The sequence below is a fragment of the Cinclus cinclus genome, chromosome 2, assembly GCF_963662255.1.
Source record: "Cinclus cinclus chromosome 2, bCinCin1.1, whole genome shotgun sequence".
Taxonomy (NCBI): domain Eukaryota; kingdom Metazoa; phylum Chordata; class Aves; order Passeriformes; family Cinclidae; genus Cinclus; species Cinclus cinclus.
In genome coordinates this window covers 23883656-23953316 of record NC_085047.1, presented here as the reverse complement: position 1 = coordinate 23953316, position 69661 = coordinate 23883656, and positions in this window count along the sequence as shown.

Genomic DNA, 69661 nt, shown 5'->3' with positions numbered 1-69661 from the left:
CTGTCTCGCAGACAATAATGTCCCGGCATAGAAATTTGTCCTGCAATGTTCCCTCCTCTTTTCCCACACTGTGTTGCTCTGATGAATGCCTTGAGCATGGAACGACTTAAGGCAGCAAGTATTCCTCGCCGGCCACCTCTCGCTGTGCAAGAGGTACGCCGTGGACCCTGTGAACGCTGCCAAGCAAAAAGCAGAGCCGTGACCATAAAAGCGAGGAGAGAGCATGCACGAAGCACACTAGTTCTGTCTAGTGCTTTCCGTGCAGAGAGGCGGCAAAGCTGAATGCCGTGTCCGAGCTTGACAACTCGCTGGAGCACAGAAAGCCAAGAATGAAGAGGCGGAACACAGCCTTGGTTTCAGCAGCTTCCGGGACTGCAAAAGTTCACCAATAGCTCTGTCAAAGCAGAACTCGGCTGCGAATGCTCTCGCAGCTTGGGAAAGTTAGGCGCAGCTGTTGACCAGCTCTGCCCGTGGCCACAGGCTGCTTCTTCCACCTTTCACTGGGGCAGAGCTTTTGCGGAACAGAGACGGCATTCTTCCAGTGCGTGTTCTCCAAGGAGCTGTGAAACAGAGCCTAGCACGCTGTCTCGCTGATACTGGCTTTCGGCAAGCAAGCGTGCCGCACCGCCTACATTCTGCACTCTGGCAGCCTAGTTGCCAGCTTTCGACAGGTGCTGTCCTAGCAAGGAAGCTCAGGCAGTCAAAGCCGGCGCAGGGCGGCACCTTTCTGCTTTGCCCGCCTAAGCGGCGTCACACTCCCAAGGATACTGTGTCCTTTCCCTCTGCACTGCGTCTGCCGACGTGCTCTCTGCATCTCGGAGCATAACGGCAAAGGACAACGTTTTGCACGGCAGGGTAGAAATGGCATTGCTAGCAGGAAAGCTAGATGCCTTGGAACTGCCCGCTTACCCCTTGCCACTCACTTCAGGCTCGTACGCTGAGCAGAACAGCCTGTTGTTCCTGAAGCTTCGCTGGCTGTCGTTCGTGCCCAGACGCGATTTCCTTCCCAAGGAGGCGAAGCGCCCTCTACTTCTCGCACCGAGCGCGCTGCTCCTGGCTTTCGCTTCTGCCGCAACGAGCTCGCTACGCGCACTTTTCTTCTCAACCCTGGGTGCCCTTGCCTTCTGCCTTTCTTGTCTCGTGAATGGAGACGGAAAGCTTCTCGGCTAGAACTCGCCTAGAACAACTGCGGCTGCACATTGAGCTGGCCCGGAACGCCCTGCTGAAACTTGCCTTCTGGCACCACATTCACGGGGCAGCCGTCTTTCTTCGGCCACCTGCCAAGCGGCCCCATATCGCCGCGCTCGTTGCACTCCGCTTGTCAGATTGGCTTCCCGTGGCGCTGATTTCAGCCTGGCCAAATACTAGCGCTCCGGAGAGCTGTCTCGCAGACAATAATGTCCCGGCATAGAAATTTGTCCTGCAATGTTCCCTCCTCTTTTCCCACACTGTGTTGCTCTGATGAATGCCTTGAGCATGGAACGACTTAAGCCAGCAAGTATTCCTCGCCGGCCACCTCTCGCTGTGCAAGAGGTACGCCGTGGACCCTGTGAACGCTGCCAAGCAAAAAGCAGAGCCGTGACCATAAAAGCGAGGAGAGAGCATGCACGAAGCACACTAGTTCTGTCTAGTGCTTTCCGTGCAGAGAGGCGGCAAAGCTGAATGCCGTGTCCGAGCTTGACAACTCGCTGGAGCACAGAAAGCCAAGAATGAAGAGGCGGAACACAGCCTTGGTTTCAGCAGCTTCCGGGACTGCAAAAGTTCACCAATAGCTCTGTCAAAGCAGAACTCGGCTGCGAATGCTCTCGCAGCTTGGGAAAGTTAGGCGCAGCTGTTGACCAGCTCTGCCCGTGGCCACAGGCTGCTTCTTCCACCTTTCACTGGGGCAGAGCTTTTGCGGAACAGAGACGGCATTCTTCCAGTGCGTGTTCTCCAAGGAGCTGTGAAACAGAGCCTAGCACGCTGTCTCGCTGATACTGGCTTTCGGCAAGCAAGCGTGCCGCACCGCCTACATTCTGCACTCTGGCAGCCTAGTTGCCAGCTTTCGACAGGTGCTGTCCTAGCAAGGAAGCTCAGGCAGTCAAAGCCGGTGGCAGGGCGGCACCTTTCTGCTTTGCCCGCCTAAGCGGCGTCACACTCCCAAGGATACTGTGTCCTTTCCCTCTGCACTGCGTCTGCCGACGTGCTCTCTGCATCTCGGAGCATAACGGCAAAGGACAACGTTTTGCACGGCAGGGTAGAAATGGCATTGCTAGCAGGAAAGCTAGATGCCTTGGAACTGCCCGCTTACCCCTTGCCACTCACTTCAGGCTCGTACGCTGAGCAGAACAGCCTGTTGTTCCTGAAGCTTCGCTGGCTGTCGTTCGTGCCCAGACGCGATTTCCTTCCCAAGGAGGCGAAGCGCCCTCTACTTCTCGCACCGAGCGCGCTGCTCCTGGCTTTCGCCTCTGCCGCAACGAGCTCGCTACGCGCACTTTTCTTCTCAACCCTGGGTGCCCTTGCCTTCTGCCTTTCTTGTCTCGTGAATGGAGACGGAAAGCTTCTCGGCTAGAACTCGCCTAGAACAACTGCGGCTGCACATTGAGCTGGCCCGGAACGCCCTGCTGAAACTTGCCTTCTGGCACCACATTCACGGGGCAGCCGTCTTTCTTCGGCCACCTGCCAAGCGGCCCCATATCGCCGCGCTCGTTGCACTCCGCTTGTCAGATTGGCTTCCCGTGGCGCTGATTTCAGCCTGGCCAAATACTAGCGCTCCGGAGAGCTGTCTCGCAGACAATAATGTCCCGGCATAGAAATTTGTCCTGCAATGTTCCCTCCTCTTTTCCCACACTGTGTTGCTCTGATGAATGCCTTGAGCATGGAACGACTTAAGGCAGCAAGTATTCCTCGCCGGCCACCTCTCGCTGTGCAAGAGGTACGCCGTGGACCCTGTGAACGCTGCCAAGCAAAAAGCAGAGCCGTGACCATAAAAGCGAGGAGAGAGCATGCACGAAGCACACTAGTTCTGTCTAGTGCTTTCCGTGCAGAGAGGCGGCAAAGCTGAATGCCGTGTCCGAGCTTGACAACTCGCTGGAGCACAGAAAGCCAAGAATGAAGAGGCGGAACACAGCCTTGGTTTCAGCAGCTTCCGGGACTGCAAAAGTTCACCAATAGCTCTGTCAAAGCAGAACTCGGCTGCGAATGCTCTCGCAGCTTGGGAAAGTTAGGCGCAGCTGTTGACCAGCTCTGCCCGTGGCCACAGGCTGCTTCTTCCACCTTTCACTGGGGCAGAGCTTTTGCGGAACAGAGACGGCATTCTTCCAGTGCGTGTTCTCCAAGGAGCTGTGAAACAGAGCCTAGCACGCTGTCTCGCTGATACTGGCTTTCGGCAAGCAAGCGTGCCGCACCGCCTACATTCTGCACTCTGGCAGCCTAGTTGCCAGCTTTCGACAGGTGCTGTCCTAGCAAGGAAGCTCAGGCAGTCAAAGCCGGTGCAGGGCGGCACCTTTCTGCTTTGCCCGCCTAAGCGGCGTCACACTCCCAAGGATACTGTGTCCTTTCCCTCTGCACTGCGTCTGCCGACGTGCTCTCTGCATCTCGGAGCATAACGGCAAAGGACAACGTTTTGCACGGCAGGGTAGAAATGGCATTGCTAGCAGGAAAGCTAGATGCCTTGGAACTGCCCGCTTACCCCTTGCCACTCACTTCAGGCTCGTACGCTGAGCAGAACAGCCTGTTGTTCCTGAAGCTTCGCTGGCTGTCGTTCGTGCCCAGACGCGATTTCCTTCCCAAGGAGGCGAAGCGCCCTCTACTTCTCGCACCGAGCGCGCTGCTCCTGGCTTTCGCCTCTGCCGCAACGAGCTCGCTACGCGCACTTTTCTTCTCAACCCTGGGTGCCCTTGCCTTCTGCCTTTCTTGTCTCGTGAATGGAGACGGAAAGCTTCTCGGCTAGAACTCGCCTAGAACAACTGCGGCTGCACATTGAGCTGGCCCGGAACGCCCTGCTGAAACTTGCCTTCTGGCACCACATTCACGGGGCAGCCGTCTTTCTTCGGCCACCTGCCAAGCGGCCCCATATCGCCGCGCTCGTTGCACTCCGCTTGTCAGATTGGCTTCCCGTGGCGCTGATTTCAGCCTGGCCAAATACTAGCGCTCCGGAGAGCTGTCTCGCAGACAATAATGTCCCGGCATAGAAATTTGTCCTGCAATGTTCCCTCCTCTTTTCCCACACTGTGTTGCTCTGATGAATGCCTTGAGCATGGAACGACTTAAGGCAGCAAGTATTCCTCGCCGGCCACCTCTCGCTGTGCAAGAGGTACGCCGTGGACCCTGTGAACGCTGCCAAGCAAAAAGCAGAGCCGTGACCATAAAAGCGAGGAGAGAGCATGCACGAAGCACACTAGTTCTGTCTAGTGCTTTCCGTGCAGAGAGGCGGCAAAGCTGAATGCCGTGTCCGAGCTTGACAACTCGCTGGAGCACAGAAAGCCAAGAATGAAGAGGCGGAACACAGCCTTGGTTTCAGCAGCTTCCGGGACTGCAAAAGTTCACCAATAGCTCTGTCAAAGCAGAACTCGGCTGCGAATGCTCTCGCAGCTTGGGAAAGTTAGGCGCAGCTGTTGACCAGCTCTGCCCGTGGCCACAGGCTGCTTCTTCCACCTTTCACTGGGGCAGAGCTTTTGCGGAACAGAGACGGCATTCTTCCAGTGCGTGTTCTCCAAGGAGCTGTGAAACAGAGCCTAGCACGCTGTCTCGCTGATACTGGCTTTCGGCAAGCAAGCGTGCCGCACCGCCTACATTCTGCACTCTGGCAGCCTAGTTGCCAGCTTTCGACAGGTGCTGTCCTAGCAAGGAAGCTCAGGCAGTCAAAGCCGGTGCAGGGCGGCACCTTTCTGCTTTGCCCGCCTAAGCGGCGTCACACTCCCAAGGATACTGTGTCCTTTCCCTCTGCACTGCGTCTGCCGACGTGCTCTCTGCATCTCGGAGCATAACGGCAAAGGACAACGTTTTGCACGGCAGGGTAGAAATGGCATTGCTAGCAGGAAAGCTAGATGCCTTGGAACTGCCCGCTTACCCCTTGCCACTCACTTCAGGCTCGTACGCTGAGCAGAACAGCCTGTTGTTCCTGAAGCTTCGCTGGCTGTCGTTCGTGCCCAGACGCGATTTCCTTCCCAAGGAGGCGAAGCGCCCTCTACTTCTCGCACCGAGCGCGCTGCTCCTGGCTTTCGCCTCTGCCGCAACGAGCTCGCTACGCGCACTTTTCTTCTCAACCCTGGGTGCCCTTGCCTTCTGCCTTTCTTGTCTCGTGAATGGAGACGGAAAGCTTCTCGGCTAGAACTCGCCTAGAACAACTGCGGCTGCACATTGAGCTGGCCCGGAACGCCCTGCTGAAACTTGCCTTCTGGCACCACATTCACGGGGCAGCCGTCTTTCTTCGGCCACCTGCCAAGCGGCCCCATATCGCCGCGCTCGTTGCACTCCGCTTGTCAGATTGGCTTCCCGTGGCGCTGATTTCAGCCTGGCCAAATACTAGCGCTCCGGAGAGCTGTCTCGCAGACAATAATGTCCCGGCATAGAAATTTGTCCTGCAATGTTCCCTCCTCTTTTCCCACACTGTGTTGCTCTGATGAATGCCTTGAGCATGGAACGACTTAAGGCAGCAAGTATTCCTCGCCGGCCACCTCTCGCTGTGCAAGAGGTACGCCGTGGACCCTGTGAACGCTGCCAAGCAAAAAGCAGAGCCGTGACCATAAAAGCGAGGAGAGAGCATGCACGAAGCACACTAGTTCTGTCTAGTGCTTTCCGTGCAGAGAGGCGGCAAAGCTGAATGCCGTGTCCGAGCTTGACAACTCGCTGGAGCACAGAAAGCCAAGAATGAAGAGGCGGAACACAGCCTTGGTTTCAGCAGCTTCCGGGACTGCAAAAGTTCACCAATAGCTCTGTCAAAGCAGAACTCGGCTGCGAATGCTCTCGCAGCTTGGGAAAGTTAGGCGCAGCTGTTGACCAGCTCTGCCCGTGGCCACAGGCTGCTTCTTCCACCTTTCACTGGGGCAGAGCTTTTGCGGAACAGAGACGGCATTCTTCCAGTGCGTGTTCTCCAAGGAGCTGTGAAACAGAGCCTAGCACGCTGTCTCGCTGATACTGGCTTTCGGCAAGCAAGCGTGCCGCACCGCCTACATTCTGCACTCTGGCAGCCTAGTTGCCAGCTTTCGACAGGTGCTGTCCTAGCAAGGAAGCTCAGGCAGTCAAAGCCGGTGGCAGGGCGGCACCTTTCTGCTTTGCCCGCCTAAGCGGCGTCACACTCCCAAGGATACTGTGTCCTTTCCCTCTGCACTGCGTCTGCCGACGTGCTCTCTGCATCTCGGAGCATAACGGCAAAGGACAACGTTTTGCACGGCAGGGTAGAAATGGCATTGCTAGCAGGAAAGCTAGATGCCTTGGAACTGCCCGCTTACCCCTTGCCACTCACTTCAGGCTCGTACGCTGAGCAGAACAGCCTGTTGTTCCTGAAGCTTCGCTGGCTGTCGTTCGTGCCCAGACGCGATTTCCTTCCCAAGGAGGCGAAGCGCCCTCTACTTCTCGCACCGAGCGCGCTGCTCCTGGCTTTCGCTTCTGCCGCAACGAGCTCGCTACGCGCACTTTTCTTCTCAACCCTGGGTGCCCTTGCCTTCTGCCTTTCTTGTCTCGTGAATGGAGACGGAAAGCTTCTCGGCTAGAACTCGCCTAGAACAACTGCGGCTGCACATTGAGCTGGCCCGGAACGCCCTGCTGAAACTTGCCTTCTGGCACCACATTCACGGGGCAGCCGTCTTTCTTCGGCCACCTGCCAAGCGGCCCCATATCGCCGCGCTCGTTGCACTCCGCTTGTCAGATTGGCTTCCCGTGGCGCTGATTTCAGCCTGGCCAAATACTAGCGCTCCGGAGAGCTGTCTCGCAGACAATAATGTCCCGGCATAGAAATTTGTCCTGCAATGTTCCCTCCTCTTTTCCCACACTGTGTTGCTCTGATGAATGCCTTGAGCATGGAACGACTTAAGGCAGCAAGTATTCCTCGCCGGCCACCTCTCGCTGTGCAAGAGGTACGCCGTGGACCCTGTGAACGCTGCCAAGCAAAAAGCAGAGCCGTGACCATAAAAGCGAGGAGAGAGCATGCACGAAGCACACTAGTTCTGTCTAGTGCTTTCCGTGCAGAGAGGCGGCAAAGCTGAATGCCGTGTCCGAGCTTGACAACTCGCTGGAGCACAGAAAGCCAAGAATGAAGAGGCGGAACACAGCCTTGGTTTCAGCAGCTTCCGGGACTGCAAAAGTTCACCAATAGCTCTGTCAAAGCAGAACTCGGCTGCGAATGCTCTCGCAGCTTGGGAAAGTTAGGCGCAGCTGTTGACCAGCTCTGCCCGTGGCCACAGGCTGCTTCTTCCACCTTTCACTGGGGCAGAGCTTTTGCGGAACAGAGACGGCATTCTTCCAGTGCGTGTTCTCCAAGGAGCTGTGAAACAGAGCCTAGCACGCTGTCTCGCTGATACTGGCTTTCGGCAAGCAAGCGTGCCGCACCGCCTACATTCTGCACTCTGGCAGCCTAGTTGCCAGCTTTCGACAGGTGCTGTCGTAGCAAGGAAGCTCAGGCAGTCAAAGCCGGCGCAGGGCGGCACCTTTCTGCTTTGCCCGCCTAAGCGGCGTCACACTCCCAAGGATACTGTGTCCTTTCCCTCTGCACTGCGTCTGCCGACGTGCTCTCTGCATCTCGGAGCATAACGGCAAAGGACAACGTTTTGCACGGCAGGGTAGAAATGGCATTGCTAGCAGGAAAGCTAGATGCCTTGGAACTGCCCGCTTACCCCTTGCCACTCACTTCAGGCTCGTACGCTGAGCAGAACAGCCTGTTGTTCCTGAAGCTTCGCTGGCTGTCGTTCGTGCCCAGACGCGATTTCCTTCCCAAGGAGGCGAAGCGCCCTCTACTTCTCGCACCGAGCGCGCTGCTCCTGGCTTTCGCTTCTGCCGCAACGAGCTCGCTACGCGCACTTTTCTTCTCAACCCTGGGTGCCCTTGCCTTCTGCCTTTCTTGTCTCGTGAATGGAGACGGAAAGCTTCTCGGCTAGAACTCGCCTAGAACAACTGCGGCTGCACATTGAGCTGGCCCGGAACGCCCTGCTGAAACTTGCCTTCTGGCACCACATTCACGGGGCAGCCGTCTTTCTTCGGCCACCTGCCAAGCGGCCCCATATCGCCGCGCTCGTTGCACTCCGCTTGTCAGATTGGCTTCCCGTGGCGCTGATTTCAGCCTGGCCAAATACTAGCGCTCCGGAGAGCTGTCTCGCAGACAATAATGTCCCGGCATAGAAATTTGTCCTGCAATGTTCCCTCCTCTTTTCCCACACTGTGTTGCTCTGATGAATGCCTTGAGCATGGAACGACTTAAGGCAGCAAGTATTCCTCGCCGGCCACCTCTCGCTGTGCAAGAGGTACGCCGTGGACCCTGTGAACGCTGCCAAGCAAAAAGCAGAGCCGTGACCATAAAAGCGAGGAGAGAGCATGCACGAAGCACACTAGTTCTGTCTAGTGCTTTCCGTGCAGAGAGGCGGCAAAGCTGAATGCCGTGTCCGAGCTTGACAACTCGCTGGAGCACAGAAAGCCAAGAATGAAGAGGCGGAACACAGCCTTGGTTTCAGCAGCTTCCGGGACTGCAAAAGTTCACCAATAGCTCTGTCAAAGCAGAACTCGGCTGCGAATGCTCTCGCAGCTTGGGAAAGTTAGGCGCAGCTGTTGACCAGCTCTGCCCGTGGCCACAGGCTGCTTCTTCCACCTTTCACTGGGGCAGAGCTTTTGCGGAACAGAGACGGCATTCTTCCAGTGCGTGTTCTCCAAGGAGCTGTGAAACAGAGCCTAGCACGCTGTCTCGCTGATACTGGCTTTCGGCAAGCAAGCGTGCCGCACCGCCTACATTCTGCACTCTGGCAGCCTAGTTGCCAGCTTTCGACAGGTGCTGTCCTAGCAAGGAAGCTCAGGCAGTCAAAGCCGGTGGCAGGGCGGCACCTTTCTGCTTTGCCCGCCTAAGCGGCGTCACACTCCCAAGGATACTGTGTCCTTTCCCTCTGCACTGCGTCTGCCGACGTGCTCTCTGCATCTCGGAGCATAACGGCAAAGGACAACGTTTTGCACGGCAGGGTAGAAATGGCATTGCTAGCAGGAAAGCTAGATGCCTTGGAACTGCCCGCTTACCCCTTGCCACTCACTTCAGGCTCGTACGCTGAGCAGAACAGCCTGTTGTTCCTGAAGCTTCGCTGGCTGTCGTTCGTGCCCAGACGCGATTTCCTTCCCAAGGAGGCGAAGCGCCCTCTACTTCTCGCACCGAGCGCGCTGCTCCTGGCTTTCGCCTCTGCCGCAACGAGCTCGCTACGCGCACTTTTCTTCTCAACCCTGGGTGCCCTTGCCTTCTGCCTTTCTTGTCTCGTGAATGGAGACGGAAAGCTTCTCGGCTAGAACTCGCCTAGAACAACTGCGGCTGCACATTGAGCTGGCCCGGAACGCCCTGCTGAAACTTGCCTTCTGGCACCACATTCACGGGGCAGCCGTCTTTCTTCGGCCACCTGCCAAGCGGCCCCATATCGCCGCGCTCGTTGCACTCCGCTTGTCAGATTGGCTTCCCGTGGCGCTGATTTCAGCCTGGCCAAATACTAGCGCTCCGGAGAGCTGTCTCGCAGACAATAATGTCCCGGCATAGAAATTTGTCCTGCAATGTTCCCTCCTCTTTTCCCACACTGTGTTGCTCTGATGAATGCCTTGAGCATGGAACGACTTAAGGCAGCAAGTATTCCTCGCCGGCCACCTCTCGCTGTGCAAGAGGTACGCCGTGGACCCTGTGAACGCTGCCAAGCAAAAAGCAGAGCCGTGACCATAAAAGCGAGGAGAGAGCATGCACGAAGCACACTAGTTCTGTCTAGTGCTTTCCGTGCAGAGAGGCGGCAAAGCTGAATGCCGTGTCCGAGCTTGACAACTCGCTGGAGCACAGAAAGCCAAGAATGAAGAGGCGGAACACAGCCTTGGTTTCAGCAGCTTCCGGGACTGCAAAAGTTCACCAATAGCTCTGTCAAAGCAGAACTCGGCTGCGAATGCTCTCGCAGCTTGGGAAAGTTAGGCGCAGCTGTTGACCAGCTCTGCCCGTGGCCACAGGCTGCTTCTTCCACCTTTCACTGGGGCAGAGCTTTTGCGGAACAGAGACGGCATTCTTCCAGTGCGTGTTCTCCAAGGAGCTGTGAAACAGAGCCTAGCACGCTGTCTCGCTGATACTGGCTTTCGGCAAGCAAGCGTGCCGCACCGCCTACATTCTGCACTCTGGCAGCCTAGTTGCCAGCTTTCGACAGGTGCTGTCCTAGCAAGGAAGCTCAGGCAGTCAAAGCCGGTGCAGGGCGGCACCTTTCTGCTTTGCCCGCCTAAGCGGCGTCACACTCCCAAGGATACTGTGTCCTTTCCCTCTGCACTGCGTCTGCCGACGTGCTCTCTGCATCTCGGAGCATAACGGCAAAGGACAACGTTTTGCACGGCAGGGTAGAAATGGCATTGCTAGCAGGAAAGCTAGATGCCTTGGAACTGCCCGCTTACCCCTTGCCACTCACTTCAGGCTCGTACGCTGAGCAGAACAGCCTGTTGTTCCTGAAGCTTCGCTGGCTGTCGTTCGTGCCCAGACGCGATTTCCTTCCCAAGGAGGCGAAGCGCCCTCTACTTCTCGCACCGAGCGCGCTGCTCCTGGCTTTCGCCTCTGCCGCAACGAGCTCGCTACGCGCACTTTTCTTCTCAACCCTGGGTGCCCTTGCCTTCTGCCTTTCTTGTCTCGTGAATGGAGACGGAAAGCTTCTCGGCTAGAACTCGCCTAGAACAACTGCGGCTGCACATTGAGCTGGCCCGGAACGCCCTGCTGAAACTTGCCTTCTGGCACCACATTCACGGGGCAGCCGTCTTTCTTCGGCCACCTGCCAAGCGGCCCCATATCGCCGCGCTCGTTGCACTCCGCTTGTCAGATTGGCTTCCCGTGGCGCTGATTTCAGCCTGGCCAAATACTAGCGCTCCGGAGAGCTGTCTCGCAGACAATAATGTCCCGGCATAGAAATTTGTCCTGCAATGTTCCCTCCTCTTTTCCCACACTGTGTTGCTCTGATGAATGCCTTGAGCATGGAACGACTTAAGGCAGCAAGTATTCCTCGCCGGCCACCTCTCGCTGTGCAAGAGGTACGCCGTGGACCCTGTGAACGCTGCCAAGCAAAAAGCAGAGCCGTGACCATAAAAGCGAGGAGAGAGCATGCACGAAGCACACTAGTTCTGTCTAGTGCTTTCCGTGCAGAGAGGCGGCAAAGCTGAATGCCGTGTCCGAGCTTGACAACTCGCTGGAGCACAGAAAGCCAAGAATGAAGAGGCGGAACACAGCCTTGGTTTCAGCAGCTTCCGGGACTGCAAAAGTTCACCAATAGCTCTGTCAAAGCAGAACTCGGCTGCGAATGCTCTCGCAGCTTGGGAAAGTTAGGCGCAGCTGTTGACCAGCTCTGCCCGTGGCCACAGGCTGCTTCTTCCACCTTTCACTGGGGCAGAGCTTTTGCGGAACAGAGACGGCATTCTTCCAGTGCGTGTTCTCCAAGGAGCTGTGAAACAGAGCCTAGCACGCTGTCTCGCTGATACTGGCTTTCGGCAAGCAAGCGTGCCGCACCGCCTACATTCTGCACTCTGGCAGCCTAGTTGCCAGCTTTCGACAGGTGCTGTCCTAGCAAGGAAGCTCAGGCAGTCAAAGCCGGTGGCAGGGCGGCACCTTTCTGCTTTGCCCGCCTAAGCGGTGTCACACTCCCAAGGATACTGTGTCCTTTCCCTCTGCACTGCGTCTGCCGACGTGCTCTCTGCATCTCGGAGCATAACGGCAAAGGACAACGTTTTGCACGGCAGGGTAGAAATGGCATTGCTAGCAGGAAAGCTAGATGCCTTGGAACTGCCCGCTTACCCCTTGCCACTCACTTCAGGCTCGTACGCTGAGCAGAACAGCCTGTTGTTCCTGAAGCTTCGCTGGCTGTCGTTCGTGCCCAGACGCGATTTCCTTCCCAAGGAGGCGAAGCGCCCTCTACTTCTCGCACCGAGCGCGCTGCTCCTGGCTTTCGCCTCTGCCGCAACGAGCTCGCTACGCGCACTTTTCTTCTCAACCCTGGGTGCCCTTGCCTTCTGCCTTTCTTGTCTCGTGAATGGAGACGGAAAGCTTCTCGGCTAGAACTCGCCTAGAACAACTGCGGCTGCACATTGAGCTGGCCCGGAACGCCCTGCTGAAACTTGCCTTCTGGCACCACATTCACGGGGCAGCCGTCTTTCTTCGGCCACCTGCCAAGCGGCCCCATATCGCCGCGCTCGTTGCACTCCGCTTGTCAGATTGGCTTCCCGTGGCGCTGATTTCAGCCTGGCCAAATACTAGCGCTCCGGAGAGCTGTCTCGCAGACAATAATGTCCCGGCATAGAAATTTGTCCTGCAATGTTCCCTCCTCTTTTCCCACACTGTGTTGCTCTGATGAATGCCTTGAGCATGGAACGACTTAAGGCAGCAAGTATTCCTCGCCGGCCACCTCTCGCTGTGCAAGAGGTACGCCGTGGACCCTGTGAACGCTGCCAAGCAAAAAGCAGAGCCGTGACCATAAAAGCGAGGAGAGAGCATGCACGAAGCACACTAGTTCTGTCTAGTGCTTTCCGTGCAGAGAGGCGGCAAAGCTGAATGCCGTGTCCGAGCTTGACAACTCGCTGGAGCACAGAAAGCCAAGAATGAAGAGGCGGAACACAGCCTTGGTTTCAGCAGCTTCCGGGACTGCAAAAGTTCACCAATAGCTCTGTCAAAGCAGAACTCGGCTGCGAATGCTCTCGCAGCTTGGGAAAGTTAGGCGCAGCTGTTGACCAGCTCTGCCCGTGGCCACAGGCTGCTTCTTCCACCTTTCACTGGGGCAGAGCTTTTGCGGAACAGAGACGGCATTCTTCCAGTGCGTGTTCTCCAAGGAGCTGTGAAACAGAGCCTAGCACGCTGTCTCGCTGATACTGGCTTTCGGCAAGCAAGCGTGCCGCACCGCCTACATTCTGCACTCTGGCAGCCTAGTTGCCAGCTTTCGACAGGTGCTGTCCTAGCAAGGAAGCTCAGGCAGTCAAAGCCGGTGCAGGGCGGCACCTTTCTGCTTTGCCCGCCTAAGCGGCGTCACACTCCCAAGGATACTGTGTCCTTTCCCTCTGCACTGCGTCTGCCGACGTGCTCTCTGCATCTCGGAGCATAACGGCAAAGGACAACGTTTTGCACGGCAGGGTAGAAATGGCATTGCTAGCAGGAAAGCTAGATGCCTTGGAACTGCCCGCTTACCCCTTGCCACTCACTTCAGGCTCGTACGCTGAGCAGAACAGCCTGTTGTTCCTGAAGCTTCGCTGGCTGTCGTTCGTGCCCAGACGCGATTTCCTTCCCAAGGAGGCGAAGCGCCCTCTACTTCTCGCACCGAGCGCGCTGCTCCTGGCTTTCGCCTCTGCCGCAACGAGCTCGCTACGCGCACTTTTCTTCTCAACCCTGGGTGCCCTTGCCTTCTGCCTTTCTTGTCTCGTGAATGGAGACGGAAAGCTTCTCGGCTAGAACTCGCCTAGAACAACTGCGGCTGCACATTGAGCTGGCCCGGAACGCCCTGCTGAAACTTGCCTTCTGGCACCACATTCACGGGGCAGCCGTCTTTCTTCGGCCACCTGCCAAGCGGCCCCATATCGCCGCGCTCGTTGCACTCCGCTTGTCAGATTGGCTTCCCGTGGCGCTGATTTCAGCCTGGCCAAATACTAGCGCTCCGGAGAGCTGTCTCGCAGACAATAATGTCCCGGCATAGAAATTTGTCCTGCAATGTTCCCTCCTCTTTTCCCACACTGTGTTGCTCTGATGAATGCCTTGAGCATGGAACGACTTAAGGCAGCAAGTATTCCTCGCCGGCCACCTCTCGCTGTGCAAGAGGTACGCCGTGGACCCTGTGAACGCTGCCAAGCAAAAAGCAGAGCCGTGACCATAAAAGCGAGGAGAGAGCATGCACGAAGCACACTAGTTCTGTCTAGTGCTTTCCGTGCAGAGAGGCGGCAAAGCTGAATGCCGTGTCCGAGCTTGACAACTCGCTGGAGCACAGAAAGCCAAGAATGAAGAGGCGGAACACAGCCTTGGTTTCAGCAGCTTCCGGGACTGCAAAAGTTCACCAATAGCTCTGTCAAAGCAGAACTCGGCTGCGAATGCTCTCGCAGCTTGGGAAAGTTAGGCGCAGCTGTTGACCAGCTCTGCCCGTGGCCACAGGCTGCTTCTTCCACCTTTCACTGGGGCAGAGCTTTTGCGGAACAGAGACGGCATTCTTCCAGTGCGTGTTCTCCAAGGAGCTGTGAAACAGAGCCTAGCACGCTGTCTCGCTGATACTGGCTTTCGGCAAGCAAGCGTGCCGCACCGCCTACATTCTGCACTCTGGCAGCCTAGTTGCCAGCTTTCGACAGGTGCTGTCCTAGCAAGGAAGCTCAGGCAGTCAAAGCCGGTGGCAGGGCGGCACCTTTCTGCTTTGCCCGCCTAAGCGGCGTCACACTCCCAAGGATACTGTGTCCTTTCCCTCTGCACTGCGTCTGCCGACGTGCTCTCTGCATCTCGGAGCATAACGGCAAAGGACAACGTTTTGCACGGCAGGGTAGAAATGGCATTGCTAGCAGGAAAGCTAGATGCCTTGGAACTGCCCGCTTACCCCTTGCCACTCACTTCAGGCTCGTACGCTGAGCAGAACAGCCTGTTGTTCCTGAAGCTTCGCTGGCTGTCGTTCGTGCCCAGACGCGATTTCCTTCCCAAGGAGGCGAAGCGCCCTCTACTTCTCGCACCGAGCGCGCTGCTCCTGGCTTTCGCTTCTGCCGCAACGAGCTCGCTACGCGCACTTTTCTTCTCAACCCTGGGTGCCCTTGCCTTCTGCCTTTCTTGTCTCGTGAATGGAGACGGAAAGCTTCTCGGCTAGAACTCGCCTAGAACAACTGCGGCTGCACATTGAGCTGGCCCGGAACGCCCTGCTGAAACTTGCCTTCTGGCACCACATTCACGGGGCAGCCGTCTTTCTTCGGCCACCTGCCAAGCGGCCCCATATCGCCGCGCTCGTTGCACTCCGCTTGTCAGATTGGCTTCCCGTGGCGCTGATTTCAGCCTGGCCAAATACTAGCGCTCCGGAGAGCTGTCTCGCAGACAATAATGTCCCGGCATAGAAATTTGTCCTGCAATGTTCCCTCCTCTTTTCCCACACTGTGTTGCTCTGATGAATGCCTTGAGCATGGAACGACTTAAGGCAGCAAGTATTCCTCGCCGGCCACCTCTCGCTGTGCAAGAGGTACGCCGTGGACCCTGTGAACGCTGCCAAGCAAAAAGCAGAGCCGTGACCATAAAAGCGAGGAGAGAGCATGCACGAAGCACACTAGTTCTGTCTAGTGCTTTCCGTGCAGAGAGGCGGCAAAGCTGAATGCCGTGTCCGAGCTTGACAACTCGCTGGAGCACAGAAAGCCAAGAATGAAGAGGCGGAACACAGCCTTGGTTTCAGCAGCTTCCGGGACTGCAAAAGTTCACCAATAGCTCTGTCAAAGCAGAACTCGGCTGCGAATGCTCTCGCAGCTTGGGAAAGTTAGGCGCAGCTGTTGACCAGCTCTGCCCGTGGCCACAGGCTGCTTCTTCCACCTTTCACTGGGGCAGAGCTTTTGCGGAACAGAGACGGCATTCTTCCAGTGCGTGTTCTCCAAGGAGCTGTGAAACAGAGCCTAGCACGCTGTCTCGCTGATACTGGCTTTCGGCAAGCAAGCGTGCCGCACCGCCTACATTCTGCACTCTGGCAGCCTAGTTGCCAGCTTTCGACAGGTGCTGTCGTAGCAAGGAAGCTCAGGCAGTCAAAGCCGGCGCAGGGCGGCACCTTTCTGCTTTGCCCGCCTAAGCGGCGTCACACTCCCAAGGATACTGTGTCCTTTCCCTCTGCACTGCGTCTGCCGACGTGCTCTCTGCATCTCGGAGCATAACGGCAAAGGACAACGTTTTGCACGGCAGGGTAGAAATGGCATTGCTAGCAGGAAAGCTAGATGCCTTGGAACTGCCCGCTTACCCCTTGCCACTCACTTCAGGCTCGTACGCTGAGCAGAACAGCCTGTTGTTCCTGAAGCTTCGCTGGCTGTCGTTCGTGCCCAGACGCGATTTCCTTCCCAAGGAGGCGAAGCGCCCTCTACTTCTCGCACCGAGCGCGCTGCTCCTGGCTTTCGCTTCTGCCGCAACGAGCTCGCTACGCGCACTTTTCTTCTCAACCCTGGGTGCCCTTGCCTTCTGCCTTTCTTGTCTCGTGAATGGAGACGGAAAGCTTCTCGGCTAGAACTCGCCTAGAACAACTGCGGCTGCACATTGAGCTGGCCCGGAACGCCCTGCTGAAACTTGCCTTCTGGCACCACATTCACGGGGCAGCCGTCTTTCTTCGGCCACCTGCCAAGCGGCCCCATATCGCCGCGCTCGTTGCACTCCGCTTGTCAGATTGGCTTCCCGTGGCGCTGATTTCAGCCTGGCCAAATACTAGCGCTCCGGAGAGCTGTCTCGCAGACAATAATGTCCCGGCATAGAAATTTGTCCTGCAATGTTCCCTCCTCTTTTCCCACACTGTGTTGCTCTGATGAATGCCTTGAGCATGGAACGACTTAAGGCAGCAAGTATTCCTCGCCGGCCACCTCTCGCTGTGCAAGAGGTACGCCGTGGACCCTGTGAACGCTGCCAAGCAAAAAGCAGAGCCGTGACCATAAAAGCGAGGAGAGAGCATGCACGAAGCACACTAGTTCTGTCTAGTGCTTTCCGTGCAGAGAGGCGGCAAAGCTGAATGCCGTGTCCGAGCTTGACAACTCGCTGGAGCACAGAAAGCCAAGAATGAAGAGGCGGAACACAGCCTTGGTTTCAGCAGCTTCCGGGACTGCAAAAGTTCACCAATAGCTCTGTCAAAGCAGAACTCGGCTGCGAATGCTCTCGCAGCTTGGGAAAGTTAGGCGCAGCTGTTGACCAGCTCTGCCCGTGGCCACAGGCTGCTTCTTCCACCTTTCACTGGGGCAGAGCTTTTGCGGAACAGAGACGGCATTCTTCCAGTGCGTGTTCTCCAAGGAGCTGTGAAACAGAGCCTAGCACGCTGTCTCGCTGATACTGGCTTTCGGCAAGCAAGCGTGCCGCACCGCCTACATTCTGCACTCTGGCAGCCTAGTTGCCAGCTTTCGACAGGTGCTGTCCTAGCAAGGAAGCTCAGGCAGTCAAAGCCGGTGCAGGGCGGCACCTTTCTGCTTTGCCCGCCTAAGCGGCGTCACACTCCCAAGGATACTGTGTCCTTTCCCTCTGCACTGCGTCTGCCGACGTGCTCTCTGCATCTCGGAGCATAACGGCAAAGGACAACGTTTTGCACGGCAGGGTAGAAATGGCATTGCTAGCAGGAAAGCTAGATGCCTTGGAACTGCCCGCTTACCCCTTGCCACTCACTTCAGGCTCGTACGCTGAGCAGAACAGCCTGTTGTTCCTGAAGCTTCGCTGGCTGTCGTTCGTGCCCAGACGCGATTTCCTTCCCAAGGAGGCGAAGCGCCCTCTACTTCTCGCACCGAGCGCGCTGCTCCTGGCTTTCGCCTCTGCCGCAACGAGCTCGCTACGCGCACTTTTCTTCTCAACCCTGGGTGCCCTTGCCTTCTGCCTTTCTTGTCTCGTGAATGGAGACGGAAAGCTTCTCGGCTAGAACTCGCCTAGAACAACTGCGGCTGCACATTGAGCTGGCCCGGAACGCCCTGCTGAAACTTGCCTTCTGGCACCACATTCACGGGGCAGCCGTCTTTCTTCGGCCACCTGCCAAGCGGCCCCATATCGCCGCGCTCGTTGCACTCCGCTTGTCAGATTGGCTTCCCGTGGCGCTGATTTCAGCCTGGCCAAATACTAGCGCTCCGGAGAGCTGTCTCGCAGACAATAATGTCCCGGCATAGAAATTTGTCCTGCAATGTTCCCTCCTCTTTTCCCACACTGTGTTGCTCTGATGAATGCCTTGAGCATGGAACGACTTAAGGCAGCAAGTATTCCTCGCCGGCCACCTCTCGCTGTGCAAGAGGTACGCCGTGGACCCTGTGAACGCTGCCAAGCAAAAAGCAGAGCCGTGACCATAAAAGCGAGGAGAGAGCATGCACGAAGCACACTAGTTCTGTCTAGTGCTTTCCGTGCAGAGAGGCGGCAAAGCTGAATGCCGTGTCCGAGCTTGACAACTCGCTGGAGCACAGAAAGCCAAGAATGAAGAGGCGGAACACAGCCTTGGTTTCAGCAGCTTCCGGGACTGCAAAAGTTCACCAATAGCTCTGTCAAAGCAGAACTCGGCTGCGAATGCTCTCGCAGCTTGGGAAAGTTAGGCGCAGCTGTTGACCAGCTCTGCCCGTGGCCACAGGCTGCTTCTTCCACCTTTCACTGGGGCAGAGCTTTTGCGGAACAGAGACGGCATTCTTCCAGTGCGTGTTCTCCAAGGAGCTGTGAAACAGAGCCTAGCACGCTGTCTCGCTGATACTGGCTTTCGGCAAGCAAGCGTGCCGCACCGCCTACATTCTGCACTCTGGCAGCCTAGTTGCCAGCTTTCGACAGGTGCTGTCGTAGCAAGGAAGCTCAGGCAGTCAAAGCCGGCGCAGGGCGGCACCTTTCTGCTTTGCCCGCCTAAGCGGCGTCACACTCCCAAGGATACTGTGTCCTTTCCCTCTGCACTGCGTCTGCCGACGTGCTCTCTGCATCTCGGAGCATAACGGCAAAGGACAACGTTTTGCACGGCAGGGTAGAAATGGCATTGCTAGCAGGAAAGCTAGATGCCTTGGAACTGCCCGCTTACCCCTTGCCACTCACTTCAGGCTCGTACGCTGAGCAGAACAGCCTGTTGTTCCTGAAGCTTCGCTGGCTGTCGTTCGTGCCCAGACGCGATTTCCTTCCCAAGGAGGCGAAGCGCCCTCTACTTCTCGCACCGAGCGCGCTGCTCCTGGCTTTCGCTTCTGCCGCAACGAGCTCGCTACGCGCACTTTTCTTCTCAACCCTGGGTGCCCTTGCCTTCTGCCTTTCTTGTCTCGTGAATGGAGACGGAAAGCTTCTCGGCTAGAACTCGCCTAGAACAACTGCGGCTGCACATTGAGCTGGCCCGGAACGCCCTGCTGAAACTTGCCTTCTGGCACCACATTCACGGGGCAGCCGTCTTTCTTCGGCCACCTGCCAAGCGGCCCCATATCGCCGCGCTCGTTGCACTCCGCTTGTCAGATTGGCTTCCCGTGGCGCTGATTTCAGCCTGGCCAAATACTAGCGCTCCGGAGAGCTGTCTCGCAGACAATAATGTCCCGGCATAGAAATTTGTCCTGCAATGTTCCCTCCTCTTTTCCCACACTGTGTTGCTCTGATGAATGCCTTGAGCATGGAACGACTTAAGGCAGCAAGTATTCCTCGCCGGCCACCTCTCGCTGTGCAAGAGGTACGCCGTGGACCCTGTGAACGCTGCCAAGCAAAAAGCAGAGCCGTGACCATAAAAGCGAGGAGAGAGCATGCACGAAGCACACTAGTTCTGTCTAGTGCTTTCCGTGCAGAGAGGCGGCAAAGCTGAATGCCGTGTCCGAGCTTGACAACTCGCTGGAGCACAGAAAGCCAAGAATGAAGAGGCGGAACACAGCCTTGGTTTCAGCAGCTTCCGGGACTGCAAAAGTTCACCAATAGCTCTGTCAAAGCAGAACTCGGCTGCGAATGCTCTCGCAGCTTGGGAAAGTTAGGCGCAGCTGTTGACCAGCTCTGCCCGTGGCCACAGGCTGCTTCTTCCACCTTTCACTGGGGCAGAGCTTTTGCGGAACAGAGACGGCATTCTTCCAGTGCGTGTTCTCCAAGGAGCTGTGAAACAGAGCCTAGCACGCTGTCTCGCTGATACTGGCTTTCGGCAAGCAAGCGTGCCGCACCGCCTACATTCTGCACTCTGGCAGCCTAGTTGCCAGCTTTCGACAGGTGCTGTCCTAGCAAGGAAGCTCAGGCAGTCAAAGCCGGTGGCAGGGCGGCACCTTTCTGCTTTGCCCGCCTAAGCGGCGTCACACTCCCAAGGATACTGTGTCCTTTCCCTCTGCACTGCGTCTGCCGACGTGCTCTCTGCATCTCGGAGCATAACGGCAAAGGACAACGTTTTGCACGGCAGGGTAGAAATGGCATTGCTAGCAGGAAAGCTAGATGCCTTGGAACTGCCCGCTTACCCCTTGCCACTCACTTCAGGCTCGTACGCTGAGCAGAACAGCCTGTTGTTCCTGAAGCTTCGCTGGCTGTCGTTCGTGCCCAGACGCGATTTCCTTCCCAAGGAGGCGAAGCGCCCTCTACTTCTCGCACCGAGCGCGCTGCTCCTGGCTTTCGCTTCTGCCGCAACGAGCTCGCTACGCGCACTTTTCTTCTCAACCCTGGGTGCCCTTGCCTTCTGCCTTTCTTGTCTCGTGAATGGAGACGGAAAGCTTCTCGGCTAGAACTCGCCTAGAACAACTGCGGCTGCACATTGAGCTGGCCCGGAACGCCCTGCTGAAACTTGCCTTCTGGCACCACATTCACGGGGCAGCCGTCTTTCTTCGGCCACCTGCCAAGCGGCCCCATATCGCCGCGCTCGTTGCACTCCGCTTGTCAGATTGGCTTCCCGTGGCGCTGATTTCAGCCTGGCCAAATACTAGCGCTCCGGAGAGCTGTCTCGCAGACAATAATGTCCCGGCATAGAAATTTGTCCTGCAATGTTCCCTCCTCTTTTCCCACACTGTGTTGCTCTGATGAATGCCTTGAGCATGGAACGACTTAAGGCAGCAAGTATTCCTCGCCGGCCACCTCTCGCTGTGCAAGAGGTACGCCGTGGACCCTGTGAACGCTGCCAAGCAAAAAGCAGAGCCGTGACCATAAAAGCGAGGAGAGAGCATGCACGAAGCACACTAGTTCTGTCTAGTGCTTTCCGTGCAGAGAGGCGGCAAAGCTGAATGCCGTGTCCGAGCTTGACAACTCGCTGGAGCACAGAAAGCCAAGAATGAAGAGGCGGAACACAGCCTTGGTTTCAGCAGCTTCCGGGACTGCAAAAGTTCACCAATAGCTCTGTCAAAGCAGAACTCGGCTGCGAATGCTCTCGCAGCTTGGGAAAGTTAGGCGCAGCTGTTGACCAGCTCTGCCCGTGGCCACAGGCTGCTTCTTCCACCTTTCACTGGGGCAGAGCTTTTGCGGAACAGAGACGGCATTCTTCCAGTGCGTGTTCTCCAAGGAGCTGTGAAACAGAGCCTAGCACGCTGTCTCGCTGATACTGGCTTTCGGCAAGCAAGCGTGCCGCACCGCCTACATTCTGCACTCTGGCAGCCTAGTTGCCAGCTTTCGACAGGTGCTGTCCTAGCAAGGAAGCTCAGGCAGTCAAAGCCGGTGCAGGGCAGCACCTTTCTGCTTTGCCCGCCTAAGCGGCGTCACACTCCCAAGGATACTGTGTCCTTTCCCTCTGCACTGCGTCTGCCGACGTGCTCTCTGCATCTCGGAGCATAACGGCAAAGGACAACGTTTTGCACGGCAGGGTAGAAATGGCATTGCTAGCAGGAAAGCTAGATGCCTTGGAACTGCCCGCTTACCCCTTGCCACTCACTTCAGGCTCGTACGCTGAGCAGAACAGCCTGTTGTTCCTGAAGCTTCGCTGGCTGTCGTTCGTGCCCAGACGCGATTTCCTTCCCAAGGAGGCGAAGCGCCCTCTACTTCTCGCACCGAGCGCGCTGCTCCTGGATTTCGCCTCTGCCGCAACGAGCTCGCTACGCGCACTTTTCTTCTCAACCCTGGGTGCCCTTGCCTTCTGCCTTTCTTGTCTCGTGAATGGAGACGGAAAGCTTCTCGGCTAGAACTCGCCTAGAACAACTGCGGCTGCACATTGAGCTGGCCCGGAACGCCCTGCTGAAACTTGCCTTCTGGCACCACATTCACGGGGCAGCCGTCTTTCTTCGGCCACCTGCCAAGCGGCCCCATATCGCCGCGCTCGTTGCACTCCGCTTGTCAGATTGGCTTCCCGTGGCGCTGATTTCAGCCTGGCCAAATACTAGCGCTCCGGAGAGCTGTCTCGCAGACAATAATGTCCCGGCATAGAAATTTGTCCTGCAATGTTCCCTCCTCTTTTCCCACACTGTGTTGCTCTGATGAATGCCTTGAGCATGGAACGACTTAAGGCAGCAAGTATTCCTCGCCGGCCACCTCTCGCTGTGCAAGAGGTACGCCGTGGACCCTGTGAACGCTGCCAAGCAAAAAGCAGAGCCGTGACCATAAAAGCGAGGAGAGAGCATGCACGAAGCACACTAGTTCTGTCTAGTGCTTTCCGTGCAGAGAGGCGGCAAAGCTGAATGCCGTGTCCGAGCTTGACAACTCGCTGGAGCACAGAAAGCCAAGAATGAAGAGGCGGAACACAGCCTTGGTTTCAGCAGCTTCCGGGACTGCAAAAGTTCACCAATAGCTCTGTCAAAGCAGAACTCGGCTGCGAATGCTCTCGCAGCTTGGGAAAGTTAGGCGCAGCTGTTGACCAGCTCTGCCCGTGGCCACAGGCTGCTTCTTCCACCTTTCACTGGGGCAGAGCTTTTGCGGAACAGAGACGGCATTCTTCCAGTGCGTGTTCTCCAAGGAGCTGTGAAACAGAGCCTAGCACGCTGTCTCGCTGATACTGGCTTTCGGCAAGCAAGCGTGCCGCACCGCCTACATTCTGCACTCTGGCAGCCTAGTTGCCAGCTTTCGACAGGTGCTGTCCTAGCAAGGAAGCTCAGGCAGTCAAAGCCGGTGCAGGGCGGCACCTTTCTGCTTTGCCCGCCTAAGCGGCGTCACACTCCCAAGGATACTGTGTCCTTTCCCTCTGCACTGCGTCTGCCGACGTGCTCTCTGCATCTCGGAGCATAACGGCAAAGGACAACGTTTTGCACGGCAGGGTAGAAATGGCATTGCTAGCAGGAAAGCTAGATGCCTTGGAACTGCCCGCTTACCCCTTGCCACTCACTTCAGGCTCGTACGCTGAGCAGAACAGCCTGTTGTTCCTGAAGCTTCGCTGGCTGTCGTTCGTGCCCAGACGCCATTTCCTTCCCAAGGAGGCGAAGCGCCCTCTACTTCTCGCACCGAGCGCGCTGCTCCTGGCTTTCGCCTCTGCCGCAACGAGCTCGCTACGCGCACTTTTCTTCTCAACCCTGGGTGCCCTTGCCTTCTGCCTTTCTTGTCTCGTGAATGGAGACGGAAAGCTTCTCGGCTAGAACTCGCCTAGAACAACTGCGGCTGCACATTGAGCTGGCCCGGAACGCCCTGCTGAAACTTGCCTTCTGGCACCACATTCACGGGGCAGCCGTCTTTCTTCGGCCACCTGCCAAGCGGCCCCATATCGCCGCGCTCGTTGCACTCCGCTTGTCAGATTGGCTTCCCGTGGCGCTGATTTCAGCCTGGCCAAATACTAGCGCTCCGGAGAGCTGTCTCGCAGACAATAATGTCCCGGCATAGAAATTTGTCCTGCAATGTTCCCTCCTCTTTTCCCACACTGTGTTGCTCTGATGAATGCCTTGAGCATGGAACGACTTAAGGCAGCAAGTATTCCTCGCCGGCCACCTCTTGCTGTGCAAGAGGTACGCCGTGGACCCTGTGAACGCTGCCAAGCAAAAAGCAGAGCCGTGACCATAAAAGCGAGGAGAGAGCATGCACGAAGCACACTAGTTCTGTCTAGTGCTTTCCGTGCAGAGAGGCGGCAAAGCTGAATGCCGTGTCCGAGCTTGACAACTCGCTGGAGCACAGAAAGCCAAGAATGAAGAGGCGGAACACAGCCTTGGTTTCAGCAGCTTCCGGGACTGCAAAAGTTCACCAATAGCTCTGTCAAAGCAGAACTCGGCTGCGAATGCTCTCGCAGCTTGGGAAAGTTAGGCGCAGCTGTTGACCAGCTCTGCCCGTGGCCACAGGCTGCTTCTTCCACCTTTCACTGGGGCAGAGCTTTTGCGGAACAGAGACGGCATTCTTCCAGTGCGTGTTCTCCAAGGAGCTGTGAAACAGAGCCTAGCACGCTGTCTCGCTGATACTGGCTTTCGGCAAGCAAGCGTGCCGCACCGCCTACATTCTGCACTCTGGCAGCCTAGTTGCCAGCTTTCGACAGGTGCTGTCCTAGCAAGGAAGCTCAGGCAGTCAAAGCCGGTGCAGGGCGGCACCTTTCTGCTTTGCCCGCCTAAGCGGCGTCACACTCCCAAGGATACTGTGTCCTTTCCCTCTGCACTGCGTCTGCCGACGTGCTCTCTGCATCTCGGAGCATAACGGCAAAGGACAACGTTTTGCACGGCAGGGTAGAAATGGCATTGCTAGCAGGAAAGCTAGATGCCTTGGAACTGCCCGCTTACCCCTTGCCACTCACTTCAGGCTCGTACGCTGAGCAGAACAGCCTGTTGTTCCTGAAGCTTCGCTGGCTGTCGTTCGTGCCCAGACGCGATTTCCTTCCCAAGGAGGCGAAGCGCCCTCTACTTCTCGCACCGAGCGCGCTGCTCCTGGCTTTCGCCTCTGCCGCAACGAGCTCGCTACGCGCACTTTTCTTCTCAACCCTGGGTGCCCTTGCCTTCTGCCTTTCTTGTCTCGTGAATGGAGACGGAAAGCTTCTCGGCTAGAACTCGCCTAGAACAACTGCGGCTGCACATTGAGCTGGCCCGGAACGCCCTGCTGAAACTTGCCTTCTGGCACCACATTCACGGGGCAGCCGTCTTTCTTCGGCCACCTGCCAAGCGGCCCCATATCGCCGCGCTCGTTGCACTCCGCTTGTCAGATTGGCTTCCCATGGCGCTGATTTCAGCCTGGCCAAATACTAGCGCTCCGGAGAGCTGTCTCGCAGACAATAATGTCCCGGCATAGAAATTTGTCCTGCAATGTTCCCTCCTCTTTTCCCACACTGTGTTGCTCTGATGAATGCCTTGAGCATGGAACGACTTAAGCCAGCAAGTATTCCTCGCCGGCCACCTCTCGCTGTGCAAGAGGTACGCCGTGGACCCTGTGAACGCTGCCAAGCAAAAAGCAGAGCCGTGACCATAAAAGCGAGGAGAGAGCATGCACGAAGCACACTAGTTCTGTCTAGTGCTTTCCGTGCAGAGAGGCGGCAAAGCTGAATGCCGTGTCCGAGCTTGACAACTCGCTGGAGCACAGAAAGCCAAGAATGAAGAGGCGGAACACAGCCTTGGTTTCAGCAGCTTCCGGGACTGCAAAAGTTCACCAATAGCTCTGTCAAAGCAGAACTCGGCTGCGAATGCTCTCGCAGCTTGGGAAAGTTAGGCGCAGCTGTTGACCAGCTCTGCCCGTGGCCACAGGCTGCTTCTTCCACCTTTCACTGGGGCAGAGCTTTTGCGGAACAGAGACGGCATTCTTCCAGTGCGTGTTCTCCAAGGAGCTGTGAAACAGAGCCTAGCACGCTGTCTCGCTGATACTGGCTTTCGGCAAGCAAGCGTGCCGCACCGCCTACATTCTGCACTCTGGCAGCCTAGTTGCCAGCTTTCGACAGGTGCTGTCCTAGCAAGGAAGCTCAGGCAGTCAAAGCCGGTGCAGGGCGGCACCTTTCTGCTTTGCCCGCCTAAGCGGCGTCACACTCCCAAGGATACTGTGTCCTTTCCCTCTGCACTGCGTCTGCCGACGTGCTCTCTGCATCTCGGAGCATAACGGCAAAGGACAACGTTTTGCACGGCAGGGTAGAAATGGCATTGCTAGCAGGAAAGCTAGATGCCTTGGAACTGCCCGCTTACCCCTTGCCACTCACTTCAGGCTCGTACGCTGAGCAGAACAGCCTGTTGTTCCTGAAGCTTCGCTGGCTGTCGTTCGTGCCCAGACGCGATTTCCTTCCCAAGGAGGCGAAGCGCCCTCTACTTCTCGCACCGAGCGCGCTGCTCCTGGCTTTCGCTTCTGCCGCAACGAGCTCGCTACGCGCACTTTTCTTCTCAACCCTGGGTGCCCTTGCCTTCTGCCTTTCTTGTCTCGTGAATGGAGACGGAAAGCTTCTCGGCTAGAACTCGCCTAGAACAACTGCGGCTGCACATTGAGCTGGCCCGGAACGCCCTGCTGAAACTTGCCTTCTGGCACCACATTCACGGGGCAGCCGTCTTTCTTCGGCCACCTGCCAAGCGGCCCCATATCGCCGCGCTCGTTGCACTCCGCTTGTCAGATTGGCTTCCCGTGGCGCTGATTTCAGCCTGGCCAAATACTAGCGCTCCGGAGAGCTGTCTCGCAGACAATAATGTCCCGGCATAGAAATTTGTCCTGCAATGTTCCCTCCTCTTTTCCCACACTGTGTTGCTCTGATGAATGCCTTGAGCATGGAACGACTTAAGGCAGCAAGTATTCCTCGCCGGCCACCTCTCGCTGTGCAAGAGGTACGCCGTGGACCCTGTGAACGCTGCCAAGCAAAAAGCAGAGCCGTGACCATAAAAGCGAGGGGAGAGCATGCACGAAGCACACTAGTTCTGTCTAGTGCTTTCCGTGCAGAGAGGCGGCAAAGCTGAATGCCGTGTCCGAGCTTGACAACTCGCTGGAGCACAGAAAGCCAAGAATGAAGAGGCGGAACACAGCCTTGGTTTCAGCAGCTTCCGGGACTGCAAAAGTTCACCAATAGCTCTGTCAAAGCAGAACTCGGCTGCGAATGCTCTCGCAGCTTGGGAAAGTTAGGCGCAGCTGTTGACCAGCTCTGCCCGTGGCCACAGGCTGCTTCTTCCACCTTTCACTGGGGCAGAGCTTTTGCGGAACAGAGACGGCATTCTTCCAGTGCGTGTTCTCCAAGGAGCTGTGAAACAGAGCCTAGCACGCTGTCTCGCTGATACTGGCTTTCGGCAAGCAAGCGTGCCGCACCGCCTACATTCTGCACTCTGGCAGCCTAGTTGCCAGCTTTCGACAGGTGCTGTCGTAGCAAGGAAGCTCAGGCAGTCAAAGCCGGCGCAGGGCGGCACCTTTCTGCTTTGCCCGCCTAAGCGGCGTCACACTCCCAAGGATACTGTGTCCTTTCCCTCTGCACTGCGTCTGCCGACGTGCTCTCTGCATCTCGGAGCATAACGGCAAAGGACAACGTTTTGCACGGCAGGGTAGAAATGGCATTGCTAGCAGGAAAGCTAGATGCCTTGGAACTGCCCGCTTACCCCTTGCCACTCACTTCAGGCTCGTACGCTGAGCAGAACAGCCTGTTGTTCCTGAAGCTTCGCTGGCTGTCGTTCGTGCCCAGACGCGATTTCGTTCCCAAGGAGGCGAAGCGCCCTCTACTTCTCGCACCGAGCGCGCTGCTCCTGGCTTTCGCTTCTGCCGCAACGAGCTCGCTACGCGCACTTTTCTTCTCAACCCTGGGTGCCCTTGCCTTCTGCCTTTCTTGTCTCGTGAATGGAGACGGAAAGCTTCTCGGCTAGAACTCGCCTAGAACAACTGCGGCTGCACATTGAGCTGGCCCGGAACGCCCTGCTGAAACTTGCCTTCTGGCACCACATTCACGGGGCAGCCGTCTTTCTTCGGCCACCTGCCAAGCGGCCCCATATCGCCGCGCTCGTTGCACTCCGCTTGTCAGATTGGCTTCCCGTGGCGCTGATTTCAGCCTGGCCAAATACTAGCGCTCCGGAGAGCTGTCTCGCAGACAATAATGTCCCGGCATAGAAATTTGTCCTGCAATGTTCCCTCCTCTTTTCCCACACTGTGTTGCTCTGATGAATGCCTTGAGCATGGAACGACTTAAGGCAGCAAGTATTCCTCGCCGGCCACCTCTCGCTGTGCAAGAGGTACGCCGTGGACCCTGTGAACGCTGCCAAGCAAAAAGCAGAGCCGTGACCATAAAAGCGAGGAGAGAGCATGCACGAAGCACACTAGTTCTGTCTAGTGCTTTCCGTGCAGAGAGGCGGCAAAGCTGAATGCCGTGTCCGAGCTTGACAACTCGCTGGAGCACAGAAAGCCAAGAATGAAGAGGCGGAACACAGCCTTGGTTTCAGCAGCTTCCGGGACTGCAAAAGTTCACCAATAGCTCTGTCAAAGCAGAACTCGGCTGCGAATGCTCTCGCAGCTTGGGAAAGTTAGGCGCAGCTGTTGACCAGCTCTGCCCGTGGCCACAGGCTGCTTCTTCCACCTTTCACTGGGGCAGAGCTTTTGCGGAACAGAGACGGCATTCTTCCAGTGCGTGTTCTCCAAGGAGCTGTGAAACAGAGCCTAGCACGCTGTCTCGCTGATACTGGCTTTCGGCAAGCAAGCGTGCCGCACCGCCTACATTCTGCACTCTGGCAGCCTAGTTGCCAGCTTTCGACAGGTGCTGTCCTAGCAAGGAAGCTCAGGCAGTCAAAGCCGGTGCAGGGCAGCACCTTTCTGCTTTGCCCGCCTAAGCGGCGTCACACTCCCAAGGATACTGTGTCCTTTCCCTCTGCACTGCGTCTGCCGACGTGCTCTCTGCATCTCGGAGCATAACGGCAAAGGACAACGTTTTGCACGGCAGGGTAGAAATGGCATTGCTAGCAGGAAAGCTAGATGCCTTGGAACTGCCGGCTTACCCCTTGCCACTCACTTCAGGCTCGTACGCTGAGCAGAACAGCCTGTTGTTCCTGAAGCTTCGCTGGCTGTCGTTCGTGCCCAGACGCGATTTCCTTCCCAAGGAGGCGAAGCGCCCTCTACTTCTCGCACCGAGCGCGCTGCTCCTGGATTTCGCCTCTGCCGCAACGAGCTCGCTACGCGCACTTTTCTTCTCAACCCTGGGTGCCCTTGCCTTCTGCCTTTCTTGTCTCGTGAATGGAGACGGAAAGCTTCTCGGCTAGAACTCGCCTAGAACAACTGCGGCTGCACATTGAGCTGGCCCGGAACGCCCTGCTGAAACTTGCCTTCTGGCACCACATTCACGGGGCAGCCGTCTTTCTTCGGCCACCTGCCAAGCGGCCCCATATCGCCGCGCTCGTTGCACTCCGCTTGTCAGATTGGCTTCCCGTGGCGCTGATTTCAGCCTGGCCAAATACTAGCGCTCCGGAGAGCTGTCTCGCAGACAATAATGTCCCGGCATAGAAATTTGTCCTGCAATGTTCCCTCCTCTTTTCCCACACTGTGTTGCTCTGATGAATGCCTTGAGCATGGAACGACTTAAGGCAGCAAGTATTCCTCGCCGGCCACCTCTCGCTGTGCAAGAGGTACGCCGTGGACCCTGTGAACGCTGCCAAGCAAAAAGCAGAGCCGTGACCATAAAAGCGAGGAGAGAGCATGCACGAAGCACACTAGTTCTGTCTAGTGCTTTCCGTGCAGAGAGGCGGCAAAGCTGAATGCCGTGTCCGAGCTTGACAACTCGCTGGAGCACAGAAAGCCAAGAATGAAGAGGCGGAACACAGCCTTGGTTTCAGCAGCTTCCGGGACTGCAAAAGTTCACCAATAGCTCTGTCAAAGCAGAACTCGGCTGCGAATGCTCTCGCAGCTTGGGAAAGTTAGGCGCAGCTGTTGACCAGCTCTGCCCGTGGCCACAGGCTGCTTCTTCCACCTTTCACTGGGGCAGAGCTTTTGCGGAACAGAGACGGCATTCTTCCAGTGCGTGTTCTCCAAGGAGCTGTGAAACAGAGCCTAGCACGCTGTCTCGCTGATACTGGCTTTCGGCAAGCAAGCGTGCCGCACCGCCTACATTCTGCACTCTGGCAGCCTAGTTGCCAGCTTTCGACAGGTGCTGTCCTAGCAAGGAAGCTCAGGCGGTCAAAGCCGGTGGCAGGGCGGCACCTTTCTGCTTTGCCCGCCTAAGCGGCGTCACACTCCCAAGGATACTGTGTCCTTTCCCTCTGCACTGCGTCTGCCGACGTGCTCTCTGCATCTCGGAGCATAACGGCAAAGGACAACGTTTTGCACGGCAGGGTAGAAATGGCATTGCTAGCAGGAAAGCTAGATGCCTTGGAACTGCCCGCTTACCCCTTGCCACTCACTTCAGGCTCGTACGCTGAGCAGAACAGCCTGTTGTTCCTGAAGCTTCGCTGGCTGTCGTTCGTGCCCAGACGCGATTTCCTTCCCAAGGAGGCGAAGCGCCCTCTACTTCTCGCACCGAGCGCGCTGCTCCTGGCTTTCGCCTCTGCCGCAACGAGCTCGCTACGCGCACTTTTCTTCTCAACCCTGGGTGCCCTTGCCTTCTGCCTTTCTTGTCTCGTGAATGGAGACGGAAAGCTTCTCGGCTAGAACTCGCCTAGAACAACTGCGGCTGCACATTGAGCTGGCCCGGAACGCCCTGCTGAAACTTGCCTTCTGGCACCACATTCACGGGGCAGCCGTCTTTCTTCGGCCACCTGCCAAGCGGCCCCATATCGCCGCGCTCGTTGCACTCCGCTTGTCAGATTGGCTTCCCGTGGCGCTGATTTCAGCCTGGCCAAATACTAGCGCTCCGGAGAGCTGTCTCGCAGACAATAATGTCCCGGCATAGAAATTTGTCCTGCAATGTTCCCTCCTCTTTTCCCACACTGTGTTGCTCTGATGAATGCCTTGAGCATGGAACGACTTAAGCCAGCAAGTATTCCTCGCCGGCCACCTCTCGCTGTGCAAGAGGTACGCCGTGGACCCTGTGAACGCTGCCAAGCAAAAAGCAGAGCCGTGACCATAAAAGCGAGGAGAGAGCATGCACGAAGCACACTAGTTCTGTCTAGTGCTTTCCGTGCAGAGAGGCGGCAAAGCTGAATGCCGTGTCCGAGCTTGACAACTCGCTGGAGCACAGAAAGCCAAGAATGAAGAGGCGGAACACAGCCTTGGTTTCAGCAGCTTCCGGGACTGCAAAAGTTCACCAATAGCTCTGTCAAAGCAGAACTCGGCTGCGAATGCTCTCGCAGCTTGGGAAAGTTAGGCGCAGCTGTTGACCAGCTCTGCCCGTGGCCACAGGCTGCTTCTTCCACCTTTCACTGGGGCAGAGCTTTTGCGGAACAGAGACGGCATTCTTCCAGTGCGTGTTCTCCAAGGAGCTGTGAAACAGAGCCTAGCACGCTGTCTCGCTGATACTGGCTTTCGGCAAGCAAGCGTGCCGCACCGCCTACATTCTGCACTCTGGCAGCCTAGTTGCCAGCTTTCGACAGGTGCTGTCCTAGCAAGGAAGCTCAGGCAGTCAAAGCCGGTGCAGGGCGGCACCTTTCTGCTTTGCCCGCCTAAGCGGCGTCACACTCCCAAGGATACTGTGTCCTTTCCCTCTGCACTGCGTCTGCCGACGTGCTCTCTGCATCTCGGAGCATAACGGCAAAGGACAACGTTTTGCACGGCAGGGTAGAAATGGCATTGCTAGCAGGAAAGCTAGATGCCTTGGAACTGCCCGCTTACCCCTTGCCACTCACTTCAGGCTCGTACGCTGAGCAGAACAGCCTGTTGTTCCTGAAGCTTCGCTGGCTGTCGTTCGTGCCCAGACGCGATTTCCTTCCCAAGGAGGCGAAGCGCCCTCTACTTCTCGCACCGAGCGCGCTGCTCCTGGCTTTCGCCTCTGCCGCAACGAGCTCGCTACGCGCACTTTTCTTCTCAACCCTGGGTGCCCTTGCCTTCTGCCTTTCTTGTCTCGTGAATGGAGACGGAAAGCTTCTCGGCTAGAACTCGCCTAGAACAACTGCGGCTGCACATTGAGCTGGCCCGGAACGCCCTGCTGAAACTTGCCTTCTGGCACCACATTCACGGGGCAGCCGTCTTTCTTCGGCCACCTGCCAAGCGGCCCCATATCGCCGCGCTCGTTGCACTCCGCTTGTCAGATTGGCTTCCCGTGGCGCTGATTTCAGCCTGGCCAAATACTAGCGCTCCGGAGAGCTGTCTCGCAGACAATAATGTCCCGGCATAGAAATTTGTCCTGCAATGTTCCCTCCTCTTTTCCCACACTGTGTTGCTCTGATGAATGCCTTGAGCATGGAACGACTTAAGGCAGCAAGTATTCCTCGCCGGCCACCTCTTGCTGTGCAAGAGGTACGCCGTGGACCCTGTGAACGCTGCCAAGCAAAAAGCAGAGCCGTGACCATAAAAGCGAGGAGAGAGCATGCACGAAGCACACTAGTTCTGTCTAGTGCTTTCCGTGCAGAGAGGCGGCAAAGCTGAATGCCGTGGCCGAGCTTGACAACTCGCTGGAGCACAGAAAGCCAAGAATGAAGAGGCGGAACACAGCCTTGGTTTCAGCAGCTTCCGGGACTGCAAAAGTTCACCAATAGCTCTGTCAAAGCAGAACTCGGCTGCGAATGCTCTCGCAGCTTGGGAAAGTTAGGCGCAGCTGTTGACCAGCTCTGCCCGTGGCCACAGGCTGCTTCTTCCACCTTTCACTGGGGCAGAGCTTTTGCGGAACAGAGACGGCATTCTTCCAGTGCGTGTTCTCCAAGGAGCTGTGAAACAGAGCCTAGCACGCTGTCTCGCTGATACTGGCTTTCGGCAAGCAAGCGTGCCGCACCGCCTACATTCTGCACTCTGGCAGCCTAGTTGCCAGCTTTCGACAGGTGCTGTCCTAGCAAGGAAGCTCAGGCAGTCAAAGCCGGTGCAGGGCGGCACCTTTCTGCTTTGCCCGCCTAAGCGGCGTCACACTCCCAAGGATACTGTGTCCTTTCCCTCTGCACTGCGTCTGCCGACGTGCTCTCTGCATCTCGGAGCATAACGGCAAAGGACAACGTTTTGCACGGCAGGGTAGAAATGGCATTGCTAGCAGGAAAGCTAGATGCCTTGGAACTGCCCGCTTACCCCTTGCCACTCACTTCAGGCTCGTACGCTGAGCAGAACAGCCTGTTGTTCCTGAAGCTTCGCTGGCTGTCGTTCGTGCCCAGACGCGATTTCCTTCCCAAGGAGGCGAAGCGCCCTCTACTTCTCGCACCGAGCGCGCTGCTCCTGGCTTTCGCCTCTGCCGCAACGAGCTCGCTACGCGCACTTTTCTTCTCAACCCTGGGTGCCCTTGCCTTCTGCCTTTCTTGTCTCGTGAATGGAGACGGAAAGCTTCTCGGCTAGAACTCGCCTAGAACAACTGCGGCTGCACATTGAGCTGGCCCGGAACGCCCTGCTGAAACTTGCCTTCTGGCACCACATTCACGGGGCAGCCGTCTTTCTTCGGCCACCTGCCAAGCGGCCCCATATCGCCGCGCTCGTTGCACTCCGCTTGTCAGATTGGCTTCCCATGGCGCTGATTTCAGCCTGGCCAAATACTAGCGCTCCGGAGAGCTGTCTCGCAGACAATAATGTCCCGGCATAGAAATTTGTCCTGCAATGTTCCCTCCTCTTTTCCCACACTGTGTTGCTCTGATGAATGCCTTGAGCATGGAACGACTTAAGGCAGCAAGTATTCCTCGCCGGCCACCTCTCGCTGTGCAAGAGGTACGCCGTGGACCCTGTGAACGCTGCCAAGCAAAAAGCAGAGCCGTGACCATAAAAGCGAGGAGAGAGCATGCACGAAGCACACTAGTTCTGTCTAGTGCTTTCCGTGCAGAGAGGCGGCAAAGCTGAATGCCGTGGCCGAGCTTGACAACTCGCTGGAGCACAGAAAGCCAAGAATGAAGAGGCGGAACACAGCCTTGGTTTCAGCAGCTTCCGGGACTGCAAAAGTTCACCAATAGCTCTGTCAAAGCAGAACTCGGCTGCGAATGCTCTCGCAGCTTGGGAAAGTTAGGCGCAGCTGTTGACCAGCTCTGCCCGTGGCCACAGGCTGCTTCTTCCACCTTTCACTGGGGCAGAGCTTTTGCGGAACAGAGACGGCATTCTTCCAGTGCGTGTTCTCCAAGGAGCTGTGAAACAGAGCCTAGCACGCTGTCTCGCTGATACTGGCTTTCGGCAAGCAAGCGTGCCGCACCGCCTACATTCTGCACTCTGGCAGCCTAGTTGCCAGCTTTCGACAGGTGCTGTCCTAGCAAGGAAGCTCAGGCAGTCAAAGCCGGTGCAGGGCGGCACCTTTCTGCTTTGCCCGCCTAAGCGGCGTCACACTCCCAAGGATACTGTGTCCTTTCCCTCTGCACTGCGTCTGCCGACGTGCTCTCTGCATCTCGGAGCATAACGGCAAAGGACAACGTTTTGCACGGCAGGGTAGAAATGGCATTGCTAGCAGGAAAGCTAGATGCCTTGGAACTGCCCGCTTACCCCTTGCCACTCACTTCAGGCTCGTACGCTGAGCAGAACAGCCTGTTGTTCCTGAAGCTTCGCTGGCTGTCGTTCGTGCCCAGACGCGATTTCCTTCCCAAGGAGGCGAAGCGCCCTCTACTTCTCGCACCGAGCGCGCTGCTCCTGGCTTTCGCCTCTGCCGCAACGAGCTCGCTACGCGCACTTTTCTTCTCAACCCTGGGTGCCCTTGCCTTCTGCCTTTCTTGTCTCGTGAATGGAGACGGAAAGCTTCTCGGCTAGAACTTGCCTAGAACAACTGCGGCTGCACATTGAGCTGGCCCGGAACGCCCTGCTGAAACTTGCCTTCTGGCACCACATTCACGGGGCAGCCGTCTTTCTTCGGCCACCTGCCAAGCGGCCCCATATCGCCGCGCTCGTTGCACTCCGCTTGTCAGATTGGCTTCCCGTGGCGCTGATTTCAGCCTGGCCAAATACTAGCGCTCCGGAGAGCTGTCTCGCAGACAATAATGTCCCGGCATAGAAATTTGTCCTGCAATGTTCCCTCCTCTTTTCCCACACTGTGTTGCTCTGATGAATGCCTTGAGCATGGAACGACTTAAGGCAGCAAGTATTCCTCGCCGGCCACCTCTCGCTGTGCAAGAGGTACGCCGTGGACCCTGTGAACGCTGCCAAGCAAAAAGCAGAGCCGTGACCATAAAAGCGAGGAGAGAGCATGCACGAAGCACACTAGTTCTGTCTAGTGCTTTCCGTGCAGAGAGGCGGCAAAGCTGAATGCCGTGTCCGAGCTTGACAACTCGCTGGAGCACAGAAAGCCAAGAATGAAGAGGCGGAACACAGCCTTGGTTTCAGCAGCTTCCGGGACTGCAAAAGTTCACCAATAGCTCTGTCAAAGCAGAACTCGGCTGCGAATGCTCTCGCAGCTTGGGAAAGTTAGGCGCAGCTGTTGACCAGCTCTGCCCGTGGCCACAGGCTGCTTCTTCCACCTTTCACTGGGGCAGAGCTTTTGCGGAACAGAGACGGCATTCTTCCAGTGCGTGTTCTCCAAGGAGCTGTGAAACAGAGCCTAGCACGCTGTCTCGCTGATACTGGCTTTCGGCAAGCAAGCGTGCCGCACCGCCTACATTCTGCACTCTGGCAGCCTAGTTGCCAGCTTTCGACAGGTGCTGTCCTAGCAAGGAAGCTCAGGCAGTCAAAGCCGGTGGCAGGGCGGCACCTTTCTGCTTTGCCCGCCTAAGCGGCGTCACACTCCCAAGGATACTGTGTCCTTTCCCTCTGCACTGCGTCTGCCGACGTGCTCTCTGCATCTCGGAGCATAACGGCAAAGGACAACGTTTTGCACGGCAGGGTAGAAATGGCATTGCTAGCAGGAAAGCTAGATGCCTTGGAACTGCCCGCTTACCCCTTGCCACTCACTTCAGGCTCGTACGCTGAGCAGAACAGCCTGTTGTTCCTGAAGCTTCGCTGGCTGTCGTTCGTGCCCAGACGCGATTTCCTTCCCAAGGAGGCGAAGCGCCCTCTACTTCTCGCACCGAGCGCGCTGCTCCTGGCTTTCGCTTCTGCCGCAACGAGCTCGCTACGCGCACTTTTCTTCTCAACCCTGGGTGCCCTTGCCTTCTGCCTTTCTTGTCTCGTGAATGGAGACGGAAAGCTTCTCGGCTAGAACTCGCCTAGAACAACTGCGGCTGCACATTGAGCTGGCCCGGAACGCCCTGCTGAAACTTGCCTTCTGGCACCACATTCACGGGGCAGCCGTCTTTCTTCGGCCACCTGCCAAGCGGCCCCATATCGCCGCGCTCGTTGCACTCCGCTTGTCAGATTGGCTTCCCGTGGCGCTGATTTCAGCCTGGCCAAATACTAGCGCTCCGGAGAGCTGTCTCGCAGACAATAATGTCCCGGCATAGAAATTTGTCCTGCAATGTTCCCTCCTCTTTTCCCACACTGTGTTGCTCTGATGAATGCCTTGAGCATGGAACGACTTAAGGCAGCAAGTATTCCTCGCCGGCCACCTCTCGCTGTGCAAGAGGTACGCCGTGGACCCTGTGAACGCTGCCAAGCAAAAAGCAGAGCCGTGACCATAAAAGCGAGGAGAGAGCATGCACGAAGCACACTAGTTCTGTCTAGTGCTTTCCGTGCAGAGAGGCGGCAAAGCTGAATGCCGTGTCCGAGCTTGACAACTCGCTGGAGCACAGAAAGCCAAGAATGAAGAGGCGGAACACAGCCTTGGTTTCAGCAGCTTCCGGGACTGCAAAAGTTCACCAATAGCTCTGTCAAAGCAGAACTCGGCTGCGAATGCTCTCGCAGCTTGGGAAAGTTAGGCGCAGCTGTTGACCAGCTCTGCCCGTGGCCACAGGCTGCTTCTTCCACCTTTCACTGGGGCAGAGCTTTTGCGGAACAGAGACGGCATTCTTCCAGTGCGTGTTCTCCAAGGAGCTGTGAAACAGAGCCTAGCACGCTGTCTCGCTGATACTGGCTTTCGGCAAGCAAGCGTGCCGCACCGCCTACATTCTGCACTCTGGCAGCCTAGTTGCCAGCTTTCGACAGGTGCTGTCCTAGCAAGGAAGCTCAGGCAGTCAAAGCCGGTGGCAGGGCGGCACCTTTCTGCTTTGCCCGCCTAAGCGGCGTCACACTCCCAAGGATACTGTGTCCTTTCCCTCTGCACTGCGTCTGCCGACGTGCTCTCTGCATCTCGGAGCATAACGGCAAAGGACAACGTTTTGCACGGCAGGGTAGAAATGGCATTGCTAGCAGGAAAGCTAGATGCCTTGGAACTGCCCGCTTACCCCTTGCCACTCACTTCAGGCTCGTACGCTGAGCAGAACAGCCTGTTGTTCCTGAAGCTTCGCTGGCTGTCGTTCGTGCCCAGACGCGATTTCCTTCCCAAGGAGGCGAAGCGCCCTCTACTTCTCGCACCGAGCGCGCTGCTCCTGGCTTTCGCCTCTGCCGCAACGAGCTCGCTACGCGCACTTTTCTTCTCAACCCTGGGTGCCCTTGCCTTCTGCCTTTCTTGTCTCGTGAATGGAGACGGAAAGCTTCTCGGCTAGAACTCGCCTAGAACAACTGCGGCTGCACATTGAGCTGGCCCGGAACGCCCTGCTGAAACTTGCCTTCTGGCACCACATTCACGGGGCAGCCGTCTTTCTTCGGCCACCTGCCAAGCGGCCCCATATCGCCGCGCTCGTTGCACTCCGCTTGTCAGATTGGCTTCCCGTGGCGCTGATTTCAGCCTGGCCAAATACTAGCGCTCCGGAGAGCTGTCTCGCAGACAATAATGTCCCGGCATAGAAATTTGTCCTGCAATGTTCCCTCCTCTTTTCCCACACTGTGTTGCTCTGATGAATGCCTTGAGCATGGAACGACTTAAGGCAGCAAGTATTCCTCGCCGGCCACCTCTCGCTGTGCAAGAGGTACGCCGTGGACCCTGTGAACGCTGCCAAGCAAAAAGCAGAGCCGTGACCATAAAAGCGAGGAGAGAGCATGCACGAAGCACACTAGTTCTGTCTAGTGCTTTCCGTGCAGAGAGGCGGCAAAGCTGAATGCCGTGTCCGAGCTTGACAACTCGCTGGAGCACAGAAAGCCAAGAATGAAGAGGCGGAACACAGCCTTGGTTTCAGCAGCTTCCGGGACTGCAAAAGTTCACCAATAGCTCTGTCAAAGCAGAACTCGGCTGCGAATGCTCTCGCAGCTTGGGAAAGTTAGGCGCAGCTGTTGACCAGCTCTGCCCGTGGCCACAGGCTGCTTCTTCCACCTTTCACTGGGGCAGAGCTTTTGCGGAACAGAGACGGCATTCTTCCAGTGCGTGTTCTCCAAGGAGCTGTGAAACAGAGCCTAGCACGCTGTCTCGCTGATACTGGCTTTCGGCAAGCAAGCGTGCCGCACCGCCTACATTCTGCACTCTGGCAGCCTAGTTGCCAGCTTTCGACAGGTGCTGTCCTAGCAAGGAAGCTCAGGCAGTCAAAGCCGGTGGCAGGGCGGCACCTTTCTGCTTTGCCCGCCTAAGCGGTGTCACACTCCCAAGGATACTGTGTCCTTTCCCTCTGCACTGCGTCTGCCGACGTGCTCTCTGCATCTCGGAGCATAACGGCAAAGGACAACGTTTTGCACGGCAGGGTAGAAATGGCATTGCTAGCAGGAAAGCTAGATGCCTTGGAACTGCCCGCTTACCCCTTGCCACTCACTTCAGGCTCGTACGCTGAGCAGAACAGCCTGTTGTTCCTGAAGCTTCGCTGGCTGTCGTTCGTGCCCAGACGCGATTTCCTTCCCAAGGAGGCGAAGCGCCCTCTACTTCTCGCACCGAGCGCGCTGCTCCTGGCTTTCGCCTCTGCCGCAACGAGCTCGCTACGCGCACTTTTCTTCTCAACCCTGGGTGCCCTTGCCTTCTGCCTTTCTTGTCTCGTGAATGGAGACGGAAAGCTTCTCGGCTAGAACTCGCCTAGAACAACTGCGGCTGCACATTGAGCTGGCCCGGAACGCCCTGCTGAAACTTGCCTTCTGGCACCACATTCACGGGGCAGCCGTCTTTCTTCGGCCACCTGCCAAGCGGCCCCATATCGCCGCGCTCGTTGCACTCCGCTTGTCAGATTGGCTTCCCGTGGCGCTGATTTCAGCCTGGCCAAATACTAGCGCTCCGGAGAGCTGTCTCGCAGACAATAATGTCCCGGCATAGAAATTTGTCCTGCAATGTTCCCTCCTCTTTTCCCACACTGTGTTGCTCTGATGAATGCCTTGAGCATGGAACGACTTAAGCCAGCAAGTATTCCTCGCCGGCCACCTCTCGCTGTGCAAGAGGTACGCCGTGGACCCTGTGAACGCTGCCAAGCAAAAAGCAGAGCCGTGACCATAAAAGCGAGGAGAGAGCATGCACGAAGCACACTAGTTCTGTCTAGTGCTTTCCGTGCAGAGAGGCGGCAAAGCTGAATGCCGTGTCCGAGCTTGACAACTCGCTGGAGCACAGAAAGCCAAGAATGAAGAGGCGGAACACAGCCTTGGTTTCAGCAGCTTCCGGGACTGCAAAAGTTCACCAATAGCTCTGTCAAAGCAGAACTCGGCTGCGAATGCTCTCGCAGCTTGGGAAAGTTAGGCGCAGCTGTTGACCAGCTCTGCCCGTGGCCACAGGCTGCTTCTTCCACCTTTCACTGGGGCAGAGCTTTTGCGGAACAGAGACGGCATTCTTCCAGTGCGTGTTCTCCAAGGAGCTGTGAAACAGAGCCTAGCACGCTGTCTCGCTGATACTGGCTTTCGGCAAGCAAGCGTGCCGCACCGCCTACATTCTGCACTCTGGCAGCCTAGTTGCCAGCTTTCGACAGGTGCTGTCCTAGCAAGGAAGCTCAGGCAGTCAAAGCCGGTGCAGGGCGGCACCTTTCTGCTTTGCCCGCCTAAGCGGCGTCACACTCCCAAGGATACTGTGTCCTTTCCCTCTGCACTGCGTCTGCCGACGTGCTCTCTGCATCTCGGAGCATAACGGCAAAGGACAACGTTTTGCACGGCAGGGTAGAAATGGCATTGCTAGCAGGAAAGCTAGATGCCTTGGAACTGCCCGCTTACCCCTTGCCACTCACTTCAGGCTCGTACGCTGAGCAGAACAGCCTGTTGTTCCTGAAGCTTCGCTGGCTGTCGTTCGTGCCCAGACGCCATTTCCTTCCCAAGGAGGCGAAGCGCCCTCTACTTCTCTCACCGAGCGCGCTGCTCCTGGCTTTCGCTTCTGCCGCAACGAGCTCGCTACGCGCACTTTTCTTCTCAACCCTGGGTGCCCTTGCCTTCTGCCTTTCTTGTCTCGTGAATGGAGACGGAAAGCTTCTCGGCTAGAACTCGCCTAGAACAACTGCGGCTGCACATTGAGCTGGCCCGGAACGCCCTGCTGAAACTTGCCTTCTGGCACCACATTCACGGGGCAGCCGTCTTTCTTCGGCCACCTGCCAAGCGGCCCCATATCGCCGCGCTCGTTGCACTCCGCTTGTCAGATTGGCTTCCCGTGGCGCTGATTTCAGCCTGGCCAAATACTAGCGCTCTGGAGAGCTGTCTCGCAGACAATAATGTCCCGGCATAGAAATTTGTCCTGCAATGTTCCCTCCTCTTTTCCCACACTGTGTTGCTCTGATGAATGCCTTGAGCATGGAACGACTTAAGCCAGCAAGTATTCCTCGCCGGCCACCTCTCGCTGTGCAAGAGGTACGCCGTGGACCCTGTGAACGCTGCCAAGCAAAAAGCAGAGCCGTGACCATAAAAGCGAGGAGAGAGCATGCACGAAGCACACTAGTTCTGTCTAGTGCTTTCCGTGCAGAGAGGCGGCAAAGCTGAATGCCGTGTCCGAGCTTGACAACTCGCTGGAGCACAGAAAGCCAAGAATGAAGAGGCGGAACACAGCCTTGGTTTCAGCAGCTTCCGGGACTGCAAAAGTTCACCAATAGCTCTGTCAAAGCAGAACTCGGCTGCGAATGCTCTCGCAGCTTGGGAAAGTTAGGCGCAGCTGTTGACCAGCTCTGCCCGTGGCCACAGGCTGCTTCTTCCACCTTTCACTGGGGCAGAGCTTTTGCGGAACAGAGACGGCATTCTTCCAGTGCGTGTTCTCCAAGGAGCTGTGAAACAGAGCCTAGCACGCTGTCTCGCTGATACTGGCTTTCGGCAAGCAAGCGTGCCGCACCGCCTACATTCTGCACTCTGGCAGCCTAGTTGCCAGCTTTCGACAGGTGCTGTCCTAGCAAGGAAGCTCAGGCAGTCAAAGCCGGTGGCAGGGCGGCACCTTTCTGCTTTGCCCGCCTAAGCGGCGTCACACTCCCAAGGATACTGTGTCCTTTCCCTCTGCACTGCGTCTGCCGACGTGCTCTCTGCATCTCGGAGCATAACGGCAAAGGACAACGTTTTGCACGGCAGGGTAGAAATGGCATTGCTAGCAGGAAAGCTAGATGCCTTGGAACTGCCCGCTTACCCCTTGCCACTCACTTCAGGCTCGTACGCTGAGCAGAACAGCCTGTTGTTCCTGAAGCTTCGCTGGCTGTCGTTCGTGCCCAGACGCGATTTCCTTCCCAAGGAGGCGAAGCGCCCTCTACTTCTCGCACCGAGCGCGCTGCTCCTGGCTTTCGCTTCTGCCGCAACGAGCTCGCTACGCGCACTTTTCTTCTCAACCCTGGGTGCCCTTGCCTTCTGCCTTTCTTGTCTCGTGAATGGAGACGGAAAGCTTCTCGGCTAGAACTCGCCTAGAACAACTGCGGCTGCACATTGAGCTGGCCCGGAACGCCCTGCTGAAACTTGCCTTCTGGCACCACATTCACGGGGCAGCCGTCTTTCTTCGGCCACCTGCCAAGCGGCCCCATATCGCCGCGCTCGTTGCACTCCGCTTGTCAGATTGGCTTCCCGTGGCGCTGATTTCAGCCTGGCCAAATACTAGCGCTCCGGAGAGCTGTCTCGCAGACAATAATGTCCCGGCATAGAAATTTGTCCTGCAATGTTCCCTCCTCTTTTCCCACACTGTGTTGCTCTGATGAATGCCTTGAGCATGGAACGACTTAAGCCAGCAAGTATTCCTCGCCGGCCACCTCTCGCTGTGCAAGAGGTACGCCGTGGACCCTGTGAACGCTGCCAAGCAAAAAGCAGAGCCGTGACCATAAAAGCGAGGAGAGAGCATGCACGAAGCACACTAGTTCTGTCTAGTGCTTTCCGTGCAGAGAGGCGGCAAAGCTGAATGCCGTGTCCGAGCTTGACAACTCGCTGGAGCACAGAAAGCCAAGAATGAAGAGGCGGAACACAGCCTTGGTTTCAGCAGCTTCCGGGACTGCAAAAGTTCACCAATAGCTCTGTCAAAGCAGAACTCGGCTGCGAATGCTCTCGCAGCTTGGGAAAGTTAGGCGCAGCTGTTGACCAGCTCTGCCCGTGGCCACAGGCTGCTTCTTCCACCTTTCACTGGGGCAGAGCTTTTGCGGAACAGAGACGGCATTCTTCCAGTGCGTGTTCTCCAAGGAGCTGTGAAACAGAGCCTAGCACGCTGTCTCGCTGATACTGGCTTTCGGCAAGCAAGCGTGCCGCACCGCCTACATTCTGCACTCTGGCAGCCTAGTTGCCAGCTTTCGACAGGTGCTGTCCTAGCAAGGAAGCTCAGGCAGTCAAAGCCGGCGCAGGGCGGCACCTTTCTGCTTTGCCCGCCTAAGCGGCGTCACACTCCCAAGGATACTGTGTCCTTTCCCTCTGCACTGCGTCTGCCGACGTGCTCTCTGCATCTCGGAGCATAACGGCAAAGGACAACGTTTTGCACGGCAGGGTAGAAATGGCATTGCTAGCAGGAAAGCTAGATGCCTTGGAACTGCCCGCTTACCCCTTGCCACTCACTTCAGGCTCGTACGCTGAGCAGAACAGCCTGTTGTTCCTGAAGCTTCGCTGGCTGTCGTTCGTGCCCAGACGCGATTTCCTTCCCAAGGAGGCGAAGCGCCCTCTACTTCTCGCACCGAGCGCGCTGCTCCTGGCTTTCGCCTCTGCCGCAACGAGCTCGCTACGCGCACTTTTCTTCTCAACCCTGGGTGCCCTTGCCTTCTGCCTTTCTTGTCTCGTGAATGGAGACGGAAAGCTTCTCGGCTAGAACTCGCCTAGAACAACTGCGGCTGCACATTGAGCTGGCCCGGAACGCCCTGCTGAAACTTGCCTTCTGGCACCACATTCACGGGGCAGCCGTCTTTCTTCGGCCACCTGCCAAGCGGCCCCATATCGCCGCGCTCGTTGCACTCCGCTTGTCAGATTGGCTTCCCGTGGCGCTGATTTCAGCCTGGCCAAATACTAGCGCTCCGGAGAGCTGTCTCGCAGACAATAATGTCCCGGCATAGAAATTTGTCCTGCAATGTTCCCTCCTCTTTTCCCACACTGTGTTGCTCTGATGAATGCCTTGAGCATGGAACGACTTAAGGCAGCAAGTATTCCTCGCCGGCCACCTCTCGCTGTGCAAGAGGTACGCCGTGGACCCTGTGAACGCTGCCAAGCAAAAAGCAGAGCCGTGACCATAAAAGCGAGGAGAGAGCATGCACGAAGCACACTAGTTCTGTCTAGTGCTTTCCGTGCAGAGAGGCGGCAAAGCTGAATGCCGTGTCCGAGCTTGACAACTCGCTGGAGCACAGAAAGCCAAGAATGAAGAGGCGGAACACAGCCTTGGTTTCAGCAGCTTCCGGGACTGCAAAAGTTCACCAATAGCTCTGTCAAAGCAGAACTCGGCTGCGAATGCTCTCGCAGCTTGGGAAAGTTAGGCGCAGCTGTTGACCAGCTCTGCCCGTGGCCACAGGCTGCTTCTTCCACCTTTCACTGGGGCAGAGCTTTTGCGGAACAGAGACGGCATTCTTCCAGTGCGTGTTCTCCAAGGAGCTGTGAAACAGAGCCTAGCACGCTGTCTCGCTGATACTGGCTTTCGGCAAGCAAGCGTGCCGCACCGCCTACATTCTGCACTCTGGCAGCCTAGTTGCCAGCTTTCGACAGGTGCTGTCCTAGCAAGGAAGCTCAGGCAGTCAAAGCCGGTGGCAGGGCGGCACCTTTCTGCTTTGCCCGCCTAAGCGGCGTCACACTCCCAAGGATACTGTGTCCTTTCCCTCTGCACTGCGTCTGCCGACGTGCTCTCTGCATCTCGGAGCATAACGGCAAAGGACAACGTTTTGCACGGCAGGGTAGAAATGGCATTGCTAGCAGGAAAGCTAGATGCCTTGGAACTGCCCGCTTACCCCTTGCCACTCACTTCAGGCTCGTACGCTGAGCAGAACAGCCTGTTGTTCCTGAAGCTTCGCTGGCTGTCGTTCGTGCCCAGACGCGATTTCCTTCCCAAGGAGGCGAAGCGCCCTCTACTTCTCGCACCGAGCGCGCTGCTCCTGGCTTTCGCTTCTGCCGCAACGAGCTCGCTACGCGCACTTTTCTTCTCAACCCTGGGTGCCCTTGCCTTCTGCCTTTCTTGTCTCGTGAATGGAGACGGAAAGCTTCTCGGCTAGAACTCGCCTAGAACAACTGCGGCTGCACATTGAGCTGGCCCGGAACGCCCTGCTGAAACTTGCCTTCTGGCACCACATTCACGGGGCAGCCGTCTTTCTTCGGCCACCTGCCAAGCGGCCCCATATCGCCGCGCTCGTTGCACTCCGCTTGTCAGATTGGCTTCCCGTGGCGCTGATTTCAGCCTGGCCAAATACTAGCGCTCCGGAGAGCTGTCTCGCAGACAATAATGTCCCGGCATAGAAATTTGTCCTGCAATGTTCCCTCCTCTTTTCCCACACTGTGTTGCTCTGATGAATGCCTTGAGCATGGAACGACTTAAGGCAGCAAGTATTCCTCGCCGGCCACCTCTCGCTGTGCAAGAGGTACGCCGTGGACCCTGTGAACGCTGCCAAGCAAAAAGCAGAGCCGTGACCATAAAAGCGAGGAGAGAGCATGCACGAAGCACACTAGTTCTGTCTAGTGCTTTCCGTGCAGAGAGGCGGCAAAGCTGAATGCCGTGTCCGAGCTTGACAACTCGCTGGAGCACAGAAAGCCAAGAATGAAGAGGCGGAACACAGCCTTGGTTTCAGCAGCTTCCGGGACTGCAAAAGTTCACCAATAGCTCTGTCAAAGCAGAACTCGGCTGCGAATGCTCTCGCAGCTTGGGAAAGTTAGGCGCAGCTGTTGACCAGCTCTGCCCGTGGCCACAGGCTGCTTCTTCCACCTTTCACTGGGGCAGAGCTTTTGCGGAACAGAGACGGCATTCTTCCAGTGCGTGTTCTCCAAGGAGCTGTGAAACAGAGCCTAGCACGCTGTCTCGCTGATACTGGCTTTCGGCAAGCAAGCGTGCCGCACCGCCTACATTCTGCACTCTGGCAGCCTAGTTGCCAGCTTTCGACAGGTGCTGTCCTAGCAAGGAAGCTCAGGCAGTCAAAGCCGGTGGCAGGGCGGCACCTTTCTGCTTTGCCCGCCTAAGCGGCGTCACACTCCCAAGGATACTGTGTCCTTTCCCTCTGCACTGCGTCTGCCGACGTGCTCTCTGCATCTCGGAGCATAACGGCAAAGGACAACGTTTTGCACGGCAGGGTAGAAATGGCATTGCTAGCAGGAAAGCTAGATGCCTTGGAACTGCCCGCTTACCCCTTGCCACTCACTTCAGGCTCGTACGCTGAGCAGAACAGCCTGTTGTTCCTGAAGCTTCGCTGGCTGTCGTTCGTGCCCAGACGCGATTTCCTTCCCAAGGAGGCGAAGCGCCCTCTACTTCTCGCACCGAGCGCGCTGCTCCTGGCTTTCGCCTCTGCCGCAACGAGCTCGCTACGCGCACTTTTCTTCTCAACCCTGGGTGCCCTTGCCTTCTGCCTTTCTTGTCTCGTGAATGGAGACGGAAAGCTTCTCGGCTAGAACTCGCCTAGAACAACTGCGGCTGCACATTGAGCTGGCCCGGAACGCCCTGCTGAAACTTGCCTTCTGGCACCACATTCACGGGGCAGCCGTCTTTCTTCGGCCACCTGCCAAGCGGCCCCATATCGCCGCGCTCGTTGCACTCCGCTTGTCAGATTGGCTTCCCGTGGCGCTGATTTCAGCCTGGCCAAATACTAGCGCTCCGGAGAGCTGTCTCGCAGACAATAATGTCCCGGCATAGAAATTTGTCCTGCAATGTTCCCTCCTCTTTTCCCACACTGTGTTGCTCTGATGAATGCCTTGAGCATGGAACGACTTAAGGCAGCAAGTATTCCTCGCCGGCCACCTCTCGCTGTGCAAGAGGTACGCCGTGGACCCTGTGAACGCTGCCAAGCAAAAAGCAGAGCCGTGACCATAAAAGCGAGGAGAGAGCATGCACGAAGCACACTAGTTCTGTCTAGTGCTTTCCGTGCAGAGAGGCGGCAAAGCTGAATGCCGTGTCCGAGCTTGACAACTCGCTGGAGCACAGAAAGCCAAGAATGAAGAGGCGGAACACAGCCTTGGTTTCAGCAGCTTCCGGGACTGCAAAAGTTCACCAATAGCTCTGTCAAAGCAGAACTCGGCTGCGAATGCTCTCGCAGCTTGGGAAAGTTAGGCGCAGCTGTTGACCAGCTCTGCCCGTGGCCACAGGCTGCTTCTTCCACCTTTCACTGGGGCAGAGCTTTTGCGGAACAGAGACGGCATTCTTCCAGTGCGTGTTCTCCAAGGAGCTGTGAAACAGAGCCTAGCACGCTGTCTCGCTGATACTGGCTTTCGGCAAGCAAGCGTGCCGCACCGCCTACATTCTGCACTCTGGCAGCCTAGTTGCCAGCTTTCGACAGGTGCTGTCCTAGCAAGGAAGCTCAGGCAGTCAAAGCCGGTGGCAGGGCGGCACCTTTCTGCTTTGCCCGCCTAAGCGGTGTCACACTCCCAAGGATACTGTGTCCTTTCCCTCTGCACTGCGTCTGCCGACGTGCTCTCTGCATCTCGGAGCATAACGGCAAAGGACAACGTTTTGCACGGCAGGGTAGAAATGGCATTGCTAGCAGGAAAGCTAGATGCCTTGGAACTGCCCGCTTACCCCTTGCCACTCACTTCAGGCTCGTACGCTGAGCAGAACAGCCTGTTGTTCCTGAAGCTTCGCTGGCTGTCGTTCGTGCCCAGACGCGATTTCCTTCCCAAGGAGGCGAAGCGCCCTCTACTTCTCGCACCGAGCGCGCTGCTCCTGGCTTTCGCCTCTGCCGCAACGAGCTCGCTACGCGCACTTTTCTTCTCAACCCTGGGTGCCCTTGCCTTCTGCCTTTCTTGTCTCGTGAATGGAGACGGAAAGCTTCTCGGCTAGAACTCGCCTAGAACAACTGCGGCTGCACATTGAGCTGGCCCGGAACGCCCTGCTGAAACTTGCCTTCTGGCACCACATTCACGGGGCAGCCGTCTTTCTTCGGCCACCTGCCAAGCGGCCCCATATCGCCGCGCTCGTTGCACTCCGCTTGTCAGATTGGCTTCCCGTGGCGCTGATTTCAGCCTGGCCAAATACTAGCGCTCCGGAGAGCTGTCTCGCAGACAATAATGTCCCGGCATAGAAATTTGTCCTGCAATGTTCCCTCCTCTTTTCCCACACTGTGTTGCTCTGATGAATGCCTTGAGCATGGAACGACTTAAGCCAGCAAGTATTCCTCGCCGGCCACCTCTCGCTGTGCAAGAGGTACGCCGTGGACCCTGTGAACGCTGCCAAGCAAAAAGCAGAGCCGTGACCATAAAAGCGAGGAGAGAGCATGCACGAAGCACACTAGTTCTGTCTAGTGCTTTCCGTGCAGAGAGGCGGCAAAGCTGAATGCCGTGTCCGAGCTTGACAACTCGCTGGAGCACAGAAAGCCAAGAATGAAGAGGCGGAACACAGCCTTGGTTTCAGCAGCTTCCGGGACTGCAAAAGTTCACCAATAGCTCTGTCAAAGCAGAACTCGGCTGCGAATGCTCTCGCAGCTTGGGAAAGTTAGGCGCAGCTGTTGACCAGCTCTGCCCGTGGCCACAGGCTGCTTCTTCCACCTTTCACTGGGGCAGAGCTTTTGCGGAACAGAGACGGCATTCTTCCAGTGCGTGTTCTCCAAGGAGCTGTGAAACAGAGCCTAGCACGCTGTCTCGCTGATACTGGCTTTCGGCAAGCAAGCGTGCCGCACCGCCTACATTCTGCACTCTGGCAGCCTAGTTGCCAGCTTTCGACAGGTGCTGTCCTAGCAAGGAAGCTCAGGCAGTCAAAGCCGGTGCAGGGCGGCACCTTTCTGCTTTGCCCGCCTAAGCGGCGTCACACTCCCAAGGATACTGTGTCCTTTCCCTCTGCACTGCGTCTGCCGACGTGCTCTCTGCATCTCGGAGCATAACGGCAAAGGACAACGTTTTGCACGGCAGGGTAGAAATGGCATTGCTAGCAGGAAAGCTAGATGCCTTGGAACTGCCCGCTTACCCCTTGCCACTCACTTCAGGCTCGTACGCTGAGCAGAACAGCCTGTTGTTCCTGAAGCTTCGCTGGCTGTCGTTCGTGCCCAGACGCCATTTCCTTCCCAAGGAGGCGAAGCGCCCTCTACTTCTCTCACCGAGCGCGCTGCTCCTGGCTTTCGCTTCTGCCGCAACGAGCTCGCTACGCGCACTTTTCTTCTCAACCCTGGGTGCCCTTGCCTTCTGCCTTTCTTGTCTCGTGAATGGAGACGGAAAGCTTCTCGGCTAGAACTCGCCTAGAACAACTGCGGCTGCACATTGAGCTGGCCCGGAACGCCCTGCTGAAACTTGCCTTCTGGCACCACATTCACGGGGCAGCCGTCTTTCTTCGGCCACCTGCCAAGCGGCCCCATATCGCCGCGCTCGTTGCACTCCGCTTGTCAGATTGGCTTCCCGTGGCGCTGATTTCAGCCTGGCCAAATACTAGCGCTCTGGAGAGCTGTCTCGCAGACAATAATGTCCCGGCATAGAAATTTGTCCTGCAATGTTCCCTCCTCTTTTCCCACACTGTGTTGCTCTGATGAATGCCTTGAGCATGGAACGACTTAAGCCAGCAAGTATTCCTCGCCGGCCACCTCTCGCTGTGCAAGAGGTACGCCGTGGACCCTGTGAACGCTGCCAAGCAAAAAGCAGAGCCGTGACCATAAAAGCGAGGAGAGAGCATGCACGAAGCACACTAGTTCTGTCTAGTGCTTTCCGTGCAGAGAGGCGGCAAAGCTGAATGCCGTGTCCGAGCTTGACAACTCGCTGGAGCACAGAAAGCCAAGAATGAAGAGGCGGAACACAGCCTTGGTTTCAGCAGCTTCCGGGACTGCAAAAGTTCACCAATAGCTCTGTCAAAGCAGAACTCGGCTGCGAATGCTCTCGCAGCTTGGGAAAGTTAGGCGCAGCTGTTGACCAGCTCTGCCCGTGGCCACAGGCTGCTTCTTCCACCTTTCACTGGGGCAGAGCTTTTGCGGAACAGAGACGGCATTCTTCCAGTGCGTGTTCTCCAAGGAGCTGTGAAACAGAGCCTAGCACGCTGTCTCGCTGATACTGGCTTTCGGCAAGCAAGCGTGCCGCACCGCCTACATTCTGCACTCTGGCAGCCTAGTTGCCAGCTTTCGACAGGTGCTGTCCTAGCAAGGAAGCTCAGGCAGTCAAAGCCGGTGGCAGGGCGGCACCTTTCTGCTTTGCCCGCCTAAGCGGCGTCACACTCCCAAGGATACTGTGTCCTTTCCCTCTGCACTGCGTCTGCCGACGTGCTCTCTGCATCTCGGAGCATAACGGCAAAGGACAACGTTTTGCACGGCAGGGTAGAAATGGCATTGCTAGCAGGAAAGCTAGATGCCTTGGAACTGCCCGCTTACCCCTTGCCACTCACTTCAGGCTCGTACGCTGAGCAGAACAGCCTGTTGTTCCTGAAGCTTCGCTGGCTGTCGTTCGTGCCCAGACGCGATTTCCTTCCCAAGGAGGCGAAGCGCCCTCTACTTCTCGCACCGAGCGCGCTGCTCCTGGCTTTCGCTTCTGCCGCAACGAGCTCGCTACGCGCACTTTTCTTCTCAACCCTGGGTGCCCTTGCCTTCTGCCTTTCTTGTCTCGTGAATGGAGACGGAAAGCTTCTCGGCTAGAACTCGCCTAGAACAACTGCGGCTGCACATTGAGCTGGCCCGGAACGCCCTGCTGAAACTTGCCTTCTGGCACCACATTCACGGGGCAGCCGTCTTTCTTCGGCCACCTGCCAAGCGGCCCCATATCGCCGCGCTCGTTGCACTCCGCTTGTCAGATTGGCTTCCCGTGGCGCTGATTTCAGCCTGGCCAAATACTAGCGCTCCGGAGAGCTGTCTCGCAGACAATAATGTCCCGGCATAGAAATTTGTCCTGCAATGTTCCCTCCTCTTTTCCCACACTGTGTTGCTCTGATGAATGCCTTGAGCATGGAACGACTTAAGCCAGCAAGTATTCCTCGCCGGCCACCTCTCGCTGTGCAAGAGGTACGCCGTGGACCCTGTGAACGCTGCCAAGCAAAAAGCAGAGCCGTGACCATAAAAGCGAGGAGAGAGCATGCACGAAGCACACTAGTTCTGTCTAGTGCTTTCCGTGCAGAGAGGCGGCAAAGCTGAATGCCGTGTCCGAGCTTGACAACTCGCTGGAGCACAGAAAGCCAAGAATGAAGAGGCGGAACACAGCCTTGGTTTCAGCAGCTTCCGGGACTGCAAAAGTTCACCAATAGCTCTGTCAAAGCAGAACTCGGCTGCGAATGCTCTCGCAGCTTGGGAAAGTTAGGCGCAGCTGTTGACCAGCTCTGCCCGTGGCCACAGGCTGCTTCTTCCACCTTTCACTGGGGCAGAGCTTTTGCGGAACAGAGACGGCATTCTTCCAGTGCGTGTTCTCCAAGGAGCTGTGAAACAGAGCCTAGCACGCTGTCTCGCTGATACTGGCTTTCGGCAAGCAAGCGTGCCGCACCGCCTACATTCTGCACTCTGGCAGCCTAGTTGCCAGCTTTCGACAGGTGCTGTCCTAGCAAGGAAGCTCAGGCAGTCAAAGCCGGCGCAGGGCGGCACCTTTCTGCTTTGCCCGCCTAAGCGGCGTCACACTCCCAAGGATACTGTGTCCTTTCCCTCTGCACTGCGTCTGCCGACGTGCTCTCTGCATCTCGGAGCATAACGGCAAAGGACAACGTTTTGCACGGCAGGGTAGAAATGGCATTGCTAGCAGGAAAGCTAGATGCCTTGGAACTGCCCGCTTACCCCTTGCCACTCACTTCAGGCTCGTACGCTGAGCAGAACAGCCTGTTGTTCCTGAAGCTTCGCTGGCTGTCGTTCGTGCCCAGACGCGATTTCCTTCCCAAGGAGGCGAAGCGCCCTCTACTTCTCGCACCGAGCGCGCTGCTCCTGGCTTTCGCCTCTGCCGCAACGAGCTCGCTACGCGCACTTTTCTTCTCAACCCTGGGTGCCCTTGCCTTCTGCCTTTCTTGTCTCGTGAATGGAGACGGAAAGCTTCTCGGCTAGAACTCGCCTAGAACAACTGCGGCTGCACATTGAGCTGGCCCGGAACGCCCTGCTGAAACTTGCCTTCTGGCACCACATTCACGGGGCAGCCGTCTTTCTTCGGCCACCTGCCAAGCGGCCCCATATCGCCGCGCTCGTTGCACTCCGCTTGTCAGATTGGCTTCCCGTGGCGCTGATTTCAGCCTGGCCAAATACTAGCGCTCCGGAGAGCTGTCTCGCAGACAATAATGTCCCGGCATAGAAATTTGTCCTGCAATGTTCCCTCCTCTTTTCCCACACTGTGTTGCTCTGATGAATGCCTTGAGCATGGAACGACTTAAGGCAGCAAGTATTCCTCGCCGGCCACCTCTCGCTGTGCAAGAGGTACGCCGTGGACCCTGTGAACGCTGCCAAGCAAAAAGCAGAGCCGTGACCATAAAAGCGAGGAGAGAGCATGCACGAAGCACACTAGTTCTGTCTAGTGCTTTCCGTGCAGAGAGGCGGCAAAGCTGAATGCCGTGTCCGAGCTTGACAACTCGCTGGAGCACAGAAAGCCAAGAATGAAGAGGCGGAACACAGCCTTGGTTTCAGCAGCTTCCGGGACTGCAAAAGTTCACCAATAGCTCTGTCAAAGCAGAACTCGGCTGCGAATGCTCTCGCAGCTTGGGAAAGTTAGGCGCAGCTGTTGACCAGCTCTGCCCGTGGCCACAGGCTGCTTCTTCCACCTTTCACTGGGGCAGAGCTTTTGCGGAACAGAGACGGCATTCTTCCAGTGCGTGTTCTCCAAGGAGCTGTGAAACAGAGCCTAGCACGCTGTCTCGCTGATACTGGCTTTCGGCAAGCAAGCGTGCCGCACCGCCTACATTCTGCACTCTGGCAGCCTAGTTGCCAGCTTTCGACAGGTGCTGTCCTAGCAAGGAAGCTCAGGCAGTCAAAGCCGGTGCAGGGCGGCACCTTTCTGCTTTGCCCGCCTAAGCGGCGTCACACTCCCAAGGATACTGTGTCCTTTCCCTCTGCACTGCGTCTGCCGACGTGCTCTCTGCATCTCGGAGCATAACGGCAAAGGACAACGTTTTGCACGGCAGGGTAGAAATGGCATTGCTAGCAGGAAAGCTAGATGCCTTGGAACTGCCCGCTTACCCCTTGCCACTCACTTCAGGCTCGTACGCTGAGCAGAACAGCCTGTTGTTCCTGAAGCTTCGCTGGCTGTCGTTCGTGCCCAGACGCGATTTCCTTCCCAAGGAGGCGAAGCGCCCTCTACTTCTCGCACCGAGCGCGCTGCTCCTGGCTTTCGCCTCTGCCGCAACGAGCTCGCTACGCGCACTTTTCTTCTCAACCCTGGGTGCCCTTGCCTTCTGCCTTTCTTGTCTCGTGAATGGAGACGGAAAGCTTCTCGGCTAGAACTCGCCTAGAACAACTGCGGCTGCACATTGAGCTGGCCCGGAACGCCCTGCTGAAACTTGCCTTCTGGCACCACATTCACGGGGCAGCCGTCTTTCTTCGGCCACCTGCCAAGCGGCCCCATATCGCCGCGCTCGTTGCACTCCGCTTGTCAGATTGGCTTCCCGTGGCGCTGATTTCAGCCTGGCCAAATACTAGCGCTCCGGAGAGCTGTCTCGCAGACAATAATGTCCCGGCATAGAAATTTGTCCTGCAATGTTCCCTCCTCTTTTCCCACACTGTGTTGCTCTGATGAATGCCTTGAGCATGGAACGACTTAAGCCAGCAAGTATTCCTCGCCGGCCACCTCTCGCTGTGCAAGAGGTACGCCGTGGACCCTGTGAACGCTGCCAAGCAAAAAGCAGAGCCGTGACCATAAAAGCGAGGAGAGAGCATGCACGAAGCACACTAGTTCTGTCTAGTGCTTTCCGTGCAGAGAGGCGGCAAAGCTGAATGCCGTGTCCGAGCTTGACAACTCGCTGGAGCACAGAAAGCCAAGAATGAAGAGGCGGAACACAGCCTTGGTTTCAGCAGCTTCCGGGACTGCAAAAGTTCACCAATAGCTCTGTCAAAGCAGAACTCGGCTGCGAATGCTCTCGCAGCTTGGGAAAGTTAGGCGCAGCTGTTGACCAGCTCTGCCCGTGGCCACAGGCTGCTTCTTCCACCTTTCACTGGGGCAGAGCTTTTGCGGAACAGAGACGGCATTCTTCCAGTGCGTGTTCTCCAAGGAGCTGTGAAACAGAGCCTAGCACGCTGTCTCGCTGATACTGGCTTTCGGCAAGCAAGCGTGCCGCACCGCCTACATTCTGCACTCTGGCAGCCTAGTTGCCAGCTTTCGACAGGTGCTGTCCTAGCAAGGAAGCTCAGGCAGTCAAAGCCGGTGGCAGGGCGGCACCTTTCTGCTTTGCCCGCCTAAGCGGCGTCACACTCCCAAGGATACTGTGTCCTTTCCCTCTGCACTGCGTCTGCCGACGTGCTCTCTGCATCTCGGAGCATAACGGCAAAGGACAACGTTTTGCACGGCAGGGTAGAAATGGCATTGCTAGCAGGAAAGCTAGATGCCTTGGAACTGCCCGCTTACCCCTTGCCACTCACTTCAGGCTCGTACGCTGAGCAGAACAGCCTGTTGTTCCTGAAGCTTCGCTGGCTGTCGTTCGTGCCCAGACGCGATTTCCTTCCCAAGGAGGCGAAGCGCCCTCTACTTCTCGCACCGAGCGCGCTGCTCCTGGCTTTCGCCTCTGCCGCAACGAGCTCGCTACGCGCACTTTTCTTCTCAACCCTGGGTGCCCTTGCCTTCTGCCTTTCTTGTCTCGTGAATGGAGACGGAAAGCTTCTCGGCTAGAACTCGCCTAGAACAACTGCGGCTGCACATTGAGCTGGCCCGGAACGCCCTGCTGAAACTTGCCTTCTGGCACCACATTCACGGGGCAGCCGTCTTTCTTCGGCCACCTGCCAAGCGGCCCCATATCGCCGCGCTCGTTGCACTCCGCTTGTCAGATTGGCTTCCCGTGGCGCTGATTTCAGCCTGGCCAAATACTAGCGCTCCGGAGAGCTGTCTCGCAGACAATAATGTCCCGGCATAGAAATTTGTCCTGCAATGTTCCCTCCTCTTTTCCCACACTGTGTTGCTCTGATGAATGCCTTGAGCATGGAACGACTTAAGCCAGCAAGTATTCCTCGCCAGCCACCTCTCGCTGTGCAAGAGGTACGCCGTGGACCCTGTGAACGCTGCCAAGCAAAAAGCAGAGCCGTGACCATAAAAGCGAGGAGAGAGCATGCACGAAGCACACTAGTTCTGTCTAGTGCTTTCCGTGCAGAGAGGCGGCAAAGCTGAATGCCGTGTCCGAGCTTGACAACTCGCTGGAGCACAGAAAGCCAAGAATGAAGAGGCGGAACACAGCCTTGGTTTCAGCAGCTTCCGGGACTGCAAAAGTTCACCAATAGCTCTGTCAAAGCAGAACTCGGCTGCGAATGCTCTCGCAGCTTGGGAAAGTTAGGCGCAGCTGTTGACCAGCTCTGCCCGTGGCCACAGGCTGCTTCTTCCACCTTTCACTGGGGCAGAGCTTTTGCGGAACAGAGACGGCATTCTTCCAGTGCGTGTTCTCCAAGGAGCTGTGAAACAGAGCCTAGCACGCTGTCTCGCTGATACTGGCTTTCGGCAAGCAAGCGTGCCGCACCGCCTACATTCTGCACTCTGGCAGCCTAGTTGCCAGCTTTCGACAGGTGCTGTCCTAGCAAGGAAGCTCAGGCAGTCAAAGCCGGTGCAGGGCGGCACCTTTCTGCTTTGCCCGCCTAAGCGGCGTCACACTCCCAAGGATACTGTGTCCTTTCCCTCTGCACTGCGTCTGCCGACGTGCTCTCTGCATCTCGGAGCATAACGGCAAAGGACAACGTTTTGCACGGCAGGGTAGAAATGGCATTGCTAGCAGGAAAGCTAGATGCCTTGGAACTGCCCGCTTACCCCTTGCCACTCACTTCAGGCTCGTACGCTGAGCAGAACAGCCTGTTGTTCCTGAAGCTTCGCTGGCTGTCGTTCGTGCCCAGACGCGATTTCCTTCCCAAGGAGGCGAAGCGCCCTCTACTTCTCGCACCGAGCGCGCTGCTCCTGGCTTTCGCCTCTGCCGCAACGAGCTCGCTACGCGCACTTTTCTTCTCAACCCTGGGTGCCCTTGCCTTCTGCCTTTCTTGTCTCGTGAATGGAGACGGAAAGCTTCTCGGCTAGAACTCGCCTAGAACAACTGCGGCTGCACATTGAGCTGGCCCGGAACGCCCTGCTGAAACTTGCCTTCTGGCACCACATTCACGGGGCAGCCGTCTTTCTTCGGCCACCTGCCAAGCGGCCCCATATCGCCGCGCTCGTTGCACTCCGCTTGTCAGATTGGCTTCCCGTGGCGCTGATTTCAGCCTGGCCAAATACTAGCGCTCCGGAGAGCTGTCTCGCAGACAATAATGTCCCGGCATAGAAATTTGTCCTGCAATGTTCCCTCCTCTTTTCCCACACTGTGTTGCTCTGATGAATGCCTTGAGCATGGAACGACTTAAGCCAGCAAGTATTCCTCGCCGGCCACCTCTCGCTGTGCAAGAGGTACGCCGTGGACCCTGTGAACGCTGCCAAGCAAAAAGCAGAGCCGTGACCATAAAAGCGAGGAGAGAGCATGCACGAAGCACACTAGTTCTGTCTAGTGCTTTCCGTGCAGAGAGGCGGCAAAGCTGAATGCCGTGTCCGAGCTTGACAACTCGCTGGAGCACAGAAAGCCAAGAATGAAGAGGCGGAACACAGCCTTGGTTTCAGCAGCTTCCGGGACTGCAAAAGTTCACCAATAGCTCTGTCAAAGCAGAACTCGGCTGCGAATGCTCTCGCAGCTTGGGAAAGTTAGGCGCAGCTGTTGACCAGCTCTGCCCGTGGCCACAGGCTGCTTCTTCCACCTTTCACTGGGGCAGAGCTTTTGCGGAACAGAGACGGCATTCTTCCAGTGCGTGTTCTCCAAGGAGCTGTGAAACAGAGCCTAGCACGCTGTCTCGCTGATACTGGCTTTCGGCAAGCAAGCGTGCTGCACCGCCTACATTCTGCACTCTGGCAGCCTAGTTGCCAGCTTTCGACAGGTGCTGTCCTAGCAAGGAAGCTCAGGCAGTCAAAGCCGGTGGCAGGGCGGCACCTTTCTGCTTTGCCCGCCTAAGCGGCGTCACACTCCCAAGGATACTGTGTCCTTTCCCTCTGCACTGCGTCTGCCGACGTGCTCTCTGCATCTCGGAGCATAACGGCAAAGGACAACGTTTTGCACGGCAGGGTAGAAATGGCATTGCTAGCAGGAAAGCTAGATGCCTTGGAACTGCCCGCTTACCCCTTGCCACTCACTTCAGGCTCGTACGCTGAGCAGAACAGCCTGTTGTTCCTGAAGCTTCGCTGGCTGTCGTTCGTGCCCAGACGCGATTTCCTTCCCAAGGAGGCGAAGCGCCCTCTACTTCTCGCACCGAGCGCGCTGCTCCTGGCTTTCGCCTCTGCCGCAACGAGCTCGCTACGCGCACTTTTCTTCTCAACCCTGGGTGCCCTTGCCTTCTGCCTTTCTTGTCTCGTGAATGGAGACGGAAAGCTTCTCGGCTAGAACTCGCCTAGAACAACTGCGGCTGCACATTGAGCTGGCCCGGAACGCCCTGCTGAAACTTGCCTTCTGGCACCACATTCACGGGGCAGCCGTCTTTCTTCGGCCACCTGCCAAGCGGCCCCATATCGCCGCGCTCGTTGCACTCCGCTTGTCAGATTGGCTTCCCGTGGCGCTGATTTCAGCCTGGCCAAATACTAGCGCTCCGGAGAGCTGTCTCGCAGACAATAATGTCCCGGCATAGAAATTTGTCCTGCAATGTTCCCTCCTCTTTTCCCACACTGTGTTGCTCTGATGAATGCCTTGAGCATGGAACGACTTAAGGCAGCAAGTATTCCTCGCCGGCCACCTCTCGCTGTGCAAGAGGTACGCCGTGGACCCTGTGAACGCTGCCAAGCAAAAAGCAGAGCCGTGACCATAAAAGCGAGGAGAGAGCATGCACGAAGCACACTAGTTCTGTCTAGTGCTTTCCGTGCAGAGAGGCGGCAAAGCTGAATGCCGTGTCCGAGCTTGACAACTCGCTGGAGCACAGAAAGCCAAGAATGAAGAGGCGGAACACAGCCTTGGTTTCAGCAGCTTCCGGGACTGCAAAAGTTCACCAATAGCTCTGTCAAAGCAGAACTCGGCTGCGAATGCTCTCGCAGCTTGGGAAAGTTAGGCGCAGCTGTTGACCAGCTCTGCCCGTGGCCACAGGCTGCTTCTTCCACCTTTCACTGGGGCAGAGCTTTTGCGGAACAGAGACGGCATTCTTCCAGTGCGTGTTCTCCAAGGAGCTGTGAAACAGAGCCTAGCACGCTGTCTCGCTGATACTGGCTTTCGGCAAGCAAGCGTGCCGCACCGCCTACATTCTGCACTCTGGCAGCCTAGTTGCCAGCTTTCGACAGGTGCTGTCCTAGCAAGGAAGCTCAGGCAGTCAAAGCCGGTGGCAGGGCGGCACCTTTCTGCTTTGCCCGCCTAAGCGGCGTCACACTCCCAAGGATACTGTGTCCTTTCCCTCTGCACTGCGTCTGCCGACGTGCTCTCTGCATCTCGGAGCATAACGGCAAAGGACAACGTTTTGCACGGCAGGGTAGAAATGGCATTGCTAGCAGGAAAGCTAGATGCCTTGGAACTGCCCGCTTACCCCTTGCCACTCACTTCAGGCTCGTACGCTGAGCAGAACAGCCTGTTGTTCCTGAAGCTTCGCTGGCTGTCGTTCGTGCCCAGACGCGATTTCCTTCCCAAGGAGGCGAAGCGCCCTCTACTTCTCGCACCGAGCGCGCTGCTCCTGGCTTTCGCCTCTGCCGCAACGAGCTCGCTACGCGCACTTTTCTTCTCAACCCTGGGTGCCCTTGCCTTCTGCCTTTCTTGTCTCGTGAATGGAGACGGAAAGCTTCTCGGCTAGAACTCGCCTAGAACAACTGCGGCTGCACATTGAGCTGGCCCGGAACGCCCTGCTGAAACTTGCCTTCTGGCACCACATTCACGGGGCAGCCGTCTTTCTTCGGCCACCTGCCAAGCGGCCCCATATCGCCGCGCTCGTTGCACTCCGCTTGTCAGATTGGCTTCCCGTGGCGCTGATTTCAGCCTGGCCAAATACTAGCGCTCCGGAGAGCTGTCTCGCAGACAATAATGTCCCGGCATAGAAATTTGTCCTGCAATGTTCCCTCCTCTTTTCCCACACTGTGTTGCTCTGATGAATGCCTTGAGCATGGAACGACTTAAGGCAGCAAGTATTCCTCGCCGGCCACCTCTCGCTGTGCAAGAGGTACGCCGTGGACCCTGTGAACGCTGCCAAGCAAAAAGCAGAGCCGTGACCATAAAAGCGAGGAGAGAGCATGCACGAAGCACACTAGTTCTGTCTAGTGCTTTCCGTGCAGAGAGGCGGCAAAGCTGAATGCCGTGTCCGAGCTTGACAACTCGCTGGAGCACAGAAAGCCAAGAATGAAGAGGCGGAACACAGCCTTGGTTTCAGCAGCTTCCGGGACTGCAAAAGTTCACCAATAGCTCTGTCAAAGCAGAACTCGGCTGCGAATGCTCTCGCAGCTTGGGAAAGTTAGGCGCAGCTGTTGACCAGCTCTGCCCGTGGCCACAGGCTGCTTCTTCCACCTTTCACTGGGGCAGAGCTTTTGCGGAACAGAGACGGCATTCTTCCAGTGCGTGTTCTCCAAGGAGCTGTGAAACAGAGCCTAGCACGCTGTCTCGCTGATACTGGCTTTCGGCAAGCAAGCGTGCCGCACCGCCTACATTCTGCACTCTGGCAGCCTAGTTGCCAGCTTTCGACAGGTGCTGTCCTAGCAAGGAAGCTCAGGCATTCAAAGCCGGTGGCAGGGCGGCACCTTTCTGCTTTGCCCGCCTAAGCGGCGTCACACTCCCAAGGATACTGTGTCCTTTCCCTCTGCACTGCGTCTGCCGACGTGCTCTCTGCATCTCGGAGCATAACGGCAAAGGACAACGTTTTGCACGGCAGGGTAGAAATGGCATTGCTAGCAGGAAAGCTAGATGCCTTGGAACTGCCCGCTTACCCCTTGCCACTCACTTCAGGCTCGTACGCTGAGCAGAACAGCCTGTTGTTCCTGAAGCTTCGCTGGCTGTCGTTCGTGCCCAGACGCGATTTCCTTCCCAAGGAGGCGAAGCGCCCTCTACTTCTCGCACCGAGCGCGCTGCTCCTGGCTTTCGCCTCTGCCGCAACGAGCTCGCTACGCGCACTTTTCTTCTCAACCCTGGGTGCCCTTGCCTTCTGCCTTTCTTGTCTCGTGAATGGAGACGGAAAGCTTCTCGGCTAGAACTCGCCTAGAACAACTGCGGCTGCACATTGAGCTGGCCCGGAACGCCCTGCTGAAACTTGCCTTCTGGCACCACATTCACGGGGCAGCCGTCTTTCTTCGGCCACCTGCCAAGCGGCCCCATATCGCCGCGCTCGTTGCACTCCGCTTGTCAGATTGGCTTCCCGTGGCGCTGATTTCAGCCTGGCCAAATACTAGCGCTCCGGAGAGCTGTCTCGCAGACAATAATGTCCCGGCATAGAAATTTGTCCTGCAATGTTCCCTCCTCTTTTCCCACACTGTGTTGCTCTGATGAATGCCTTGAGCATGGAACGACTTAAGGCAGCAAGTATTCCTCGCCGGCCACCTCTCGCTGTGCAAGAGGTACGCCGTGGACCCTGTGAACGCTGCCAAGCAAAAAGCAGAGCCGTGACCATAAAAGCGAGGAGAGAGCATGCACGAAGCACACTAGTTCTGTCTAGTGCTTTCCGTGCAGAGAGGCGGCAAAGCTGAATGCCGTGTCCGAGCTTGACAACTCGCTGGAGCACAGAAAGCCAAGAATGAAGAGGCGGAACACAGCCTTGGTTTCAGCAGCTTCCGGGACTGCAAAAGTTCACCAATAGCTCTGTCAAAGCAGAACTCGGCTGCGAATGCTCTCGCAGCTTGGGAAAGTTAGGCGCAGCTGTTGACCAGCTCTGCCCGTGGCCACAGGCTGCTTCTTCCACCTTTCACTGGGGCAGAGCTTTTGCGGAACAGAGACGGCATTCTTCCAGTGCGTGTTCTCCAAGGAGCTGTGAAACAGAGCCTAGCACGCTGTCTCGCTGATACTGGCTTTCGGCAAGCAAGCGTGCCGCACCGCCTACATTCTGCACTCTGGCAGCCTAGTTGCCAGCTTTCGACAGGTGCTGTCCTAGCAAGGAAGCTCAGGCAGTCAAAGCCGGTGCAGGGCGGCACCTTTCTGCTTTGCCCGCCTAAGCGGCGTCACACTCCCAAGGATACTGTGTCCTTTCCCTCTGCACTGCGTCTGCCGACGTGCTCTCTGCATCTCGGAGCATAACGGCAAAGGACAACGTTTTGCACGGCAGGGTAGAAATGGCATTGCTAGCAGGAAAGCTAGATGCCTTGGAACTGCCCGCTTACCCCTTGCCACTCACTTCAGGCTCGTACGCTGAGCAGAACAGCCTGTTGTTCCTGAAGCTTCGCTGGCTGTCGTTCGTGCCCAGACGCCATTTCCTTCCCAAGGAGGCGAAGCGCCCTCTACTTCTCGCACCGAGCGCGCTGCTCCTGGCTTTCGCCTCTGCCGCAACGAGCTCGCTACGCGCACTTTTCTTCTCAACCCTGGGTGCCCTTGCCTTCTGCCTTTCTTGTCTCGTGAATGGAGACGGAAAGCTTCTCGGCTAGAACTCGCCTAGAACAACTGCGGCTGCACATTGAGCTGGCCCGGAACGCCCTGCTGAAACTTGCCTTCTGGCACCACATTCACGGGGCAGCCGTCTTTCTTCGGCCACCTGCCAAGCGGCCCCATATCGCCGCGCTCGTTGCACTCCGCTTGTCAGATTGGCTTCCCGTGGCGCTGATTTCAGCCTGGCCAAATACTAGCGCTCCGGAGAGCTGTCTCGCAGACAATAATGTCCCGGCATAGAAATTTGTCCTGCAATGTTCCCTCCTCTTTTCCCACACTGTGTTGCTCTGATGAATGCCTTGAGCATGGAACGACTTAAGGCAGCAAGTATTCCTCGCCGGCCACCTCTCGCTGTGCAAGAGGTACGCCGTGGACCCTGTGAACGCTGCCAAGCAAAAAGCAGAGCCGTGACCATAAAAGCGAGGAGAGAGCATGCACGAAGCACACTAGTTCTGTCTAGTGCTTTCCGTGCAGAGAGGCGGCAAAGCTGAATGCCGTGTCCGAGCTTGACAACTCGCTGGAGCACAGAAAGCCAAGAATGAAGAGGCGGAACACAGCCTTGGTTTCAGCAGCTTCCGGGACTGCAAAAGTTCACCAATAGCTCTGTCAAAGCAGAACTCGGCTGCGAATGCTCTCGCAGCTTGGGAAAGTTAGGCGCAGCTGTTGACCAGCTCTGCCCGTGGCCACAGGCTGCTTCTTCCACCTTTCACTGGGGCAGAGCTTTTGCGGAACAGAGACGGCATTCTTCCAGTGCGTGTTCTCCAAGGAGCTGTGAAACAGAGCCTAGCACGCTGTCTCGCTGATACTGGCTTTCGGCAAGCAAGCGTGCCGCACCGCCTACATTCTGCACTCTGGCAGCCTAGTTGCCAGCTTTCGACAGGTGCTGTCCTAGCAAGGAAGCTCAGGCAGTCAAAGCCGGTGGCAGGGCGGCACCTTTCTGCTTTGCCCGCCTAAGCGGCGTCACACTCCCAAGGATACTGTGTCCTTTCCCTCTGCACTGCGTCTGCCGACGTGCTCTCTGCATCTCGGAGCATAACGGCAAAGGACAACGTTTTGCACGGCAGGGTAGAAATGGCATTGCTAGCAGGAAAGCTAGATGCCTTGGAACTGCCCGCTTACCCCTTGCCACTCACTTCAGGCTCGTACGCTGAGCAGAACAGCCTGTTGTTCCTGAAGCTTCGCTGGCTGTCGTTCGTGCCCAGACGCGATTTCCTTCCCAAGGAGGCGAAGCGCCCTCTACTTCTCGCACCGAGCGCGCTGCTCCTGGCTTTCGCCTCTGCCGCAACGAGCTCGCTACGCGCACTTTTCTTCTCAACCCTGGGTGCCCTTGCCTTCTGCCTTTCTTGTCTCGTGAATGGAGACGGAAAGCTTCTCGGCTAGAACTCGCCTAGAACAACTGCGGCTGCACATTGAGCTGGCCCGGAACGCCCTGCTGAAACTTGCCTTCTGGCACCACATTCACGGGGCAGCCGTCTTTCTTCGGCCACCTGCCAAGCGGCCCCATATCGCCGCGCTCGTTGCACTCCGCTTGTCAGATTGGCTTCCCGTGGCGCTGATTTCAGCCTGGCCAAATACTAGCGCTCCGGAGAGCTGTCTCGCAGACAATAATGTCCCGGCATAGAAATTTGTCCTGCAATGTTCCCTCCTCTTTTCCCACACTGTGTTGCTCTGATGAATGCCTTGAGCATGGAACGACTTAAGGCAGCAAGTATTCCTCGCCGGCCACCTCTCGCTGTGCAAGAGGTACGCCGTGGACCCTGTGAACGCTGCCAAGCAAAAAGCAGAGCCGTGACCATAAAAGCGAGGAGAGAGCATGCACGAAGCACACTAGTTCTGTCTAGTGCTTTCCGTGCAGAGAGGCGGCAAAGCTGAATGCCGTGTCCGAGCTTGACAACTCGCTGGAGCACAGAAAGCCAAGAATGAAGAGGCGGAACACAGCCTTGGTTTCAGCAGCTTCCGGGACTGCAAAAGTTCACCAATAGCTCTGTCAAAGCAGAACTCGGCTGCGAATGCTCTCGCAGCTTGGGAAAGTTAGGCGCAGCTGTTGACCAGCTCTGCCCGTGGCCACAGGCTGCTTCTTCCACCTTTCACTGGGGCAGAGCTTTTGCGGAACAGAGACGGCATTCTTCCAGTGCGTGTTCTCCAAGGAGCTGTGAAACAGAGCCTAGCACGCTGTCTCGCTGATACTGGCTTTCGGCAAGCAAGCGTGCCGCACCGCCTACATTCTGCACTCTGGCAGCCTAGTTGCCAGCTTTCGACAGGTGCTGTCCTAGCAAGGAAGCTCAGGCAGTCAAAGCCGGTGGCAGGGCGGCACCTTTCTGCTTTGCCCGCCTAAGCGGCGTCACACTCCCAAGGATACTGTGTCCTTTCCCTCTGCACTGCGTCTGCCGACGTGCTCTCTGCATCTCGGAGCATAACGGCAAAGGACAACGTTTTGCACGGCAGGGTAGAAATGGCATTGCTAGCAGGAAAGCTAGATGCCTTGGAACTGCCCGCTTACCCCTTGCCACTCACTTCAGGCTCGTACGCTGAGCAGAACAGCCTGTTGTTCCTGAAGCTTCGCTGGCTGTCGTTCGTGCCCAGACGCGATTTCCTTCCCAAGGAGGCGAAGCGCCCTCTACTTCTCGCACCGAGCGCGCTGCTCCTGGCTTTCGCCTCTGCCGCAACGAGCTCGCTACGCGCACTTTTCTTCTCAACCCTGGGTGCCCTTGCCTTCTGCCTTTCTTGTCTCGTGAATGGAGACGGAAAGCTTCTCGGCTAGAACTCGCCTAGAACAACTGCGGCTGCACATTGAGCTGGCCCGGAACGCCCTGCTGAAACTTGCCTTCTGGCACCACATTCACGGGGCAGCCGTCTTTCTTCGGCCACCTGCCAAGCGGCCCCATATCGCCGCGCTCGTTGCACTCCGCTTGTCAGATTGGCTTCCCGTGGCGCTGATTTCAGCCTGGCCAAATACTAGCGCTCCGGAGAGCTGTCTCGCAGACAATAATGTCCCGGCATAGAAATTTGTCCTGCAATGTTCCCTCCTCTTTTCCCACACTGTGTTGCTCTGATGAATGCCTTGAGCATGGAACGACTTAAGGCAGCAAGTATTCCTCGCCGGCCACCTCTCGCTGTGCAAGAGGTACGCCGTGGACCCTGTGAACGCTGCCAAGCAAAAAGCAGAGCCGTGACCATAAAAGCGAGGAGAGAGCATGCACGAAGCACACTAGTTCTGTCTAGTGCTTTCCGTGCAGAGAGGCGGCAAAGCTGAATGCCGTGTCCGAGCTTGACAACTCGCTGGAGCACAGAAAGCCAAGAATGAAGAGGCGGAACACAGCCTTGGTTTCAGCAGCTTCCGGGACTGCAAAAGTTCACCAATAGCTCTGTCAAAGCAGAACTCGGCTGCGAATGCTCTCGCAGCTTGGGAAAGTTAGGCGCAGCTGTTGACCAGCTCTGCCCGTGGCCACAGGCTGCTTCTTCCACCTTTCACTGGGGCAGAGCTTTTGCGGAACAGAGACGGCATTCTTCCAGTGCGTGTTCTCCAAGGAGCTGTGAAACAGAGCCTAGCACGCTGTCTCGCTGATACTGGCTTTCGGCAAGCAAGCGTGCCGCACCGCCTACATTCTGCACTCTGGCAGCCTAGTTGCCAGCTTTCGACAGGTGCTGTCCTAGCAAGGAAGCTCAGGCAGTCAAAGCCGGTGCAGGGCGGCACCTTTCTGCTTTGCCCGCCTAAGCGGCGTCACACTCCCAAGGATACTGTGTCCTTTCCCTCTGCACTGCGTCTGCCGACGTGCTCTCTGCATCTCGGAGCATAACGGCAAAGGACAACGTTTTGCACGGCAGGGTAGAAATGGCATTGCTAGCAGGAAAGCTAGATGCCTTGGAACTGCCCGCTTACCCCTTGCCACTCACTTCAGGCTCGTACGCTGAGCAGAACAGCCTGTTGTTCCTGAAGCTTCGCTGGCTGTCGTTCGTGCCCAGACGCGATTTCCTTCCCAAGGAGGCGAAGCGCCCTCTACTTCTCGCACCGAGCGCGCTGCTCCTGGCTTTCGCCTCTGCCGCAACGAGCTCGCTACGCGCACTTTTCTTCTCAACCCTGGGTGCCCTTGCCTTCTGCCTTTCTTGTCTCGTGAATGGAGACGGAAAGCTTCTCGGCTAGAACTCGCCTAGAACAACTGCGGCTGCACATTGAGCTGGCCCGGAACGCCCTGCTGAAACTTGCCTTCTGGCACCACATTCACGGGGCAGCCGTCTTTCTTCGGCCACCTGCCAAGCGGCCCCATATCGCCGCGCTCGTTGCACTCCGCTTGTCAGATTGGCTTCCCGTGGCGCTGATTTCAGCCTGGCCAAATACTAGCGCTCCGGAGAGCTGTCTCGCAGACAATAATGTCCCGGCATAGAAATTTGTCCTGCAATGTTCCCTCCTCTTTTCCCACACTGTGTTGCTCTGATGAATGCCTTGAGCATGGAACGACTTAAGGCAGCAAGTATTCCTCGCCGGCCACCTCTCGCTGTGCAAGAGGTACGCCGTGGACCCTGTGAACGCTGCCAAGCAAAAAGCAGAGCCGTGACCATAAAAGCGAGGAGAGAGCATGCACGAAGCACACTAGTTCTGTCTAGTGCTTTCCGTGCAGAGAGGCGGCAAAGCTGAATGCCGTGTCCGAGCTTGACAACTCGCTGGAGCACAGAAAGCCAAGAATGAAGAGGCGGAACACAGCCTTGGTTTCAGCAGCTTCCGGGACTGCAAAAGTTCACCAATAGCTCTGTCAAAGCAGAACTCGGCTGCGAATGCTCTCGCAGCTTGGGAAAGTTAGGCGCAGCTGTTGACCAGCTCTGCCCGTGGCCACAGGCTGCTTCTTCCACCTTTCACTGGGGCAGAGCTTTTGCGGAACAGAGACGGCATTCTTCCAGTGCGTGTTCTCCAAGGAGCTGTGAAACAGAGCCTAGCACGCTGTCTCGCTGATACTGGCTTTCGGCAAGCAAGCGTGCCGCACCGCCTACATTCTGCACTCTGGCAGCCTAGTTGCCAGCTTTCGACAGGTGCTGTCCTAGCAAGGAAGCTCAGGCAGTCAAAGCCGGTGGCAGGGCGGCACCTTTCTGCTTTGCCCGCCTAAGCGGCGTCACACTCCCAAGGATACTGTGTCCTTTCCCTCTGCACTGCGTCTGCCGACGTGCTCTCTGCATCTCGGAGCATAACGGCAAAGGACAACGTTTTGCACGGCAGGGTAGAAATGGCATTGCTAGCAGGAAAGCTAGATGCCTTGGAACTGCCCGCTTACCCCTTGCCACTCACTTCAGGCTCGTACGCTGAGCAGAACAGCCTGTTGTTCCTGAAGCTTCGCTGGCTGTCGTTCGTGCCCAGACGCGATTTCCTTCCCAAGGAGGCGAAGCGCCCTCTACTTCTCGCACCGAGCGCGCTGCTCCTGGCTTTCGCCTCTGCCGCAACGAGCTCGCTACGCGCACTTTTCTTCTCAACCCTGGGTGCCCTTGCCTTCTGCCTTTCTTGTCTCGTGAATGGAGACGGAAAGCTTCTCGGCTAGAACTCGCCTAGAACAACTGCGGCTGCACATTGAGCTGGCCCGGAACGCCCTGCTGAAACTTGCCTTCTGGCACCACATTCACGGGGCAGCCGTCTTTCTTCGGCCACCTGCCAAGCGGCCCCATATCGCCGCGCTCGTTGCACTCCGCTTGTCAGATTGGCTTCCCGTGGCGCTGATTTCAGCCTGGCCAAATACTAGCGCTCCGGAGAGCTGTCTCGCAGACAATAATGTCCCGGCATAGAAATTTGTCCTGCAATGTTCCCTCCTCTTTTCCCACACTGTGTTGCTCTGATGAATGCCTTGAGCATGGAACGACTTAAGGCAGCAAGTATTCCTCGCCGGCCACCTCTCGCTGTGCAAGAGGTACGCCGTGGACCCTGTGAACGCTGCCAAGCAAAAAGCAGAGCCGTGACCATAAAAGCGAGGAGAGAGCATGCACGAAGCACACTAGTTCTGTCTAGTGCTTTCCGTGCAGAGAGGCGGCAAAGCTGAATGCCGTGTCCGAGCTTGACAACTCGCTGGAGCACAGAAAGCCAAGAATGAAGAGGCGGAACACAGCCTTGGTTTCAGCAGCTTCCGGGACTGCAAAAGTTCACCAATAGCTCTGTCAAAGCAGAACTCGGCTGCGAATGCTCTCGCAGCTTGGGAAAGTTAGGCGCAGCTGTTGACCAGCTCTGCCCGTGGCCACAGGCTGCTTCTTCCACCTTTCACTGGGGCAGAGCTTTTGCGGAACAGAGACGGCATTCTTCCAGTGCGTGTTCTCCAAGGAGCTGTGAAACAGAGCCTAGCACGCTGTCTCGCTGATACTGGCTTTCGGCAAGCAAGCGTGCCGCACCGCCTACATTCTGCACTCTGGCAGCCTAGTTGCCAGCTTTCGACAGGTGCTGTCCTAGCAAGGAAGCTCAGGCAGTCAAAGCCGGTGGCAGGGCGGCACCTTTCTGCTTTGCCCGCCTAAGCGGCGTCACACTCCCAAGGATACTGTGTCCTTTCCCTCTGCACTGCATCTGCCGACGTGCTCTCTGCATCTCGGAGCATAACGGCAAAGGACAACGTTTTGCACGGCAGGGTAGAAATGGCATTGCTAGCAGGAAAGCTAGATGCCTTGGAACTGCCCGCTTACCCCTTGCCACTCACTTCAGGCTCGTACGCTGAGCAGAACAGCCTGTTGTTCCTGAAGCTTCGCTGGCTGTCGTTCGTGCCCAGACGCGATTTCCTTCCCAAGGAGGCGAAGCGCCCTCTACTTCTCGCACCGAGCGCGCTGCTCCTGGCTTTCGCCTCTGCCGCAACGAGCTCGCTACGCGCACTTTTCTTCTCAACCCTGGGTGCCCTTGCCTTCTGCCTTTCTTGTCTCGTGAATGGAGACGGAAAGCTTCTCGGCTAGAACTCGCCTAGAACAACTGCGGCTGCACATTGAGCTGGCCCGGAACGCCCTGCTGAAACTTGCCTTCTGGCACCACATTCACGGGGCAGCCGTCTTTCTTCGGCCACCTGCCAAGCGGCCCCATATCGCCGCGCTCGTTGCACTCCGCTTGTCAGATTGGCTTCCCGTGGCGCTGATTTCAGCCTGGCCAAATACTAGCGCTCCGGAGAGCTGTCTCGCAGACAATAATGTCCCGGCATAGAAATTTGTCCTGCAATGTTCCCTCCTCTTTTCCCACACTGTGTTGCTCTGATGAATGCCTTGAGCATGGAACGACTTAAGCCAGCAAGTATTCCTCGCCGGCCACCTCTCGCTGTGCAAGAGGTACGCCGTGGACCCTGTGAACGCTGCCAAGCAAAAAGCAGAGCCGTGACCATAAAAGCGAGGAGAGAGCATGCACGAAGCACACTAGTTCTGTCTAGTGCTTTCCGTGCAGAGAGGCGGCAAAGCTGAATGCCGTGTCCGAGCTTGACAACTCGCTGGAGCACAGAAAGCCAAGAATGAAGAGGCGGAACACAGCCTTGGTTTCAGCAGCTTCCGGGACTGCAAAAGTTCACCAATAGCTCTGTCAAAGCAGAACTCGGCTGCGAATGCTCTCGCAGCTTGGGAAAGTTAGGCGCAGCTGTTGACCAGCTCTGCCCGTGGCCACAGGCTGCTTCTTCCACCTTTCACTGGGGCAGAGCTTTTGCGGAACAGAGACGGCATTCTTCCAGTGCGTGTTCTCCAAGGAGCTGTGAAACAGAGCCTAGCACGCTGTCTCGCTGATACTGGTTTTCGGCAAGCAAGCGTGCCGCACCGCCTACATTCTGCACTCTGGCAGCCTAGTTGCCAGCTTTCGACAGGTGCTGTCCTAGCAAGGAAGCTCAGGCAGTCAAAGCCGGTGGCAGGGCGGCACCTTTCTGCTTTGCCCGCCTAAGCGGTGTCACACTCCCAAGGATACTGTGTCCTTTCCCTCTGCACTGCGTCTGCCGACGTGCTCTCTGCATCTCGGAGCATAACGGCAAAGGACAACGTTTTGCACGGCAGGGTAGAAATGGCATTGCTAGCAGGAAAGCTAGATGCCTTGGAACTGCCCGCTTACCCCTTGCCACTCACTTCAGGCTCGTACGCTGAGCAGAAGAGCCTGTTGTTCCTGAAGCTTCGCTGGCTGTCGTTCGTGCCCAGACGCGATTTCCTTCCCAAGGAGGCGAAGCGCCCTCTACTTCTCGCACCGAGCGCGCTGCTCCTGGCTTTCGCCTCTGCCGCAACGAGCTCGCTACGCGCACTTTTCTTCTCAACCCTGGGTGCCCTTGCCTTCTGCCTTTCTTGTCTCGTGAATGGAGACGGAAAGCTTCTCGGCTAGAACTCGCCTAGAACAACTGCGGCTGCACATTGAGCTGGCCCGGAACGCCCTGCTGAAACTTGCCTTCTGGCACCACATTCACGGGGCAGCCGTCTTTCTTCGGCCACCTGCCAAGCGGCCCCATATCGCCGCGCTCGTTGCACTCCGCTTGTCAGATTGGCTTCCCGTGGCGCTGATTTCAGCCTGGCCAAATACTAGCGCTCCGGAGAGCTGTCTCGCAGACAATAATGTCCCGGCATAGAAATTTGTCCTGCAATGTTCCCTCCTCTTTTCCCACACTGTGTTGCTCTGATGAATGCCTTGAGCATGGAACGACTTAAGGCAGCAAGTATTCCTCGCCGGCCACCTCTCGCTGTGCAAGAGGTACGCCGTGGACCCTGTGAACGCTGCCAAGCAAAAAGCAGAGCCGTGACCATAAAAGCGAGGAGAGAGCATGCACGAAGCACACTAGTTCTGTCTAGTGCTTTCCGTGCAGAGAGGCGGCAAAGCTGAATGCCGTGTCCGAGCTTGACAACTCGCTGGAGCACAGAAAGCCAAGAATGAAGAGGCGGAACACAGCCTTGGTTTCAGCAGCTTCCGGGACTGCAAAAGTTCACCAATAGCTCTGTCAAAGCAGAACTCGGCTGCGAATGCTCTCGCAGCTTGGGAAAGTTAGGCGCAGCTGTTGACCAGCTCTGCCCGTGGCCACAGGCTGCTTCTTCCACCTTTCACTGGGGCAGAGCTTTTGCGGAACAGAGACGGCATTCTTCCAGTGCGTGTTCTCCAAGGAGCTGTGAAACAGAGCCTAGCACGCTGTCTCGCTGATACTGGCTTTCGGCAAGCAAGCGTGCCGCACCACCTACATTCT